Source organism: Lepeophtheirus salmonis, chromosome 1 (assembly GCF_016086655.4).
Source record: "Lepeophtheirus salmonis chromosome 1, UVic_Lsal_1.4, whole genome shotgun sequence".
NCBI classification, from domain to species: Eukaryota; Metazoa; Arthropoda; class Copepoda; order Siphonostomatoida; family Caligidae; genus Lepeophtheirus; species Lepeophtheirus salmonis.
Window position 1 is genome coordinate 12301832 of NC_052131.2, and position 72089 is coordinate 12373920.

General features: G+C 30.1%; 1 protein-coding gene across 1 annotated transcript; it reads left to right on the plus strand.

The window, feature by feature from the left end:
- The first annotated feature begins 16212 nt into the window (after positions 1 to 16212).
- On the plus strand, positions 16213 to 58625 carry LOC121117007 (glutamate receptor ionotropic, NMDA 2B). Its single transcript, XM_040711335.2, has 8 exons — positions 16213 to 16342; positions 34572 to 35574; positions 35632 to 36135; positions 36188 to 36636; positions 41547 to 41893; positions 52068 to 52289; positions 57339 to 57647; positions 58107 to 58625. The coding sequence occupies exons 2-8, from the start codon at positions 34593 to 34595 to the stop codon at positions 58480 to 58482; spliced, it is 3189 nt and encodes a 1062-aa protein (XP_040567269.1). The 5' UTR covers positions 16213 to 16342; positions 34572 to 34592; the 3' UTR covers positions 58483 to 58625.
- The last annotated feature ends 13464 nt before the right edge of the window (positions 58626 to 72089 follow it).

Sequence of the window (72089 nt, forward strand, 5' to 3'; positions counted from 1 at the left end):
ACTACAAATTTTCTGACTGTAATAATAATTAAATTTAACTGCATTTAAGACATTCATTAATTATTTAAAATCCTTTTTGAAACATTTTATTGGTTAATTTTTTTTTTCCATTGATACCCATATCTTTCATTCAAAGTTATTACAAAAGGGTGTAACTACCGGGACCTCGGCCCCAATAATTTTTCATTATTGATAATTATATATCTATTAATGATATACCCTTATTTGCTTTAGTCAGGCCTTAATAAGAAAAATCAGGCCCAATAGCAAAACCGTGATTATGACACTATTATATGAAATATTTAGCAAATTTAGGTACCTCTAAGGGTCTTACTACTAATCTTTATCGGCTACTTTTTTTCATGTCGATTTTCAGCACTGGTATATAAACATTAGAGTTTTTTTTTGTGAGCCGTGGGATTTTGGTGAGTATTGGAAGAAAGATTGTTAAAATAATATAACTTTTCTCAACAAATCTTTAATAGAAACTCTTAAACAGCGATTTCAAATGTGCATTAATATATGACAGAGTTTGTGTGCTCTTAATATTAAAGTACTTTATTCAAACTATTGGCACTACAAAATTCTACGGAATTTTATAGGGATAACTGATAATTTGGAGTTTTGAGAGATCATTAGAATTGTTGTCTTTAATAAATTTAAATTAAAAGCTCTCTTTGATTATTTTTTTTAACTTGTGATTTATTGCCTTTTTTTTTGTTCACCGTTCTTTTATATGTACAAAGCAATTACCTAAATAAATATACATAAATAAACATTATAGTGTAAAGTTATTTCTTCATATAAGAAAGTTCAAAAATTCCTATTGAAAAGGCTAGATAAAAAATATCAACATAAAATATCCTATTTAATGTAAGCAGTGTATTCTAGGTGGAGAGGGGAGGGGGAGTTCAGTGTCATTGATTCAACTTTTTTTTTTTTAAATGAAGCGAATTATTAATTATAAAAAACATCATTATTAATTAAAAAATCCACAAAAGTTAGGATATAAAAATGATTGAAACCAAAATAAATACTTGCAATCAAGAGCATGGGTTAGAAATCCTAAAAATTCTGAGGATTGACTTTCGTAACTTCTTATGATAGAGTGATACCGATCGATATAACCCCACTTATTTTGCTGCCGGGATCCAGGATATGTCTTAAGCATTGGGGATTTTCAAGGAGAGCGTGGTATATCTAGCAGCGGATGGGGAAAAAAATTGCTCTTTTGATTTAATTTGATAAAATTGTAGCTTGTAAGGGTATATTGGCTCATAGGATGTAAGCTTTCCAGCAATTAATGCCTTGGAGTTTAATGAAGAAAAATCAATTGCTCTACAGTTCTGTGGAGACTACTTCTTCCTTTAAAATAAACAGAAGGTTATCTAAGCTTTGATCAAATTCATAACAAATTGAAATAATATTCACCAATAGATTGGGCTTCGTCTGTTGGTTTAATAAAAGTCATTTCAAAATACTAAATAATATTTAGGAACAATAAAATCTTTTGTCACTCTTTTTAAAGAGAAGTAAAAACGTCTATCGCAACAGGGGGTTTGTACCTTTAGGTCATGAAAGGTTAAAATATTTTTTTTTTTCAGGTCTTCTCCCTCTAAATTTTTCGGAGTGCTAAGTTTCCAAAAGAGGACAGGCTTCTTAACCTTTTCTTGGATTAAATCCAGAATAGTATCCCCATTGAATAAAGGAACAGCTGACCAAATAATTAGTTGAGCAGCAGCCAATACCCAGGAGTAAACAGCAATTTTCTCATTGCTGAGGTGAGTAGCAAATCCTGATTCTATGGTAGAGCTCACTGGAGGAAACATGTCTCCCTGGACATATCGATAAAAATCTTTATGTACATTTTTGTTATTATATTCCAAAGAAATGCAATTCCACCTCCATGGGTGTCAAATAGCAATTGTGAAATAGCTTTTTAAGCCACTTTTATTCCTCTTTCATCACGTACATAGCAAATTGAGGGGAAGTAGTGGCTTTGTATATAACTAGGGGAACTACTTGTGTGTTATATAAATCAATTCATTTCTAAGGATTCAAATTTCTCCACCTAGACAGGTTTCGTTAAATAGTACAAGCTATAGAATACCAATTCAAAATATGAGTGTCTGTACAATCCCAAATCATGCCCAAGATCTTACTTTTTGATCCTCACTTGGCTTACAAGCACTCAGAGGAAGAATGGAGGGCTTTTGCCTGTTGAGTCTTAAACCAGATCTTTTCTCATACTTTTCAAAGAAGTCCAGCAATATATGGATTCTGTAGAATTAAATGCTCTATGGATGCAATGAATAAAAGAGGCGTGGTCAGGCAGTATGGCTTGCAGCTTTTTTAAAGATAAATTGGTACACTTTCTACTCCGTTTAACGAAATAGTAGATGAACCATTATTTTAAAGTGCCCTCATAGGGTTAAAAACTTTTTGGTAGAGAAGTATTTTAATAGCTTTAAAAATATGACATTGATTTATCAAATCGAATGCCTTATTAAAGTCAACTCCGATAAAAGCTTCCTATTTTTTTTTCTAGTACTGACTGATTTGATACCTGCTGGGATGTTTCATGAAACATTAGAAATTTTTCTTTTCTTTAAGCAGCCTTACTGAGCCATTCCAATATTTTTATTTAATAGAGGCTCCATTTGCATAGCTAAAACTCCCGATAAAATTCTGTAAAATGCATTCAATATGGTAATGGCCTCCAGTGATTGAAGTTCGACCTATTTCATTTTTGAGGAATCAAAGCTATTTGTACTTTTGTGAATGATCCAGGCATTCTAACCATTTTTTCAATTGTGCATCATATTCTATAAAGAAAAGGCGCAATTTCATCTGGGCACATGGTAAAAAGCTCTCCAGAAACTCCATCTAGGTCTGCACCTTGTTAACTTTAAACTTTTACATGATACAATACTTAATACTTTCCATTGAACAAATGTTATCATTAATTGAAAATGCGAATTAAAATATCTTTTAAGCTTGTAATTATATTTCCATTAGTAATAATATGTTTTATCCAAGGATCTGATAATTTTTTTTTTGTTTGAGCAAATTTTAAAATCTTTTGATTGAATCACTCTCAATCATAACTTTACCATTCATCTCCTTCTCGACTATTTCTGCTATTCTAAATGAATCAGCAGTATCTGCCGTACTTATAGAGCTAGAATTCAATAATTTTTTTTACTTCTTTTTGATATATTCGTTTTTCCCTTCTCCTTTCCCGCAAGAATTCTGAAGAAATAGAATATGCATTGCTTCCTTTGTGTTGAATTTGGACTTATAACAATGAAAAAAACATTTACTTTAAAATCCATCTTGATAAAATATAGGAACACCATTTTAAATAACAATAGAAGTTTACCTCTATAAGTTCATGATCTGATGCTGGCACAGACCTATATATTGCTCTGTCTATCGTTTTGTTTAGCTTGTAGGACATCAATGCCAAGTAAATCCGCCAAGATTGTTTGTTTCTTTGCTAAGATACTTTCTCCTTTAGACAGTGGTTTTTTAAAATGTCCACCAAATTAAATCTCACGCACAGCTCACCCAAGACTTTTGATGTTAGATGTTGACTTGTCAACCCATCAAGTCTCTAATCAATATGAAGAGAAACGTTTAAAAAAAATAATATTGAGCTATTTAAGACTTTAAAACTTTCAAAATTATTCAAAATTTATTTTTTGAAGTTAAATTATTATATTTTATTTGTTTACATATTAGAAACAATGATGCTATTAAAGAACCACACAACCTTGATCATCATTAATGTAAATTTGAAACCGATATTTATGAGTTTCTGCAGAAGATTTTTCTACACAATAATTATTTTAACAATTTTTGTTCCGATATACTTATGTATATAGCATATACGTACAAAAACTAAAAAAAAAAAAACTAATGGAAAATTACAAAAATGATATACCAAGAGCATTAAAAATATACATTAGTTTATAGCCATTATTATTACAAACCTGTTCTCTCTAAAGTACATTTTTGATGAGCTAACATAACAATAATTTGGAAAATAATCGAAAAAACGGAAAAATACTCAATTTATTTTTTACATCACATATACAGGGTCATTCAGCTACATCTGGACTATAATTAACTATATTCTGAACTATAAGGAAAGTATTTAACTCGGTATTTCAATTTTGAAGTGAGAGGTGGAGCCTGAGTTTGAAGTTGCAGGACTTTTAATCATCATGTTGGAGATCTGGAAGAACACATGCATCGAGTTTTCTTGCTCAGGACACAGCCTGTGTACATGAAGAAGATACTCAGATATCCAAAGAGCACAGTTTAAACCCCTCCAACAAGGAGTGGGTATTTAAGAGAAAAGCACACAAGTCCTGGACTGATAAAAAAACGCACTCCCATATTCACCGTAGCCTGGAAAGTTCCTTAAAGTAATCTCCTGGGATACTGATTAACGCTATTATCAAAAAGCGCTACCAAATTAGCCGTGCAAAAGTCTCCAGGTCCATAAAAACTGACCAGAGCATGAAATCATACCACCTATACAAAAGACATATCCTTACAGAAAAAATGAAGGCCACACGGGCTGCAACGCAAGAAATTTGGTGAACGATTTGTCCCATGGTAACCGAATCATCTTTTATTTCGGTGATAAACTATGGACTATAGAGAGATCCCACAACCTCCAGAACAACAGATAGTTTCCTGTAGATAGAGAAAATGTGCCCCACATAATTAAAACAAGGATTCTTGCCACGTCATGCCCCTTGGGGGCATTTGAAAGACGTTAATGTCATGCCCTCCATCTTCTTTGAGCCATAGGAGAGGGCGGGTACCTACAGGTACTGTAAACTCATGTGTGACCAAGTGATATTTTGGATGAAAGCTGAGACCAAAGGTGTCAGGTTTATGTTTCAACAAAATAAGGCCCCTTTCACAAGGCTGCAAAATCCAAAAATTGTTTAAGGAAGCGAATGGGTCATTTTGATACAGCCACACATGACCCTCTAATTCCTTCTATATGAACCCCATAGTTTTCTTCTTTTAGAGGAAGTTAGGGAGGTATGTATCGGCCAATTCACACAACAGCATCGAATCCTTGAAGGCCTCCATCATCAATTAATTGAACAAAGTCTCGCCACATATGTGGTCTAGTCCTGCAAATCCTTTACGTCTCGTATTCAGCGAATAATCGGCAAAAATGGCAAACACATAAAATTATTTTTTTCTTTTGTATTTTTAAAACTTTAAAATTAAATCAAAACCTCTATTTGCTTCCCTTATTGATGAAGATACAGTTAAAGGTAGTCCATATTTACCTAAACGACCCTGTACTCGTGGAGGACAATATTTCATAAATTTAGTTTGGTCAATTATTGGGGTTGTATTCAATTTTCTCGAATGAATTACAATATACAAGAATCTGAACTATAGTTGAACGCCTATATTTTATCAGTGAAACTAAATTTGATCCTAATATGGTTTTTCAAATAAAAACTTTATCAGAATAGTTAATGGATAGAGATTGACGATAATTCGTCGAAGAATGCATATGTAATTTAGACTTAATTTTGAAAAAAAATACTCTAGTTTCCTTTTGTATTAACGGTTCATATATTTATCATAAAATCATGAAAGATAAATAATGGAAAAGTTTTTTAGAAACTTGTAAACTTTTTTATTATAAAAGTCATAATAATTTAGATTCTGCAATTTTTGCTAACAGAAAATAGTCTGACATCTATTATTTTCTTTATACCGGGCCGTGCAAAATTATTTACCGATGATGTAAATATACTTTTTAAGAGGTTTTGTGGCAACCAATCTAATTGTTTAGTATTTTTACTGTTAAAATAAACAAAAATCCTTCCTGTGAGAGTGTAACAACTTCCACACGTGAGACCATATCCAATCAGGAAACAAAGAGGATCGAAATTGCAGACCTCCTCTCTTATGGGAATGCCTCATAACAACATAAAGGAACAGGTTGGGGCCTCGTTGAAGAGCATTCACAACGTTTCCAAGCGCTTGGAGGCTGGGGGTGATCTCAAGCATTCCCCTGGGGCTGTCAGGAAGCCCACTGTCTCAACAAGGCAAGTAAAGGCAGTGTTCAAGAGGACTCCCAAAAGGTCCATTGCCGACATGGCCAGAAAGATGGGAACGTCGAGATCAACTGTTTCAAGGGCATTGAAAAAGGCTGGAGGAAAGTCCCTGAGGCGTACTGAACGCCCTCTGCTAACTGAACGTCAGTGAGAAGTCAGACTTGAGCGTGCCAAGAAAATCTTGAATGATATCAAGAGCTCATCTGGACGCATCATCATTTTTTCAGATAAGAACTTTTACGGTCGATCCTGTTTTCAACAGGCAAAATGACCGTGTTGTGAGCTTTGAAGATCCAACAGGAAGGCCATGAAGCCTGTATGGTTCCCCACTGGCTCAGATTAACAGTAGAGGATTATGTGAAGATTCTGGCGTCAAAGGTCCTTCCGTGGATCAAATCCATAGTCGGCAAACTCTCCTTGGGGGTTTCTACAAGGTGGAGCACCCACCAACGCTTCCAAGAAAGCTCAGGAGTGGCTCAAGGACAACATGAACTCTTGGCCAAGGACTACTGGCCCCTCAGAGCCCAGATCTGAACCCACTAGACTTCTTTATCTAGGCGCACGTGGAGACCAAGGCCTGCAAAAAACGATACAAAAACATAAATGCCTTAAAGGCTGCTGTCAACAAGGCCTGGCCCTCCATTGACGCCGATTACATCCAGCAAGTCTGTGGCAGCTTCAGACGTCGCCTCACCAGTGTTATTGAGTCAAATGGTGGCTACATTGATTAAATTTGATCACAAACTATTTTATTATTCTAAAAATGTATGAATAAATTGTTTTTCAAGTAATTCGAAATGTCATTATTGTCTGCAATATATTCTGAACAAAAATCGGTAAATAATTATGTACGGCCCGGTAAAGATTACTTTTCTAGATATAGAAAATTAAGAACTACTACTTTAGAATATCAATATTTCGTTAAATTAAAGGTTAATGGAAATATAAGGATTTGACCATCATATAATTGGGTTTGCCAGAATTTTAAATTGGATGTAATGTACCGATTGCTTGGCAAGACATACAGATTTTGACAAAACAACCTATTAATCATATTCAATGACGTCAATATTAAAAAGTGTGGTAGAAGTCAAAGATAAGTCGTACACGCATTACGGCATAACCTAGTATTTATATAAACCTTGGTTAGAGTCCTGTTTATTTAAGCCGCTCCTTGCAGTAGCGCAAGATAAAAATAACAAACTTAAAACCATTATTCTTGTAAATCTAATGAGTGTATTTAATAATTACTGCGCAATATTAAAGTTGCTTGTCTTAATTTTTATTCTTTCTCTATCAATTTTTTTTGAATGATTATCATTTATTGTCTGGAGGGGGTAGGAAGACGAGGTGTACTTTATCAAAAAATGTCCTTGCATCAAATTGGTAATTTTATACTTTAAAAATAATACTTTTTGGTATTTGATACAGTGTAGTAACATCTTATTTTTTGAAAAATTGATTTATCAAAAATATTGCTATTCCCTATAGTAATTTCAATTTAAAAAAATTTAATTGTTGCATTAACACAACAATTGGCATTGAACTACTTGATTTCCTGCACTTAAAATTTCATTGAATGTCTTTATTAACAAATATTTCAGCAAGGTAAGTCCATCCGATGGGATACAAGGCTTAGGTTGCTTCTGATCCAAAGGGTTACGTCTTTGATATATCATTATACTAAGTGAATATTGAGCATGCAATAAAAGCTACAATGGATATAGTTTAGGAGGAAGGGTTAGTTTTTCTTCAAGCCTTGGAAAAAATTCAAATTATATTTATTTCTAAAAATGCAAGGTGCATTTACATCAAAAATGTTTTTGAGAATATCACATAAAATAATTTAAACATTTATATTAATCTTTTTTTAAATAGTTATTATTAAATTTGTTCTTCTATGTATATTTACAAAAAAAAAAAAAAAACTATATTACACACTAATATGATTTTGGTGCCGTTCTTTGCAACAAAGCAACACACAAAATGATAGATATGCCGATGGTTGCATTCCTGCAACATTTGTTTTTATTGTATACAATTTGCAATTATGGAAATATATTTTGCTGTAAATGGGTAATAGTAAAATGTCCTTACTAGGTGAGAAGTAATTATTATTGAGCAACAATTTGTACCTACATATGATAATACGAATTTTTAACACTGTGTTCATTAGTCTAATCAAAAAAAAAAAAAAAAAAGTGATTAGCTGCTCTTATACAAAGTGGATGGAAATCTTTGTAAATTTATGAAATGTACAAAAATATTAAACAAGTTATTGATAATAACTATATAAATAAGTAGGACTTAAGATCAACTTCTGCTGTAGTAGCACATTTACTCCTTTGTGTGGTTGTGTTCTTTGCCGTATGTATGTATAGTTTTGTAATGTATTAATATTTGTACTATTTTATAATGTATGTATGTACTATGGCAAACAGCAATAATTCTTAACTACCTTTTGGATAAATTCCGGTGACTTACGAACTCCCAGCTAGGAAGAAATTAAACCCGTATGCCAAGACGTTATGGTGTATTATTTCATTTCTGGGTATATAGGTTCATTATAATTTTGTAGTCAACTGAACGTAAAATGTTGATTGCTACGTTGCGCACGGAGCTATATGGCATCCTCATTTTTTTTTTTTGCTATCAAGCTATATAGCATCTTTCCAAATAAAATTTAAGACTAAGAAAATTAAAAAATGAATGTATGCGTACCCATTTTATTATTTTCAATCCGGAATGACATTGCTGTAAAATCACAGAGAAGGATGACAAGACGTCTTATCTCTAAACAGAGCAAAAAAGATTCTAAATTATTTTAAGGCCAACAAGTTTTTTGGCAAATTTGGCTCTTTTTACCGTTGATACCACTGTGATTGAGTAGAATATCCGTTTGATCACAAGCGAACACCCAGGCAGTGTATTAGCTTCAGTGAGACATGTCTTCTGAGGAATTAATCCAGTGGCCAGCACAGGCGAAGTCTGCCTTCCCATTGTTATAGAGAGGAAGGAGCGGCTCAAAACATATGCCTACATTAAACTTCTGGATAAGAAAGCTCTACATTGGGACAGACAAAAATGCGGCCACAACTTTGGTTTCACTCAAAACAGAGCTCTATGCCAACACACTGCTAATACCCAGGCCCTTTTGAGAGACTTTTGGTACCTCTCCATAGATTCCGGACTTTTGGTACCTCAACATGTGACCGCCTTCCTCCAAATGGGAACCACTTGGACTACCCCCAGCTAAGCACTTCTGGAGGAGAGGGTGTTTGCTACTCCTCACTGAGGCTTCCATCAAGAAGGAGTGGTCTTAACTCGAGTTTGACTACACAAGGTCTGTAAGGGATTTAGACCTCTTATTGAGGCAATTATTTAAGCTAAGAGCTCGTATACTTTATAAAAGTTGTTCATAGCACTATTTGCAGATGAATTTTTTGAATAAATGTCCTCACAAGCCTTTTGTTTAAATTTTACTATTGAAAAATTGGAAATTATAAAATGTCTATCACTATTTAAGATCAACCATGTACATATATATATATAGGTCATTTTCATGATAGTTTTTCACGAGGAAATAGATTTGACTAAAATTTACTATGTGGTATTTTTCACAGTAGACTAGATTTAAATAAAATTTTGGATCGGTAACTCCATTCAAATTTAGGAACTTGTGACATTCTACAGTCCAGCTAATACTCCTTTGAATTGGAGTAGTAAGAATAGGGAGGGGTGTGGCTGGGTATTTTTTACGTTACTGGTTAGGAATGTCCAAGACAATCATGATATGTTATAAATTTGAGAGTAAGGAGGGCTATATAAAAAAAATATATATATGTGTTGGGTCTTTTCATTTGTACAATTTACCATTTTAATTTCTGAATCTTAAGAGTTTGGAATACTTATTCTTATATGTAATCCTCTGTAACTTCTCTGGGGTATTTATTCTTCCAAAGACTGATATATCCATGACACATCTTGTGTGTATCATAATTTTAGTTTTAGCTCTAAAGATGGATTATCACATTTATCTTGCGCTTGCGTGTACTTGTCTAATTATATATATATATATAGCTGTATTTATACTGTACACGAACGATAAATGTGGTCTTTTTTATATAACGAACTGAACTTTGCTACACAACTTGTTTTAATATTTAATTTATTTTTTTAAACATTATTTTTCTTTTCGCATACGTATATATTTTTTAAATAAGACCCACTGAGCATTAGCTACACAAACTTGTTGCTATTTTGTTATTTCTTAGTTAAAAAATTATTTCACACCTTGCAAACAAACACATAGATTTTGCTTTATTAATATAAACTCATTTCAAGATAACTTAACGTCTATAGTCTACAAAAAATTATATCCTTTTCTTCTAACACCATTTTAGATTATCAATTCATTCACAGGTATAAAAAATAATGTTAAAGAAACTTTTAATCTATTTACAGATACTTATAAGCATGATATATTTTTTCCAATGTGTAATAATAACTATGAGTAAATAAAGTTTTACTTTAGTTAAATTACATATTTTAATAGGGCGGTGGGGTGTTAAACACCCACGTAAAGTTCTCGTGTTAGCATTGAAAGGAAGACACTCAAGGTTATTTTTGGTGTACATTTACTTGTTTGAATTATTTCTTTCCTAAAACCAGAAATCAAAAAATTCCAATGACCAGTGATACTAATCAGGAACATTTAGGCATGTTTAAAAAATAAATCAAAAATTAATATGGTAGCCCCAACAATTTGAAGGATGTTTTGGAGGAGAGCAGCTTAGCTGTCATAATGCTTCATTAGATCAGCTATATGTATTCTGCTTTGATGAGAGGGGAAAAATAAAATGATGCCATTGGTAAGGACGGACTAATCCGGTGTTGATCTTCAATTCTACTCTAAGCCCAACAAGAGCTTATAATTATAACTCTGCATCAAATTCTATTCATTTTTTATGCCCATAAGCAAATCTTCAATTCGGTTTGTTGTATATTCATATGGTGTATGTAGTAGAAAAGAATGCTCATTCTTCAAGAACTAAGCAATAATCACGTCAGCTTATGCATCTGATTTTTATTACTACCAGGGACCTTCTTCTATCATCTGAGTCAATGTAAGGCGCCTTATCAATAACTTAAAAAATTGAGATGCACGTGCCACATTTTTTGTCATCTGCTTTTTTAGTGCGTTATTTTGATGAACGGTAATATCAATATTAAGTAATGCAAATTATTTAAAAGTTGGAAGACTTCCATATTAAATTATTTTGTAACAAACGCTTTCACCACCTTTTATATTATAGAATTGTCACTTTGAGTAACTCTTGAACAGTGACAGTCAAGTTCACCATACTCATTTATCCATGAAGAAATTTCACCATGAAAATAAATAATATTCAGACAATATTAAAAAAAAATATATATATGATTCATCAAATATTTAATTAATTTTTTAATTCAAAACATCCACCATGCTGATTCTCACTGTAGAAAAGTAATTTGTTAAAAATGAATTCAATTATAATAATAAAAAAGAAAACAAAATGGAAAGATTAAACTGTTGACAAGATTTGGACGAACTCAATTGAAGGATTCAATAGTTGACAAGATTAATTAGACTCAATTTAAATTTCATGGTTAAGAATCAACTAACAGTTTTTAAAAGTTAATTAAATGTATGAACAAAATACACCATTGTTTATCATCGTAAAGCGAAGGAAAAAAACTGAGATATGAAATGTCTGAAATTTAATAAATGTGAGTTGACTTCTGTTGTGAAGAAGAACAATACTTATCTTTAATTATGTTAATATTTATTTTTTAATACTAATTATCTCCTGAGAATATTCTAAGATGCATAATATTTGAGCTTTGTTTTTATAGTTTTCCTGAAACTAAATACTATATTTTTGTTCTCAATTGATATTGTATTATCAGCCAATCAGTTAAATAAATGCCATTGAACAAAACTATAAAATAATTTTGGAATAGTTGACTTAATAGATTAAAAGTGACTGTTCTCTTGTATAATAAAGACTAAAATAAAATAAAATTTTAAATAAACAGAATTTTCTTAAAATAGTATATCTTCTTAGATTCATGTTCTTTTATGAATCCATATAGGTATATTTAGATTGTCTAGAAATAAGCTTACATGAGTTGGTACAGAACCCTGTCTGTCCTATGATCGCCTTGTCACAATAATAAAATACAGGACTCTAGGTTATGCTGACATGGAAGTAATATGGAGATGTCTTAACCTTACTTGGTGAAAGAGGCTCTTGAATAATAGCCACGCATGAGAATACGAATAAAGTATGGTTATAAAAAATACATGTGTCATATCTTTGTTACTATCATTTTTCAGAGCCTTGGTGAAATATTTAATATCTTGAAGTGCCTCAACGAATACTGGAACTAAATGATACTTTCTATTGACAGAGTACTTTCTTACTTACACACCAATGAACCAACGAACTATAATCCTCGCTTAGGAATTCCGTGTCATTTTTAGAAAAGATGTCTTCTGTGTTGGAAAACATCAATCAATTACTGGATCCTCCTGGTATCAATAAAATTTTCCCTCCAGAGATATAATTGACAAAAAATTTCGTCAGCCTGTTCCATTTTTCATAACAATAGGACATGCCAAATCAAAAAATACATATGATCTACAAGGGTGTGTGTGACTTTTTGTAGCCTGGACTAGTATAAATTGCTTGAGGACGCTGGTGTCTCTTCTATCTGATAATGATAATTTAGAGAGTTGTATTATTTTACTCCTTGTCGCCTTATTTACAAACTTATATAAGTCTAGAACAGTCATGTTCTCTACAAATATCTAAGAAAATCAAAGATTTCTTAAATTGAAGAAAAAGAAAAACGTTACCTGCAATTTTAGTGAAGGTACGACTAAAAAAGTTATATGATATTTCACAAAGAATATGTCCTCAAATTATTCATACTAACTTCTAAACAACTTGATTTCAAAATGGTTCCGATATAAACTTACAATCTCCTCCATATATACAAACAAAGAAAACCTTCCTTACTTCTTTTGTAAGATTTCAGTAGAAAACTTTTTTCATCCTCTCACGTATTTTCAAAAATTATAAAAATGGTTGATAATCTCATCTCACAAAGGTATAGAACGAAACATTGCCCAAATACTGACTCGTCGCTTCTACAATTGGAGAAAAAGTCGTATACAAAGTGGAGGCTACACTTGTTAAATTTCTTTGGTTTATCTACACCTGTAAATCTAAAGAACTCTACATTCCAATAGGACCGGAGTAGATAATTATGTGATTCATGAGCTTTATGGACTCAAAAAATTATATTTTTATTCTGTTGTTTAACAAAATAGGATAATCAAGACTTCTTTAACCCCTTGTTAGCAAATTTATATATTTTTTTATGAAATACAAAGCTTTTAGTATTTTACTTAAGAACAAATTATGTAATTTTTTTTTTTGCATTATCAATATTGTCTGTATTACATCTTTTTGCGTAAATAACTTAGCCTAACATTGTAACTGTAGCCTCATTTTTCATCCTATTTTCTCCAAGAAACATGCCAAAAAAAAATGTAAAAAAAAAAATCCCGCATTATTTTTTCTTGAGGTAACTACAGAAAACTCAATAGTTTCTTGCAATTCATGATTCATCAGTAATCGAGCTACATTATTATGTACATAGTCGTGCGAAATGGATGTACCACTAATCAACGTGAACAAACTTTTGTTCCCCTGAGTCTCAATAACGTGATAAATTATTTAAAGGCATTTATTATGGACACAATTGTAGATATATGAATTTCAACTCCATTGCTCTCAATGATCGCCTTCAAGTGGTCATGGCAGTTGGAACACACTCTGACAATGGAGTCCCTTCTCATGAGCTTCCACTCCTTCTCCACGAAGGACTTAAGTTCGGTGAAATTACTGTGGTGTGATCTGCAGCTCTTGGACACGACTTGCAAGCAGATACAGTAATCCAAAGGATCCAGACCGGGCTCTGGAGAGACCAGAAGTTATTGGGCCAAAACTCAATGTTCTCTTCCATCCAGGCTTGCACAACATTGGCCGTGTGGGCGGATGCCCCATCCTGCTGGAAGACGTAGGACGCCTTCCCCGACTTCTTTGTGATCTTGAGGACCTACGGGAGTACCTTGTTCTTTAAGAGCTCCAAGTAGTCGGTTTACGGTTTCCAGCAGGATGGAGCACCCACCCACCCGTCTTGAACACGTGGTGGTGGTCTTTGAAGTGTCGTCAAAGCAAACAAGCCCATTGTTCTGTTTGTTGAAGACGGGGTCCACAGTTAATGTTTTTTCATCCGAGAAGATCACATGGTTGTTTTGATGCTTCAGGTCGTTTAGGAGGCGTTTGGTCCACTCGAAACAGACATCTTGTTACTGTCGAGTAATTAATTTTCTTTCGACGTATCTCATGGACTTTCCCCCGGCGGCCTTGATCGCCTTGGACACGGTGGAGGTAACCACTGACTTATTTTTGGCAAATTTGGCCATGTACATATTGCACTTTGCCTCAAACGCCTTCTTGGCCACTTCTGTGGTCAGTTTGGTCGGCCTTCCATTACTGGGCTCGATTTTAAGGCTTTTCCCTATTTCATGAGCTCTCTGACACTGTAGACGGTGTGCGTCTCGATCCCAACAACCTTGACAATTTCAGGTGTCCTGTGGCAGACGCCAATCAAAGCAGCAATCTGATTTCTTTTTGCTTCCATTTTTGTTTAGAGAAATTATAGAGACGATTGCAATAGCTCATTTGAAAGCTTAAAAGGTCAGCTGTCGTGTGAAACATCAGAAATGTACAAATTACAATCGAAAAAATTATTCCATTTTGCACCTGGTACTTCTGAAGGCTTGAAAAAACAACAACCCATTATAGTAATAAAATAAAAAGACATTACAGAGCTGCAACCAAAAATAATTTTAAATTGACTTCAATTTATCAAAACAAAAAAGTACGAAATTTTTAAGCCAAGATTTTGGGGAAAAAAAAAAATCCATTGATTTCTTACTTTTTTTAATATTTTGGCACAAGGAATTCTATCAAATTTTATCAATCATTATACTAAAGCGGTGATTCCCAACCTTTATATCTCGGTGGAGTCCCTATGCATATTTTTTTTTTTTGAGGGAGCACTTAATTTGTTCAATTATTTGGATAAATGATTTTTTATTTTAGAATATATTTTTTTTTGAGATAAAACAATTCTTGTGGAATTTTTGATGACATTTATTTAGCAAATAAACTTTTTGATGACATTTAAAAAAAGACATTTCTTGATTATCTCTCACGGAGCCTTAGACAATGCACTGTCTAGCCTGTGTTTGCCACAGAGTTCCAGTTGGGAATTAATCCAATAAGAGTTAATATGATGTATTACTAAAGAAGGTACCCAGCATTGCCAGAGTTAAACTATATCACAAATTTTGCTAATTTTGTTACCACATTCATGGTATAGTCAATTTGGACTAAAAATCTTTTTTTAAGCATTTATAGCATCTTCCTTTGATTCATTCTTGGTTGGCCATTGAAATACTTCAGGGATACGGGATTTAAAAAAAAATAATAACTGTAGATATTTTTTTCTTTGATTTTAAACTTTCTATTCGACGTTTAAAACTATATGATTGATTGTATGAATTTAAAGTTGAATTATCAATGAATAATTATTTAAATTTAAACAATAACTTTAGTACTTAGTATTAAGATATTTTAACCATTTTTATAATCATATTTTTTAAAATTTATTAACAATATAAATTTGATTTACTATTTTTTTTTAATATGACCTTCTTAGTTTTTAATACTCGATTTACATTGTTGTTTTGAATACCAAAAAATCACACAGTTCTAAGATATACACTGCACACTTAAATTTGAGTTCTCGACGTACAAATAGATGTACAAACTTTGCTATGTCAATGTAGATAATAAGCAGAATATTATATACACATTTTCAGACAATTTCTGAAATAAATAAAAAAATTCTATTTTTTAGGTTTCAAATGAGCTGTAAGGAAAAATATTTCTCCATCATTTCTCTTCACTCTTAAAAAGAAAGACAGAGTTGAATAATATGTGGAGTTCGTATATTTTTCTTACTCATTTCTTAATACATCTCTCAAAGAGAAGCATGTTCAATTCTTTATATAGCAACAGTCTACAACACTACAACTCCATCAATGTTATTCACAGGTAAGATCACAACTTTTTTCCCGAATGATTTTAACCTAGCTAATGAATTACTAGGTTATAATATTAATATAAAACAATACCCTATTTAGTCTGATACCGTTCAAAAATATACTATTTTTGATGTAGGGGTGGGAAAAGTAGTGCTTTTAGATAAAAATTTGTCCATTTAGACAGAATTTAACTACCAACGACCTATTTTCTAAAAAAAAGAAATAAAAGAAAATGGATAACAAATGTATTTTGTTAATTTAAAATTGTGACAAAAAAAGATTAAATTTTGACAACGTACATTCATTTTTAACAAAAAATGTTGTTTTCAACAAATTAGAGGACAGTCTTTTATACAGGAGTTGTAACGGCCCATCACCCAGTCACAGGTTTGTCTCTCGAGACAAATTTTTGAAGATATTGGTTTAGTCTTTTCAAAAATTCCTCAAATCTTGGTCTTATTTCGATTTCGACCCTCGTTATCTTGATCTAGAACACAGTAACTAGATTAAAACTTTTATTTTCTAAGTTAGATTTACTTCTTGCAGGGTCTTGATCCCTCAATAAGTTTGCCTTGTCTGGATCTCGGATCAACAACAACAACACAATACTATAAACCAGGTTTCCTAGGTTGGTCAAACTCTGAAAAGCCATTTTAAGAGTTCTAAGAAGGCCTTTTATATCCGAGTCTATCAAATGATTAAAATAGTTAAGAGAGGGAAGATCAAGTATTATTTTTGAAGGATATTTCTTACATTGCTAGTTTGACGAATTTGCCTCATTATCTGTACACAGACAATTATCCGTGATATAGGTACATTTATATGTAGATCGATTTTTAGACTTATAAGTATGATTATTAAATATATATTGTTAATTGGACGTATTCAAATACAGCGTCAAAAAGTCTCAAACATTAGCTGATCTTTATAAGTTCCGACACAACATACAATATTAATTACATATTCATATATTGACTAGGGGTCGTATCTGGCCATTGATCCTAGTTATTGTTTGTTGCCAATAAGCAAATTTTTCTTCAAAAATACAAGTCGACAAAATAATATTTTCAAAATTCTTTTAAATTCCACTAGTATAGTAGTACAATTTGACAAGTTGATCATGAATCAATAATAATTTTTTGTATAAACTCTGGTTTTCCAGAATTTTTAATTTGAAACTTTTAAGTATTTTTACCCTTTTTATAGATTTGAGTCAACTTTTGATTATGAAAAAATCAATGATTAATATTTTTCTTCTTTTAACAAAATTTGATGGTGTTTTTGTTTATACTTGTATTGGATAAGTTATCATCCAAGAGAAAATGAAATTTAAAAAGTTAAAACAACAAGATATTTTAAAAGTTTTGTTTGTAAAGGGATAATGTCTTGTTTTCTTATGTTTTTACGCGAAAGGAACTTATTTGAAGCATAAATAATTGCAGTTTCATTGACTTAAACAGTATTTGGTTGTAGAAGGTATAATTCAGCTATAATATTATTTTTGATTTTATTTTAAGCATACATTGATTTAGGTTAAGTACTAATTTTTTTTGTAAATTGAAAATTCTTGAAAATTAGATTTTATACCGAAACGCTAGTTCCAGGTTTTTAATCAGTTCATTAAGTACTACTAAAATTGAATATGGAATTTTTTTATCTTTTTTTTGTGAAATATACTTATTTTTTTTAAAGGATACACTGAGCATCGCACACGCTCTTTGCTACATTATTGTTATTTCTTAGATGAATTAGTAAAGCAGTTAAAAAATTTAAGCAAAAGATCAAAAAGAGACATCAGCAGACAAACTGAAAAAACTTGGTTCATTAATATAGATGTAAATAAGTAAAATAAGCGTATTTTTAAGCATGCCAGAATACAGCTGTACAAGTTAAGATTAGGAGTTAATTTTTAAACTAAATATGTTTTATATTTGAAAATGTCATCTACAGGACTAGTCTTGTGAACAATGTGAGGGGAAAAGATACATATCAGTGACTACCCATGATTTCTTAAGGTTTTAAGTGTCGGTGAAAATGCAAATAGACAACTAAAACTTTGCTTTAATAATATAAATATGTACTATCATATTCTTCTACACACTTTCGTTGCTACTTAGTTATTCCTCCTTTGATCAACTTATCACACAGTTCTATGATATTAAGTGTATACTTTAAAACAAAGTCTTGACAAACCGACAACAAAATTTACTTTATTCAGAAAGATAATCAGTAACTTTTATTGATCTAAGATATGGTTTCTTAAACGATGCACTTAGGTGGAATACATAATAATCTGGGATACAACAAAATTTATGTACCTTTTACCTTAACAAAACTTTTTTGCATGGCTCACCCCATGGATTTGGTTATCTTATTATTGAGTTCCGGAATTTAATCAAGCACTGATCTATGAGTGATATTTGATAAACTGGATGACGTCCTTTGAATTCTGATACATTTCAACTTTTTTTTAAATGTATTATTTCAATAAGTGATCAGATTTTTTTGTTTTAAAGAATAATTAGTACGAGTTTGTAGATTGCTAGGGGTAAGATAATTCAATGAAGTCAGTGTTATTTGAATATTTTTTCTTGGATAATTTTGGATAGAAGTATTTAAACATTAATACACTTACAAGATTAGAACATAGATAAATATTGCTTAGACTATCCGTTAAGGAATCGTTGAACTCACTTTGAGAGCTATTAACATACCCAAATGCCACCACCATCTTTATTCCATCATCCCTGAATTTACTTTTCAGTCTACACTCTGGAAGTAATGCTTTTCATTTTAATAATCATTCTTCAAACATTCAAATATCTGTTTAATTTTTAAATTCTTTCTTTTATTGTGATGATATAATTATTCGTAGATATTTTAGGAGTTAGATATTGTTGATTGGTATATATATTTAGTTAGATATTGGTGTATGTGTAGTGTCAACATTAAAACAACCTTTAAAAAAATATATAACAATCTCAATTAAATTAGTAACTTCGTCAATACATACAGTTCAATATTTCATATACATGTTATCAAATTTGTGGAAGGAATTTAGATATTCAAGAATTTTAACTATAGTTTATAATCTTTATTTGATTTAAAATACTTTTATTTTTCTCATTTTTTTTTAATGCCGAAATAAATTTTAGTTAATTTAAGTTCAAATGAGTTCATAAGAATAATTTGTTGATAGAAATACACGATAATTCTTAGAAGAATACAAATTTAATCCATATTTGATTTTTAGAAAAATTATTGTAGCTTTTTTTTTGGAGTAAGGGGGAGGGACTTATGAAGTCTTAGAATTGTTCATAGAATAGTAGATACAAGTTGGTTATAGCAATTCAGTAATTTATCAGAAAAAAAAATCGTTAATACTTTTCCTTATAGTTGTCGTAGTTTTTTCTTTCATGTTATGTTTATTGTATTTTGTTCATTATTTGTTACCTGTCTAAGTAAAAAGTACCTATAGAATCACAAATAAATATATTTTTGTTAAATTAATGGTTTTATTTTCCATACATTGAAAAGACATGATATTTTCTATTATTATTTACCGATTACACTTGTATTTGTATTTCTACTTATCCTATCGGTTTTGTAAGTTGATACAAGAAATTGATATAATAAATAAAATATTTTATTATAAAATTTGTACTATAACATGAAAACTGTTTCAAACTTTAGAAGAAGAAAAGGCTCACTGCTACCTGCTAAGTAATATGCCACAAACTGAATTTTGTATTCAGTAGTTTTGTTTTCCCCCTACTCTATGTGTAATTACAGTTGCATAAAATATGACCTACAATGACAAGGTAACCCTTACAATTTACAGAATGTTCCGGAGATGAGCATTTTAACTATCATGACGTTATATTAGGAATGAAAAAGAACAACACAAATGCAACTCTGTATCTAGTAAGGAGGTATTATGTAGACAGGAATTTCTCCAATGTTATATAAAGACTTACACTTATAACATTTTTAAATATCTTTGTGCTGTTCTCTACCATTCATGAGCTCAATCCCTTTATATTCAGATGCTGTCTCCTCAAGACTAAAATAATAATAATAACCTTAGTTGTAAGAAAGAATGCAGACTGTGTGAAGATACAACCGAGACTTCAATTCCTTTATGGGCAAAGTATGATGCCCTGGAGAGTATAAGGAAGGAATTTGGAACACTCGGGCTAATTTTTTTTAATTCTTCATTGAAACCTTTAAGAAGACTGGCTATTTTAATGACGTTTTTTAAATCGGTGTTGTTATTTTTAATGACTGTTTTAGGGCCTCAGTTTTATAAATTATTGTACAAACAAATGATATTTTAGTTTATAAAATTATATCCAGTTTTAGGTGTATATGTTACACGGATTACTACAATGGATATAGGTTTCCTTGGCTTTTGGTGGCTATCATGTCTACGTACTCTTAAGGCGTGTATTATAAAAAGCACTATAATAAATCTTTAGGGTTGCTCTCTACTATTCAATCTTTTTGTATAGACGAGCGATTTTTGTAATTGAAAACTGAAAAGTGTTTTGTGTTTTATTAGTCATGATTCTTTCATTCCCGAGGAGATCACATATAATGATAAAGTATGCTGAAGAAAGACGAAGTGTAACTTTTATGATTTGTGGGGGGAGTGCAAGTCCATTTTTACCACGGAGTAGAATTGAAAATTGACATTGGAGTATTTCCTGTCTATACATTTACTAGATAAGATTAGTGTTTATTTTCTTCCTTGCCTTCTCATAGCTGCGTGCAACAAATGAAGTTAATCAAATAAAACAACATAACAGTTAAACTGCTTTATTTTTAAACCTTCTTTAAATTATTAGGATTACTAAGTACATTTTCGATATTTTGTTTTTTACATACAGGGAGGTCATACTTTTTACAACTATATTTATAACTTCCCTTATTTACTACACAATTATTAGACGTATGAAAGGAATCGATTCTAATATAGCATTTATAAAAAAAAATGAAAAAGTTACTAAATATATATTAGTACGATGTTAACTGAGTTGAAAGAATTAATATAACATTCTTCTACTAACTTTGTTTTCACTTAACAAAAATTGGGGAATTAAGTTTAAAAACTCAATTTAACTTAGTTTATTACCTTTCCAACATCAAAAAGTTGTCATATAGGAACACAACTTTTCATAAAATGCTTGTATTTTAGACAGAGACAAATAAAATTAGAGTAATTTAAATGGAATAATTTTTAACTGATAAAGTTCAATTTTTAAATTATCAGGAAGACCGGGTATAGATACTTTTGGTTCAATTACTCGGAGGTGGTTTGATTTAGACATGTTAAACTTTATCAAGGCATACCTACATTTTTTTAAATTTATTTAAAGTTATCATAATTATTCTTAAGGTATAAATAACCAGGCAAATGGTACTCACACTCTCACTAGGTTGCATGTGTAGGAGTGATTATGGGCGAGGGTTATAAAAAAAGACCATTACATCGTTTGTTTTTTTATCATTCTAATTTTTTTCGCATAACATTCTGTCAAAAATTATACAGAATTAAATTTTGATTCTACTTGGAGATCTTGGTATTTTCTCGAGTGGAACTCTATTTAATAAGTTTAAAACAGCTAAAAACAACCTTTGCTGCGAAGCGTAAATATATAGAATAAAAAAGAAGAAATGTCAATAACTGTTGCAATTGTGCAAACCGCTTCAATATCTCAAATATATCCTCAACGAGTAAGTTTAAGCCTTGATAAATTGTGTAAACTGATAGCAAAATAATCAATAATGCACATGCTATAAACCAAACTGATGATTGTAATATTACAAGGCCCATTAATCAACACAATCGGTTTATGTATGCATACTTATTTATTCTACATTATATCAGAGAACAATTGATAATATGTGGGTTGCGTCAACAAAAAAGTACTCTTGAACCTAAATCAAGAAGGGAGAAAATCCCAGTATATTTTTTACTTGATACACATACATTTGTATATCTGATATTTCGTCAAAGAATACAAATGAAGTGCAAACAATATTTTCATATAATAATTTTTTTAAGGCCACATATCTAATCCTGCTGTGAGGCATCTCAGCTAATTATCAATAATAAAAACTGTTACATAAAAATTATGGCATTAAATAAATATTGTGCCTTCAAAAAAACATTTTTACGAAAAAAAATCACAGTTTATTCAATACCGTTAAGAAAAGGAGACAAAAATTTTTTCTTTTTTTTATACGATAATTTGCTTTATTCCACAACCAGTACACTGCATTGCTCGGAGGTATGAATAGACGAGAAACAGACAAACCTTGCTTCAATGATATAGATATGTACTCCTCTTTTTTTTTCTTTTTTTAGTATGAATTCATTCATGCATTCCTTGCTATATAGTTATTTCTTAGATTGAATACTTACACATTTTTAAGATTTTCGGACGGACACTAAAAAATGAAACGCCCGCAAATAGACTTTGGTTTATTATTAACTTAGCCGGTAATAATCGGCATTATCCATACATTGACGAAAAATAAACTTTGCATTAATAAAAATAAAGATAACTCCCCCAGAAATATTCAGTCTTACTCTCTGTTTTTCATGATCACCTTCAGATGTAGTTACTCAATACTTAGATATTCTCTGCTCAAGAATGAAATAAAACTAAATACAGCTTCATAAAATAAAAACATTGGAAAGGTTGACAAAAATCCTATTTATACAACTCGCGTTGTAAAGAATGCCTAGTATTTACAACGCTAAATATATATACTCGTATTTATTTTTAATTTTTAATATGACGTGATGAGCCGGAAAGTCCTCTAGTCTCTTGAGCACTTTTTGGCTGAGCTTTATCTACAGGGTGAGGACTCAACTAGCTCCTGTTCAGAACAGCGTCTACTGTGAAGATCTTCTTGTCTGAGATCGACTTGTACTCGGGGGATATCACACATCCTCTGCCGTTTTGCTTGTTGCTCAGACATTTGTGACTGCAAAAAAAAACAACATCAAATTGTAGCTTTTTGTAAGTTCTTTCAAATGACACCAAGTACAAAATTGTTATACTTTTAGAACTGAGGCTAGACAACCTCGAAGAAGATTATAATTTTGGAGTCCTCACCCTGTACACACAGACGCTCGTTGTTAAATCTCATCTGAACTTACATTTATATATGTATGTATTTTCCCTTTCTTTTCTTTTTTAATATGACGTGATGAGCGACAGCTACACATTCTTGTTGTTAAAAAAAAGTGATTTTTAGAAAAACTTTGCCTTATTAATATAGATTGTAATGTACATTTTCACTGTTGTCTTTTTATATTTGAGAATAAGGGACTGTTAAAACTGTTTCAAGCCTCTCCTATTATAAATAATTTAAAAAATTGGTGAACAGGCAGTAGCTTTGACTTGATTCGTTATACACGGATACTTTTGGACAAAAAGGTTATTAAAATCCTCTTGAAGTAAAATCCATTGTCTGTTGTATAATAACGCAATATACAATCTGACCCACGAGCTAATACTCAAGTTACACATCACTTGAATAGATGTAATCCTTTTTATAAAAGTACTAGACCTCATAAATGCCACATCTCATACTTTTGCAAAAACACATATTATATTCGCAATACGGAACTTTTGTGACGATAATAAAGCTCATAAATCATTTACCTGACACATAGTTAATGCATATGCTGTTTGAGTTAATTTTTAGTCCTCATTTCCTTTTTTTGAACATCAAACATGCTTTATATGATACATGTATATATGCCAATATGATAAAAAAAGAAAAAAACAAAAAAATACTGTGAAAATATAATAATCCTGTGGTGGTTGGTAATAAAATGATATCATTCAGAACATAATGGTTCTTTGTTGTGCATTATTTATTAATGACGTACGAGGTTAGCTAAAATGAGAAATACTCATTTTTTAGTTTCGATTTCAATCCTAAATATTTTTTTTTATTATGTTGGGTACACAACATTTGTGTGGTTAATTTGTTTATAAATGGTTGGACGTATTTAAAAAAAAACATCAGTTAAGGGGTAATTTATTTAATAACTTTTGAAGGGTTTCTTATTCTTAAAATTTTAGTATTTTATAAATACAAACTAAATTTATCAGCAAAAAAGGCATTCATTTTTCTCAAAAATGGTTTCTTAATTATCCATAACAGGATACTAAATTATTAGATATGACATACAAATCTAATAATAAAAAAAGAATATCCATTCTTTTTTAATATTAAAAAGTAGAAGATAATGGGAAAAGATTCCAATTGAATTAATATCGAAACCTACTGCCTACATATATATTTTATAGAAGGGGGAGAACAGGTGCAGTTGTAACACTTTTTGCTTTTGCTTAAACCCTCAAAAATTAAATGGAACTTAGCTACTAAGCTATTTTAAATAGTTTACTTTAAAAAAAATAAATGAAAGAGTCTCCTTTTCAATAACGGGAAACTTGTGTCCCATAATTTGATTCCAACGTCATTCTATCATTTTTCATGATATTTAATATATTATTAATGTATTAGAAACAATAATAGTAGATCTGCAAAAATTTAGAAAAATATTTTATCGTAGGGCTTTATGTTCGTGCTATAAGTCTTCCAGATATGTCCTTTTAGGAAATTTAGATAATTTAAACTGTTGATCACTTTTTTAATATTGATCTAGTTTAAAGAATCATTGTTGAAAATTTTCGCTCTATTTTTTGAAAAATACAAAAATTATAGCAGTTTAAAATTGTTGAGACAGAGGTGTCCTTCTGGGTTTAAAAAGTAGTTTCTTTCTGTTTTTTTTAGATTTGATTTAAAAAAAATATTTTTGGCAGCACTATTACTGATTAAACCCATAGCCTTTTTGACAAATTAGTCTATGCTGATGAAGAAGATACTGACAATTTATTGCCGGGCTTATACTGAATTTATAGCTGATGAAAAGATTACTTCCAAATAGAATGCATCTGATACTTCATTTACTACTGAAGCAAACATTAACAACGTTATAAATGATAAAAAATACAAAGAAAAAAATAAAGAAATAACAGAAAATGGAAATGGACAAGAAAAGTCAAATTGAAACAAAAAGAGCGTTGTACACTCGATCCAAAAATGTACACAGCGAAAATGTATATCCCATAATAAATAAAATTATTAATTTTTTAATCAAATCTCAACAAAAAAGAACGAACTTTTTCAGTTAGTGATGAACTTAAGTAAATTTGATCCTTTAATTTCAAATATGCCTTTATTTTTTTCCATCTGCCGCTGATGTTTAGGTAAAGGCACTGAAATGTATATATTTTTCACTATTTTTGAGGATATAAAATTGTTATAAGCACTTAATGTTGTTGATAGAAAAAATAATATAAGTAATATTTACAATTCAAAGCATTATATTGAAATCTTCCAAATCCATAACTATTATGTTTATAAATCAAGTCATCTTTATTTAAGTCAGAAAATTATTGCTTTTTCTTTTGAGGCTCATGGCTCCAATAAGAATATTTTAAGAAAGTGTAAAAAAAAACATCATATTGGATATTTAAACTTTATGTTAAAATAAATATCTCTGTTAAACATTCTATACCGTTGTAAGTTTGAGTTCAGCTCATCACAATATTTCATGAATAAAGCTCCTTTTTGAATTAATCTTATATGATAAGTTAATTTATTACGATTACAGGGCGTTTTAATGTAGCTTCAAAATGTATAGACACCACCACATATATGGAGGTTTTTTAGTTATGAAATTTAGTACATATCCTCCAACTGGGTAGCACTATATTTTCGTTTGTGACCAAAATAAACCCGTTCTACCTCAGGACGTGTTGTAACCTCACTAATGCAAAAAAAAAAAATTGTTATAAGCTCTCGATTTTACTGCTTCTTTTTTCCTAATCAGTCTTTTGAACGTTGATTTGTTGAATTAAAATTATATCTTGTTCAGCTGTGAACAGCCATCAACAATTATTGGATAATAATCCCGTACGTAGTTGGAAATAGAATTGGCTAAGTAGTGCCCTATTTCAAAATCTAGATATTTACCAGCACTAATATCTATTATCCCTCCGAGAAATAAAAATTTGAATCTACTTTTGTATATAAACTCATTAATCTTGAACGGATTAAGTTTCAAGATATGTAATTGATACTTTTTATATATTCATATGGCGTGTTTTATTCAATGATAAAATATCTTTCGAGAAACATTTAACTCCCTTGATCGTATATTTTATGTAAGTAAAACCTATTTTTATGATTATTTTCAAATTTTCAAATTTCCAGCAATATTTCATGGTCATATTATTCTAAAATAAAGGATAAAGATCAATCCTGATAGGATCGAGAAATGTAGCTATATGATGATTGTAACTTAAAAGAGATACAAAGTTCATTTAGACTTGGCAAATTATTATGCAAGTGTTGTATCGAAACTTGCTTTGCTCACACATTCACTTTACGGCTTACATAAGAAAGGTATTTGTGTCTGGTAGGAAGGGGGAGGGTACTAAATTTCAAGTTACATTGTAATGAATGATGTAAAGAAGTCTAAAATAAAGTCTGGAGATGGTGCTAGATAAAGTAAAGTTGAGTTTCAGGAAACATGAATTTTCCATGTTTCCCGTTACTTTAGAAGCGTCAGATATTGAGATGGATGTAGCATTGAAAAAGTTGAATGAGTAAGGGTGTTGGTTTTCTAGTATAAAGACTTTTCCTCTCATCAGAATTTTATGGAACTTTCGATAAAGAGTTAATGACCATACTTGCAGCAATTAACCATTTTATGAAGTGACGTAGCTCAATGGATAAAAAACTGGGAAGAACCTATTATTTGAACCTAAATCCAATCAGAACATCCTGTCAAAACTGTATTATTATCAAAAACACCCAACTCTAACAGAACATTTTGGGGTTTCAAATGTTTAGATTTCAATTTTCCCTATGGTTTTAAGTTTGACGTCACCAATATTTAGGTTTACTGCGTATTTTCGACTTTGTTTAACAGATCCATCTACTAAAACTTCTGCCATTCTTGATCCAACTTGAGATTGCTTCAGACAGATTCATGTGTATATTATTGGTCCTTTTCGAAAGTCACTAATCAAGGAAGTTTTATGATTATGATGGATCATTTACCCTTTCAGTGAAAGTAAAATCTATGTCTAACGTGACATCAGAATCCCTCATAAATACATAGCATTCTTGGATATCTAAATTTGGGTTTATTTATTCTACTATTACTAATAGAGAAAATCATGTTTCTAATGCATGGTGGTTAAAGTTGATAAATATCCTTGGACTAAATCAATTTGCACCACATCTTAAGATCTTCAGATTTGTGAATTGACGTCAAAATTTCGTCGGTCTCATAAACAAGCTTTAAGGTCTCAACTTATGACTACAAACGATTCTGGATTTGTGTATTGCCATAAGGGTACTATTAAGGTTAACAAAATTTCACATATATTTAAGATTTTCACATTCAGACCTAAAAATTAATACAAATTGATCAAGATAAAATTATATATACATAGTTAAATTGAAAGTGAAATGCCATGATATATAATGAAATAATAATAATAATTTGTGATTAAAAAAAACGCAAAAAAAAACAAAAAACAATAAAGAATGCTTAAAAGTAGGGTGGAAATTGAATTTTATTTTAACACCTCTCCTAACAGAAACAGAATACCATAATTACATCAATTTGTAACTTTAATAATATATGGGAAAGAGAAAGGGATCCTTAAGATGGAATCATGTCATCCTTATTAGTTTGTATAAGCATGTATTAAGTTACATTGTCACATTACAGCTCTTATTATTAATAAAATTAATCCTCTACTTATATACCTACATGTGTATTTTTAGGCAAAACAACTGAGAGAAAGTCATGATACTCACTCTTAAAATAACGGAAGTACTTCCATTTTTTCCCCTCTTTATATCAAATACAATACATTATATCATCTGTGACATTTTTCAACCTATAAACAAGAAACAAGAGCTATATTCGAAGAGTTTCACGTAATTGGGAGAACCGGAATGCGTTTTATAAACTTCGGATTTACCAAAAAGTCGTCTGGCTTCAAAACTATGAGAAGCTATTGTTGAATACAATGAAGCTAACTTCTTCTTCTTTTAACAAAGGATATATTGAGAGATTATTTAGGCACAATACAAGGTATAAATGTTATGTATTGTCTCAGGTATTGATATATCCTTAATTTAAAGGTATTTAAATGCGGAAAAACAGCAGTTTTAACTGGAAGCAGGCTTACGGATTCCTTATATATATATATAATGCTTTGGTAATCTTACTGATATCAAATCTCAACTACTGGTGGATAATGATTTAGGATTTACTTGAATTGTTTTCATAGCCCACTCTCTAATGTATACCTTACCTTAAGTAAGGGTAAACATTATAATACTACAAATAATCCATCCATCTTTAAGGCCAATATACTACATTATGTATCTAAATAGTGACGTAAATAATGGCTAAATTGAAAATAACGTGACTTTTAAAAAAAGTATATACTAGTAAGGAAAAAAGACGTAGGCTACTCATATATTTCTGGCTAGGGTACACTAACTGTTGCCAGGTACAATTTGACATTTCCTTTGGTAAGTGTGACATTTTTTTAACATAATTGTTCTCAGAATGTTTTGACGTACGGCTATAATTTGTGTTGTTTACAGTGACTTGAAAAAATTAATTTGGCAAAAAAATGGAATTAAGTTCTGAACATTTTCGTGCGATAATTTTTCAGAACTTTCGACGTGGATTATCACGAAAAGAGTGCATTTATAACCTTAAATCTTTGTATGGCGATGAAGCACCATCCTATAGTACTGTGAAAAACTGGTTTAATGAATTCAATCGTGGCCGACGCCCACTCAAAGACAAATTCCGTGAAAGTAGTCCAAAAACGGGCTTTATGCCAGAGAACATTGATACCGTGCGTGAAGTGATAATGCAAGATCGTCATGTGACATATCGTCAGATAGAGGCATTCTTGGGCATTTCTTCCACTAGCATAGATTCGATATTGCATGTACACCTGCCCGTAAAAAAAGGTTGGTTCTCGTTGGATCCCGCACAATTTCACAAGCGCTCAAAAGAAGGCTCGTATCGATTGAAGGAAAGAAATGTTAAAAAATACACTCGCAGTGCTTCAAAAGACGTTTATAAGATCGTCACAGGTGACAAATCATGGATCTATGCATATGAGTCCGAACAAAACAACAATCGACCGTGTGGGTCTTCGAAGACGAGCCAAATCCAACGAAAGTTGTTCGTGGACCAAGAACTTCGAAGTAAATAGTCGCCTGTTTCTTCGGCAAAACTGGTCATGTGGCGACTGTTCCACTTGAGCATCGTAGGACGGTCAATTCGGAGTGGTACATCACAATTTGTTTGCCTGAAGTCTTCGGAGAAATTCGAAAAAAGAATAAGAGAAAACGAATCATTGTTCACCATGACAATGCAAGCTCACACATCGGCTCAAACCAGCGTCTTTTTGGCCGGCCAAAACTTCGAATTGATGGGTCCTCCGCCGTACATCCCTGCCTTGGCATCCAATGACTTCTTTTTATTCCGCACATCAAGAAAAAACGCGTGTTCAACGATTTTCGTCGCCAGAAGATGCTGTTGAAGCGTTTCAAAACCATGTTATAGAAGTGTTTCAATCGGGGTGGAAAAAGAGATTCGACATTGGCTTGAGCGGTTGCAAAAGTGTATAAATCATGCTGGAGAATAATTTGAAAAACAATAAAACCATTTTTGATGATAAATATTCGCATTTTCATTATTAGGCGAGAAATATATTTAGTAGCCTATGTATGAATACTCCTATAAATTATTTCTCCCTATTTTGAAAATTATTAGCAAACAAGAAGCACTTTAGTTTTTATAGTGATCTCTGTCAGCAGATTTGTCGTTTATCAAACTTGTGAAAATCTACTTTTTTCGTTTACAACCATGTGGATTAAGAGAATTTCCACATTTCTACTGATCTTTATCAGCACATATGTATGTTGTTTCTCAAAGTTATCACATTTTTGAGACATGGTTTTTACGTTCATCACAATTTAGCTAAAATTATCATCTCAATTATTATTAGGAATATGAAAATTTTCAAATCCTCTAGTGTGTAGATTAAAAAGAAAGAAGTATATCATGGTAAGTTGAAAAAAAATCCAATACTAAGACTGTTACAACACTTGTTGTAACTTTTCCCTATGGAATAAGCTTCAAAGGATCTCAAACTCAAGGAGTGAATTTCAAATTTTGATAAATTACAAATACCGACTTTTATAATTTTTAACAAAAATAATTAGAAACTAACTTCATTATTACAAAAAAAATATTCTCCTATAAAATATTTTTACCACTCAAAATCAGTTTTGATCTAATATCACAAAGAATAATAGATAAAAAATTTATATTTTTATAGAATAATCTACATTACATATATTATACAATTGTAACGAAAATTTTAAGACTGTAGCTGCTTGATGTTTGAGAAAAAGGACATGTTGCAACTGTTCCTGATCTCCTCTAGCATTAACTATACATAACGTTGTTACCAATCGTTGCAAATTATTTTGAGCATAGTAAAAAAAAAAATAATAAGATATCATTATTTATTCGAACTAGTCTAGTCCTGTTTTGACCAGTTTTTTGGACTGTCAATACTTCAACTGATTAAATAAAAAAACAAAAACTAAGTGACGTCATCAAGAACCAAACTTTATCAGTTTGAGAACTGACTTGTAGGGCTGAGCTGGATGGACTACAGTCTTCAGTAGTATATTAGAACACTAATCATTTCTACAAGTTGGATAATATGCCAAAAAGTAAAGGCTATGCCAACTAACTGCACACTCTCTCTACTAAAACAAAAACAAAATCAAGTTATTACTTCCATGAAGAATATTTTAATGAACGACATGTTTTCTGAGTTGATTTCCAATGAATAATGTAAAATCAATATATTTTTTATAGCTGATTGATAATTTGTATTCAATAAATTTTTCTTTTGAGTTCGAATATATTTAATTTAGTAATGTTCTCAGATAAATATTGAATTACATTTGGTAAGTTCGGAAAAAACGTTTAGCAACAACTACTGCTTCAACATTTAGGGATTTGATGTCATAATAAAATTGGTTGGTCTGACTACAATATTTCACCCTTTAAAATATTTAAATATATTTTTAAGATATATGCACTTAATTTTATTGTTTATACTTGGGGAGCACTGAATAGTACTATAAATATTTGGTCTGTAAGTTAAAAAAGAGTTGGTAAGGTAACACGCGAGTTACTAACAGTTTTAATAATATTAAATTAGTTATATAACTCAATCATTTCATATTTTGAACATTGAACATTATTGTCGTTTCAAAGAATCAAAACATTTTTTTTATATTGAATTATTTTTTTTGTCGTTAGAGTAATAATAAATAAAATATTTATTTAATTTTGTTAAAACATTCATTTGTACATTGGTTGGCTTCAACTTATTTTTCTTTTCATAACTATTCTTGTTATTTAATAATTTCTATATAGAATGACGCAAAATTTGATAAAAACAAGATATTACAGTATCTAAAACCCTGTAATGTAATGAAGGAATTAATAACACCATATACCATATAATAATACTATAATATTTATTTTTTATAGATTAATACATTTTTGTAGGGTTCGTACCATACTGTAAATATTTCATATGTGTTTGTCTTATTACAATGTATTTATTGTTGCTTTTAAATTAAGTTGCTACAGAAAATCCGTAGTCACTCATTATCTTCATTCTTTTTTGATAAACAGGGTTGGGCAACAAAAAATGAACTGCTAAAAAATGTTAATTTTCTCATTAATAAAGGAAGGTTTAGTGATTATTTTTTGACATTTAGGTTCAACCATTCTTTGTTAATAAACAGATTATAATAAACATTTTGCCATCTCGCCATCATGAATTAGCAAGAAATATTTTATAAATGTTTTAAAGAATTTAAAAAATGTTTAATTTAAAAAAATACAGTTATTTTGAAGTTTGTGAAGTAATAACTAAAAATATATCAAAGACCAAAATAAACTTTCATAAGAAAAAAGATTTTTTTTTATATAAAACATACATATATTATATAAATAAACTGGAGTAATTGCGTAAAAAATTACATAAATAAACATTATAGTTGATACTTAATGCTCCGGGGTAGAATTTCAACTAAATAGCAATCTTTAAAAAAACAACAGTAAACATGCAAATTAAAATCAATATTTTTTAAAAATTTTTAGGCCCCTTTTTAAAATACTTAGATGATTCCGTGAAGTTGATGGAAAGTACCTGATCTCTTCCCCTGCAAAATTCCATGACTCACATCTTCATTTAAGAAATTTCATCGTCAGAGAGACATAGCGGGCTAAAGTTGCCAAGATGATACCTCTCAACTCATCCTCCCGAATAGGCTGATAGTTAGTTAGTCGACTGGCGATGAGGCCTTTACAATTAAGAATTGCACAGTCCAGAGCCCTTGTTAACTCAGAAGTTCCACCCTTCTTCTTTGACATTCCAAAAAGAACAAGACCTTTAACATATTTTTCTTCCCCATTCGTCTGCCCTTTTAGATTTATAGATTCAAAATATTTCAGGATATAGATGGTATGGCAGACCACAAACGTATGAAGTGTGTTATTATATATTTTTCAACAGTCCTTGCAGGGCCTAGTATATTTAATACAATCTGTGGAGATTTGTAACTGCACGGTTAACTTTTTATAATCATTTATTCCCCTCAAGGAAGACACCATTTTCTTTTCCAACGCTTACTATGCAGCTCCCAGAGTCCATTCACAGCTGCATCAAAATTTAAGGGGACCATCTTAACGTGCCACGGGGATGGTATTGAATAATATTTTGAAGAATTAACAAGTGGAAATGAAAAGATTTAAATTTATGAAACCAAACGAATCAAAAGATCACTTATAGGCATATTTGGTTATTTTGTACTCTACAGTTCTGTAAACTTTTGAGCACAAAGGATCTGAGTAAAGTAGTACCAAATAAAAATCACACAACCTTTTTATATAAATTAATGCAAATTTAATTGAAATTTTTTTGTATATGCAACGTTTTATAAAAATTTCAAATATGGATTTATATTTTATGAGGGTGAATAATAATGCAAAAATACAATTAAACAACCAAAAAATACCATTTTAGGGTTTTTATTTGAATGGTAAACTACGATTAATAATTGATTAAGGAAATAGTGTAATTGACTATTATCTAAACAAAACAAAAACCTCTATCTTAATTAATGAGAAAGTATTGATTCGAATGGTATAAATTAAAAATCATTTATACCGTCAATAGAATTAGAAATTACATCCTGGTTGAAATTACACATGTTATGAACTTTTTAATAAATAAAATATGAACTTTTTTTTTATATACTTAACTCATTTAGTTTTTGTTTTTTATTTGTTTAGTTGTATGTAAGTTGTTGACATATAAGATCATATAAAACCCTTGAAAAAAATAATAAAGGGCGTCTTAACCAATCCATGAGTTAGTGAAACAGTTTCATAAAAATGAAATCAGAAATGGATGAACGACACCAACCACATGCGACTTTTTGTGATCGTTTTTCAAATAGTTTGGGAGACAATGGCTCTTTAGTCCATTTTGATAACACTGAGTGGTATCTCGACTCTTTCTTAAGATATTAAGGTAATTATATTTGAGCGTTGAAAATGTTCTCACCTTGTACCACTGTTTAGGGTTGGCAATATTTGCACATAAATGCCCTCTAAAAGTTGATACAGATTGCAATTGAGGGAAATGCAACATTATTATTAACTTTCATAAACTTTCCAATGGTTAATAATACAGATTCACAAGAGGGTCGAAATCCCATTGCTACCTTCGACCAAGACAACTACTAGTTAATTTAATCTTATTTATTTCAATATAAATAAAGAGATTGGGATTATTGAATTTTCTGTTTTCTACTTCAGCTTGGTTGCTTAAGTACACAAAGCTGAAAAAGAAAGTATAACGTATATGCCTAATTTAAAATTAACTCATAAATTAATTTATATTTCAATTTAATTTGAAAATTGTAAATTATTATTTATTATGAAAAAATGAGAGGCATCTATACTTCATTTAATTAATAAATTTATATATTTATTACAGATCCCAAATGGAAATAGGAATATGAATGGATATAAGATGAAATCCATTATTGTAATTTATTTTGCCCTACTTACTTTTTCTCTCTGCCTGAACGTTGGGAAACGTAAGGGCTCAAGGAGTGGTCAACGACTGTATTATGGTCGATACTCAAATCAAAATGAAAGTGACATCACAGAAAAAAAGAAAAAAATCCGTGTATCTTTGGGTGTGGCTATGCCCTTATCCATGTTCAAAAAGAGAGACTACACAAAAAAAATTATAAGTTCTGCCATGAATTTATTAGATATGAAATTTGTCAAAACCTATGAACTAAGTCCATTTCTAGAAATGATTGAGCCCACTCCATCACCAACACAGGTCCTTAATAAAATTTGCAGACAGTTTTTGGCCAATAAAACGGCCGTTGTTTTATACCTGACCAATAGTGAAAACTATGGACAGGACACAGTGGCAAGTCAATATTTTATCCATTTAGCCCGATATGTGGGCCTGCCACTCATTTCTTGGAATGCTGATAATTCAGGATTCGAGCAGTCAACCGGTTCTGACTCACTGAGGCTCCAATTGGCACCCACAATCAAACATCAAGCATCTGCCATTATAACTCTCTTGGAACGCTATGAATGGTATAAAATCCTAATTGTGACAGGAAAGATTGCCGGCCATAGAAATTTCAAACAAGTCATGAGAGAGCTCATTATTGAAACCCCAGAGAATCAAAGGCATATAATAATTTTGGACATGCTAACACTAACCAATGCTTCTGATATTGCACTGGCTGCACGAACTGATGCCCGTGTTTTTGTGCTATATAGCACAAGGAGAGAGGCAATAGGTATTATGAAGGCCGCTAAAAATGCAGGGTTAACTAAAAAGTCATTTGTTTGGATTACAACTCAGTCTGTAATTGGTGAAAATTTAAGAGAGCCCCCAAATGAGTTCCCTATCGGTATGCTCGGAGTACATTTCTCTACAACAGTCAATACAATGATTGAACAAATTGGTGAGAATTTATATTTTGTTCAGCATGATTTTTATCAATACAAACTTCCTTTTTAAGGTACTGGAATGTCCATCGTGGGCCATTCGTTAGATAAAATCGTGAATTCAACAACTTTAGATCATTCATTCAAAAAACAACTTGTTCAATCTGGGCCATCATGTGAAAAATGGTCTCAAGGGGAACATCTCTACCAATATCTACGAAATGTATCCATACCTCAAAAAGGGGGCAGTCCGTCACTGGAATTTCTTTCAGACGGATCCAAGGAGTCTGTTGAGCTTAAAATTGTCAATCTTCAAACTCACCTCGCTGGTAAAAGGTGGGAGGAAATTGGAGTATGGCAGTCAGTTGATAGAGAAGATAAAAAGAAAAAGGTGCTGGATATTAAAGATATTGTTTGGCCTGGAGATGCATTGAAACCGCCAGAAGGCATTCCTGAAAAACGTTTCTTGCGTGTAAGTTTTTTGGAAGAGGATCCGTACATTATGTTGGGACCACCCTCGACATGTTCTGCAAATAAGGGGATAATTTGTCAAATGGTCGATGATCCCCTGCTTGAAGGTAATATAATGTTACACATTAGGATCAATTATATATTTATATTTTTTTAAAGGGATTAATCAAACTGAGGAAATGAGAAAAGAGAACTCCACCTACTTCCAATGCTGCTCAGGCTTTTGTGTGGACTTATTGAACAAATTTTCAGTTGATCTTAGTTTTGACTTTAAAATGATGCGAGTAAGGGATGGGAAATGGGGTGGGATTGTAAATGGCCAATGGAATGGACTTGTGAAAGAGTTAATTAATCATGAAACGGATATTGTTATGACGAGTTTGAAGATTAATTCGGGACGTGAAAAAGTGATTGACTTTAGTGTTCCCTTCTTGGAAACAGGAATTACGATTCTTGTAGCAAAAAGGACAGGAATTATTTCTCCAACTGCATTTTTAGAACCTTTTGATATTGTGTCCTGGATGTTGGTCGCATTGGTAGCTATCCAAATAGCAGCTGGATTTATATTTTTATTTGAATGGATCTCCCCAGCCGGTTATAACATGAAGGTAAGGAAATATTAAATAAATTCAATTAAAGAGTCTAATATACAACTAAAAATACTCTAAGCTTGAGTCTAGATGCACTCCATTTTTTGATTGACTAAGATATTGAGAACGTAAGCAATTTCTATAATTTTATGCACAACGAAAAGGTTCTTCTTTTTTTGCGAATAATTTTTGAATGATTAATATAGTAATTTTTGAAAGTAATTACAATAAATAAATTGATAAATTAAAGCGGATTAGAGTAGTTTTTTAATAAGTTTCCTTTAATTTCTCGTGACAAAAGTAATTAAAAAATTATATCTAAATCCGTTTCTTTTTATCTTTTTAAAATAATTTACATCTATTTAATAAGTAATTCAACAGTAAAAATCATAAGTGAATAACAAAACATACAATAAATTTTTCGAGCCTTAGCAAAATTTACAATGAACTTGAGTACGTAATTAATTATGAATATTTATTAGTGAAGTGTTCAACTAGTAAGACATAACAATACATATATATTTTAAAACTTATTTACAATATATATGAAATGACTCCTAGTTATGTCGTTTAAACTGATACACAAAATAACAACCTTTGCATGGGATCAAGTTCACAAGTGCTAAGTTAGGTAGAATTAGAATAAGGATAACTCACAAAATTTTACTTCCAATTTCTAAAGTTGAGTACAAATTTTTAGTTATGTTTATAATATAGAGTTTTTCATCGATAACCAATTAAATAAAATAAAAGACAGAGTTATAATATATATTGAATGATTTCAAACATTTGTGTATGATAACATTGAACTACAAAAATATCAAAACAAATACTGTATAGTTATTTTGAATTAAAGTCACAAATAAAAGTTTATTTTTTTGGCCGATAAATAATGTTAAAGTGGCATATTCTCACAAACTGCATAAAGCAGACCCATTTTCAATGTTGGAAAAGACTTAATTAATTTTAAATCTACACCAGCTAAAAGTGTAATTAGATTTTGTTATGAATTTTTTTTTATGTTTACCCCGGTTTACAATCGCTTGTTGAGATGAAGGCACGTAGAGAACGTCTAGAAAGGAAGCTTTGGACTAGGCCTAGATTGAAAAGGATCCGTAATACATCTATTAGTGCGCAGTTTCTTTCCATTAAAGGATTACTAACATAGTAACAGCTAATGATGACATAATTGGTTTTATAAATAGTTTATTATACACTAACATTTTTAGATAATATTATTGTATAATTCATATTTTTTTGCAAACTATGTAATTTTTTAAGATCCACCCACAGCATTCGCTTCCAAAAAGTTATTTATTATGACTTCAGCACTTAAGTTTAAGCTTTTAATACCATAATACTCTATTTGGTATTTAAAAAAATGAGCAACTGAACCTTCATATATGCTTATTTTGATCTAAAAAGAGAATTTTGGACTTAAACATTACTTATTTTTAGAATCAGATTTTTCTATATTCAATATGAGAATACATTGGAAATCATTATTAGATTTTGCTATTAGAGCTAAGCTTTAAGGATATCTTTGTATTTTTTTGTAGCATAAAAGTTATTTTAAAATTACAAAATAAGTCAATGTCAAACAATCGTTAAAATTATCATTGCCCATTGCCAAAACAGAAAATAATTCAATTTAATTGAATGATTATGTTTCAAGTAAAAGTACTAAGCAATAGCAACTTTCGCAATTATTGGGAAGCTGTTTTGATTTAACTTTCGAAAATTTAACATATTGTATATTCAATTGGTGAAAACTATTTAAAGAGTATATCAGGCAGTATTTGGTTCATAAATTACAATTAAATGTAACGCCTCAAATGTTGCAAGTATAATACTAAGCAGGGGCAATTTCAAAATGTAAACAATGGAGTTTCTTTAGGAATAAAGGAAATTTGACTCAATATTTTTTTTTTAACATTACTTAACTAGAATATTCAATGTACTAATAGACAAGGTGCCATATATGTGGCGAATCAGCATAAAAACAGTCTAAACAAAAATAAAGAAAAGAAGATAATATTACTTATTTAATATATATATATCACAGTCTATTATTAGTCGAAGTATACAAATTTATTCTAGTCTCAATTATAAGAAAAAAAAATCTCTATAATTTCTATATTAGAATAAAATGAAAATATTAGCGATGTGTTGATCCTTATTTACCACTGGGGCCCTCAAAGCCAAAATCCGTCAGCACTGGGACACCATGAGAGAGTACTACATCTACTATGGGTACCAGGCCTTCCACTATTCCCTGGGAGGCATCATTGAAGGTGACCTGGGAGGTCCTAAACCGTAGGACATCGTATTTTGTTACTAAAATTTGGATGGTTTTGTAAGCAAAATGAGATAGTTGAGATTTTTGTTAAAACATTACACATATCTTACAAAAAATATCATTGTTTTCGTTATAATGCAATAAAATACGAACGTTGTATATTTTTACGTAGTAATATGTTTTATTCCATTATATATTATAGTAATATAAAAAGGAAAACAAAACCTCAATGACGTTACGAAGAAACAATTTAACATCTTGAAATACCAACAAGTGCGATTAGATTGAACGGTGGTCCTCATTGATAAATAAGGACCGATACAACACTAGTAAATGCCATCTATATCGATAAAAAGTATAATCATACCGTAATTAAAACCCTAGTATCAAACATTACAATATCCCAAATTTTATCTCAATAATTGAGTTTTGAATTTTTTTTAATGTACCTTTTATTGGTCCGATGAAGATGCACTTATTAAGTACAAGTTAACATAATAGTATTACAATTACTCTATCTGACTTAAGAATTGTCTTTAAAGCCCAAATACCGAATGTATATTTCCTTCTTCAAGAATACCCGTGAATCAAACCTTCACGCATTGATTTTAAGAAAATAATTTCTCCCGAGCATATTGTTCACTGAGCTACATGTTGCATAGGGTTTTTGCATTTTTCATAGGTTTGTGAGAAAAATCATCAAAACAATAACAAAATAAACAATGTGAAAAATGAATGATTACTCTATGTAACAAAATGAAGGTATTGGAGCGCCCACCGGCAGACACAATAATTTATAATTGTTATTATTCATTACTTTATCTGGATCACACAAAATCTACATAACCACCAAAAAATCGAGTCAAATGAAGTATCTTAGTTAAAAGCTAATATCTATTTTATTTTTCTTCAAGTTCTTTATATCCTAGTTATGTTATAGAATAGACTATATTTTAATTTTAAAAAATGTCAATTTTGATTGATTTTTGCTCACTTTAGTTTTTAATATTTATTAAGATATTTAAATATAACAAGCTGGTCAGGTTGCATGAATATAATATTCCGAAGAAAAAAATTGAATCGTTTGTTATGATTTTTACTAAAATGATTTATAATAATTTAGATGTAAGGAGATGAAAACAAGTTCATAGATGCTTTATATTCAAAACAATTGATTAATTGAACTCATAAACGATTTAATTTTTGCATAATTTATATTGACACAACCTACTTAAGTATCAAATTTTAATCAAAATTAACCTTTTTATAGGCATTTAAAAAAAATTAAAATATAAGGTACATTCTATCTCTTCAACATAGCACAGGAAAAATAAATGAAATAGATATCAGCTTCTATGTAAGGGTCTTCATTTTACTCGATGTTTTGGTGGTTTTTAATACATTTTGTATTAATTGTAATAAAGATAAAGCTTTAAATAATTCATTTTTTTAATGTTGAAATGTTTGTATCAATTTGTATTTACTTTTATTTTCATCAATATATTTTTTTCATGTCGAAATATGGCACTGAATTGTAGTTATACCCTAAAAACTTTATTTTTGAAAGGCCAAATTGATATCCATTGAAAGTTTTAAGGATCATGTTAGTGTTCTACGACCTAAATAACATTTATAATTATAGGGTTCAACCTCTGGGCCAAAATGCTGTTGCATGGGGGTAATACCCTCAGAACAAACCTCTCAAAAAAGATTTAAAAAAAAAACTTCATATTGCTTTTTCTCTTAATTGAAATGTTCAAATAAAGTATAAAACCAAATTTGAATTTTGTTGTAAACCTAAAAATAAATAAAACTTAGAATGTGGGTTTTCTCACTCAAAAGCTGGTTCAAATCTACAACAAAAAGCGTAAAAATATTCAAACATAGTAATTTAAAAAAGAAAAAACGAATTTTATATTTGTAAACTAATTCTTAAGTTTGATAAGTTACTTAAACTTAAAGAAAAAAATCAATAAATTAAATGATTTAAGTTACTGTAAAAATTATAAAAAAAAGAGATTATTTTAAATATACTGCACCACTTAAAAATTAGTTTTTACTCTCAAAATCAGTGTTCATCCAATATCTCAATAGAAATAACCAAAAGAAATTAATTTTTTTCACAATATTCAATTGCAATAATTTTTTTTATTTTAAAAAAGGACCTGTTGCATTTTTCATGTGATGCAATTTTCTTCAGTTTCCCTCCCTTACTTTTAAAATATAACTTAAAATCATACCCAAATTAATTTTAGCAAATTAAAACTATTTGTAATAAATCAAAACCTTATTAGCTGTTACTGTAGAAAAAAATATTTTTTAGATACAAATAGAGGATATGAGGAAAAGTTGAAATTGAAAATTATAAAAAATCTGATTCTTTACAAAACAAATAACTACTGCTATAGGCCCTTATCAAATAAGTATGTTTTTTTAAAATTATTTAAAAAAACTGGGACATCTACAGACTAAAAAAATATATTGTCTGCAAGATGTAGTGACGGTACATAAATAGTTTGGGGGGTCACTCTCGAATGTTATTTATAAGTAAACAATGCTCCTCCCCCATTATAATTACTTTTTCTTAATTAATCATATAAATCATCTCCTATTTTATTTTATTTTTCAGTTTAAGCATTCCCAGGGACGTTTTTCATTTTTACGAACACTCTGGCTGGTATGGGCTGTTCTTTTTCAAGCTGCAGTCAATGTAGACTGCCCTCGTGGATATACTGCTCGATTTATGGCTCACATATGGGCAATGTTTGCCTTGATATTTCTTGCCATTTATACTGCTAATTTGGCTGCTTTCATGATAACGAGAGAGGAATTTCCGAATCTTACAGGAATGGATGATCGTAGACTTGTGAATCCCACTTCTGTCAAACCATCTTTTCGTTTTGGAACCATTCCAAATGGCGCAACTGATTACATTATGAAGAATAATTTTCCTCAAGTTCACAGTTATATGAATAAGTACGTGAGAAATTTATTTAATTTTTAGCTCAAACCTTCAATTATTTAAGTTCATGCTTCATTTTTTTAACAAAGAGTTCCAAGTAAAAGTACACATGTTACCATATTTCAAAAATATCAGCTGGATCTTTTTTGTGTTAAATACTTCGTTCTATTACAAAAAGGTTTTAAAGAAAATGTCACTCTTTTTCGCGGACAGAAAAAATGTCGATTCTTTTTCCATTTTTTAAAATATATCTGACTTAATTTATTCTATCTTGGCATATTATTCATGTTTACGTGGCTTTAAGTTACCACTCCCCCTTAAAGAGAATTGACGGGGTTTAAAGTCTTACCTTTCCTTTTATGGGACATCATGGTTTGTTGATGTCTCATACTGACGAAATTATAATTATATCGTCATGCCAGTGGCATTTCACTTGTCAATTTTATTATAATAAGGTTAGTCATAAACGTTTATCTGTTCTTCTTGTAAAAATAAAAATACTACATTTGTTACTTTTTTTGTATTACAAACAAATGTGACCAATGATGTTACTTTAACGAGAAAGAAATATATTTACTTGATACATCTACTTTGTTTGCCCAATGAATTTCTTGTTACCTAACCTGTTCTAAAAACATTGTCACTTATAATCCTTGACGTCATTTATTAGCAAGGATAATGATAAACAAAGATGTTAGCTTAAGAAATGAACATATGCCATTAGTGGTATGGAAATAAGAAAAATGGCAGCAATAAGTGATAAAACATTTGAATTTGAATTTAAAAAGGCTGGATTTTCTACACAATGAATTGGTTTTATCAACTCATAGATATATTTATATTTGCAAATAATAAAGTCAAATCTGTAATAAGCGATCAAACAAGGGAAACAGAAAAAAAAGATGGCTTACTACAGTGGACCTTTTTATCAAAATTTTGTAATAATTCTAAATTTGAAACTTGGATATCATATTAAGCCTGGTAGTTTTAATAACAGGATTGACCGTATTGAAATCAAATTTGATAAATGAAAACTTGATAAATCGTACAAGGTTACTTAACACCTAAAGTAGACACTCCAAACAAGGTATCACTTCATACGAAGATGATTATAAATGATAAATAATACTGCAGAGATAAGCCTCACTTCTTTCGTTCTATATTATAAAATAAGGCTTTTCTTCTATAAATTGAATTATAAACCAATGTACTTGTGTAAATCAGTATATGATTATATGTAACACAAAGGTAAAAAAATTATAGGCTCCGCAAATAGATGGGGCTATAATATTATAATTCACCTCGTTTTTAGATTTACCAACCTTCAAAAGATAGCTGTAAAAATTTTAGGACGATTTGTTCTTTAGTTTGTGAGTTATTGTGCTAAATATGATGTTACTTTTGTTATTTCAAATCCAATGAATGAAAAAAAAATTTGTGCTTTAATTTTACAGTGCTTCTTGATATAAAAAGTACCGTTCAAGCTGTTTAATGGATTGAAAAATGTTATGGAAACTTCTACTATAAAGTAAATAAAAAAGAAATATTTGTATAATTTAAAAAAACAACCCAATTTGGAACCAAAAACCCCGTTTTTTCTAATTAAAATTTGGATTTTCACCTATGAAGAGACGGCTTTTGCTAATATCAGAAAGTTACTTTAACTACCCAAGACTGCAGTACAATCAAACATATTGTCTTGATTTGGCCTAAGTTAAAATTACTTTATGAATTCGTTAATGGAGTAAACAATTGGTTTCTGATAAAAAGTTGATCTTATCCAAATTTGATAATATTTAAAAAGAAAAGAGAATTGTTGTCAAGGGCAATTTACAAGCACTTATAGAGGTGTCAGCAGGATTTTTCATTGGGATGGAGGGAGATGACTAGCTCGAAAATTGGATGACGTCATAAAATACTATTTTCATTCTTGCTTTATATTAAGGACCATTTTCTAGCTTAAACGCATGTATGTCCGTAGAACAAAATTTCATATTAGGGTCCAATTTTAGATTTCGTTACTACACAGAAAGAATGGAAGACAAGTCAACAGTGCATATGGTTACTGAATATATTAAAGACATATATGTACTCCCATGGGGGAAAAAAATCAACTATTTACAGTAGAAATAACTTTTTTTAAATTCTTGAACAAATAATATCCTTAGAAAAAAAAGGATTGCTTATTTTCAACAATAATATTTTTTCTTTCAATTGAACTATTGCTGATTTCTTAATAACACTTTACTAAAATTTAAATGAATTAAAAGAAATAAGTCTATTTGCATATATTTCTGATTTTTTTTTCTTAGTTAAAATCTGTCTCACACTTACTGAAAAAATAAGAAAATAAAATACCTTGGTGCGAAAATAATATTTCCTAATTTATTATCATTTACTCCTAAATTCAGTTATCAAATTCTAAAATAATTTATTTGCGCTTTCTTCAGTTATCTGTAGAAAATACAAAACAATATATAAATGATTAACACATAATATTTGGAAAATGTATCTGCAATTAAGAATTTTCATAAGGGTTGACTAGCTCAGAATTTTGGAGGTGACTATTTTTTTTAAGGGAAAAATTAATATTGATTTTTTTATTTATTGTTAAAATTTGACCTTTTAGATATAATTTTTTTATATGCTGTGTTTCATATTGATTTTGCAAAAAAAAAAAAAAAAAAATCACACAAAATGATTTCCCTTTTTGACAAATTTATTAAAAACTGACAAGAGCCAGCAGCAGATATTTGACTAAGGTTTTGGCCTGATCCATCTAGCGGTTCAAACAGTTCCGGTTCTTGAACCGCTAGAACAGGAGCCATCAATGTCGAACTGAGACTGAAACTGGGGCCACAATATATTGCTTATCGGTCTCCGTTCTTGTACTTATTTTCGGTTTTTGTATTTTTTGGTATATTTATAACCTTTCAATATTTCATCTACATTATTTTATGTAAATGAAATACCTCTTACTTTGATTATATCGCGCCATTTTTAATACAAAAAGAAACAGAAAAAAATCCAGGTCCGATACTTAGCTTGTCGGGGCCATATAATATGATTGATATAATATTTCTTAAGCCAGCATTTCCCAAACTTTACTATGCCAAGGCCCTACACAATTATATATTTTTAGTTGAGACCCGTTTATACAAAACATATTTACTATTTATGTGTAGAATGAAAGCAATCCTCAATTCACCATCTTCCTGTGCCCTCCCCCCTTAGTCTCCTCTCACGGCCCCACTATGAAAACCCTTTTCTTGAGGAACCCTAATTTCTGACACCACTGTTTGAACTTCGTGTACTACAAACTCTACGTATAAGGTAGCTGCTGCTCTGTTTTTATCTAATATAATTCCCTTGATCGCAATCTCCTAGCAACGCCCCTTTTCTTAAAGTGTCTATTACCAAACTGATCCTGTATAAAAATTTGAGATCGAAGACCGGAACCGACACCAATAAAGTTGAAACGAGACAGGGAGTGATAGAACCGCTTGACCTGAACGGGACTCAACCTTCTATTGGACAATAATAAAATAAAATACGGGATGTATTATGGAAAGTGATATATGTCATCCGACAAGATAACTTACGTCTTTCCTAATCATTTGCCTTATTTGTATTTTCAAGGGTTGGAACTAATGATCTATTTTTACAAATAGCGCGAGACTTTTTGTAATCATAACCTGAATAGTATTGAACTCAGAGTAGAATTAAAGATTGAGATCCGGGTAATTCCTGCCCATTTCCTTGCAAAAGACACAAATAAATTTTTATTTCTTTCTTTCATCGAATAGATCCTACGATGCGTCATGACAGCTTAGCTACTTTCTTCTAAAATATTTTTATAATTGTCAAGATTACCATTTTGTTTTGCGGTTTCATTTTTACAACTGTAACTATTTTATTATTCTCATTTTGTCGAAATTATTAGAGCTGAAAGAATACTCTAAAATGAATTAAGTTCATGCATTGAGACTAAGTAATTCAATTTTTACATAAAGCCTGTTTCTATTTTTTTTTAAATCAAGGAATACTTTTTTTCAGAATAAATTGGCTTTCTATAATCAGGTATTTTTAGAAAGTGATGGATTTTTTACTAAAAAACCCCAAACCAACATCTTATATACATTTCCTAATTTTGTACATATAATACATTTACTCTCATACAAAAATAAGATATATTAAGTTTATTTTAAGAGAAAAAGACATTTGTTAATACATAAATAAATGTGTTTATAGTAGAAAGTAAACTGAATGTCTGATCCATGTACAATAACAAATCTAATTTACCGATTTACGTTTATTTGTTGTAGAGACGATAATGGAATCTAGATTGGTAATTTGTCATTGTAAAATGGCAATGAACATCATCTATGACATAGGGAAAAACAAAAATACAGTTATATCTACAGATAAAGCTTCCTCAACCGTCACTTTTTTTTTATTAAACTACGAGGTGTTTATTAGTTGGGGACGGAACGCGAGAGCTTCTTCAAGTTATTTATTTTATGGAAAATTGTTTTGACATACAAACTCCTTCAAGGAACGAATTAAACAAGTATATACAAATATTACTGTATTTAATTAAACCACTGAGTATAAAGGTATATTATTGTTTCAACATCAGCTTAAATAAATAAGTTGATTTGTTAATAGTTTATTTCATCATCAGAGTTGAATATAATATCTCTAGCTAGAATGACAGATTATCAATGTAAGAATAACAAACCAACGTTACGAAATATTATTTTTTCACTGTTTGTCAGCTGATACCTTTGCTCAATAATTGGTGCCACTGAGATTATCAACTACAAAAACTCACATCCTAAAAAAAAGCATAAGATTTACAACTCTGTTCATAATGATATCTGTCACCAAATATGTCGTCCTAGAACGTTGTGGAATATTTGACATTTAGTGTACTATAAGTCTATAAAGTATTAAATTTATATTCATTTCTAAGTTTAATTCCGAGGAAAATATTTTTCATTTGCATACTAAGTATATAATATATGTATATATAATAGATATTGGGAATCATATGCAAACTCCACCTATGGATAAGGTGTAATTCACTTTTATGTTTGTAAATGATAAAATATCTGAAGATATTTTTTCTGTTCAATTATATGGTTATTCATATGTTGCAGGTAATTGCATAGTGCATAAAAAACTATACACTCATATTTCAAATGTAAATAAATATTTTTTAATTCATGAGTATTATGAGATTAACAAAGTTTAACATTTGCATTTAGGGAGGACCGTTCCTTCATTTTATAAGTTAATGGGTTAGACCAAGCTTTTTAACATTCACAAGTTTTTGATCATTTCTAATTTTTTCTTGTTTTCGCCGAATCCATATTTGGTGAATTAAGGGAGGCTGAGTATACAGAATAATTTATGATACTCTGAGTGCCCCCTAAAGTACAAAAACTATTTTCGTAGCCCATTAAATTTGGACATAGTTTGAGGTGATGTTCGTCGTTTCACAACTTGATTTTAGCCCTGTTTCTTTGCAGACTAATAATAAATTTGAGGGAAGAAATGAACGACTAAATTAATGCATATTAAATATTTTTGCTGTTAATAATTTTATTTTTTTCCATTTAAATGTTGAAAAAATGAATTGAAAGTACAAACGAGGCTCAATTTTGTTCAATAATCAAACTTGAATAAAAATTATGTTCAACTCGAGTACTATCAAGCTAGGTTTATAATTTATTTTTTTATACTAAATAAAATAGTATCATAAATATGTACCCCTTAATTTGTTCCTTTAGCATTTGCTTTCATTCTCTGATGATGTATGTATTAACGCGATTATTTAAAATTATATTTATGTATAATAATGCGTACATATAACCCAACTCGTTCGTACAATGAAACCATCGAATTTTATTCTTTAAAGTCATAAAGATATTAAAAAAGTTTGTTACTTTCATCAATAAGATTCTCTTCATGTATTTTATGTAAATATTAATATCTTGGGTTATATATATAACACATTTCAAAGTCAATTCATAATCCTAGGTAGGGTGAAGTAAATGTAATAATATAATGTTTACGTGTACTTAATTAGTGCAACTCCATTGGAAGCATAATAGGGACATTAAAAAAATATATCCAATTCCAATTAACAAAATTACATTATATAGGTCTAAAAATACTCTTTTTGAAGATTTTTTATTTTTTTGTTTGTTTATTTTCCAATGGATTTTTGTTTTTTACTTATCATTTAAATTGGCTCAAATAGATACACAATGCAGAAAAACTCTAAAATAAGCCTTAAACTTTTTCAAAAAAGTACAATTTGTTAATTTGTTTAGGATCAAATATGTCAAACCTTCATAACTTTAACATGCGAGTTTTGCTGTGAACATTTTTACCGTTGGGGAACATTTTTACTTTTTCAAATTCACCTATTGCAGATTTTCGTATTTGCCTCCTTTTTTATAATATATGGTTTGAAATTTATCTTTAACTTTTAATATTATACCTCAGACATAGATCTGAAGAAGAAAAAAGATGGAAAAAAGTTGAGGATATAAGTTTTGATAGTGTTTATAAAGAAAAAAGAGTAAGGAGTCACAGATCTTGGATCATGAGTCTATTTGGAATGGACAAACTGGTAAGTGGTACCTTTGTAATAGTCATGATCTTAGTTGATATTTGAAGAAATATAAGAAACTTCATCGATAGAAAGAAATTAATCTTTCAACAATAAGCATCAGAGTAATGTTCAAACCTATGATATAAAAAACATTAAAAAACGGTGAATATATCATGCAGCAAAATCCCCATGAGCCAAATAAGTGTGTCGAAGTTACTGGTGGCAATATCACACGAAGTAGAACTACTGGTCATTCATTAATATAAAGATCTAATGAGATAATCATATCATACATATTTAAGACCTCAATAAATTACTAGAGCATTAAAAAATAATAAGATTTTTCTTATTAATTGTGACAAAAAGCTCTTTATAATCACGTGAGCTTGTTAAGTATAAGATTTACTGTATAGAAAGTTAAAATAATAAGAACTCAAAATATTTCGTTTTACAAACTTTATATCTAGTATAATAATATAATTAATGATTATATTATGTAGTTACTTAAAAGTGAATTGAACAAACTCCCTATCAAATGGAATAAGTTTCCTAGTTGTATGAGAATATAACTAATTATCTAGCTAATGGTTATTTATTTTTAACCATTAAAAATTATATTAGTTTTATGTAGGGTTTAGCAAACTTTTTAAGACTGGCGCCCACTTGCCCATCCCCATTTTTTCTTTTATCATTAAAACCACACATTAATGAATTAAACAGGAAGTATATAATTGAAAAAAACAAAAAAAACTATAGGGGTTTCTTAATTTCTTGATAATGAGATGAGTGTACTTTGTGTAGGAATATTAGTTTCCCCATGTTAGTTTGAAACTCACTAATAGAAGACGTAGATTTTCACATTCGGTAATTCTAAGTTTGTTCCTCTGCTTAGAAAAAAGCATAGCATCGACGCTGATATTCTATCAAATATGATATTGAAAAAAGAATAAAATATATTTCATAATGTATATAGCATGTATGTTTTTTGTACCTAAAAATCTTGATATGATATTTAGATTTTTTTGGATCTAGTGCAGTTTTAATTCATACTAGTTTGAATCTATCTCTCTTGTTTCTTCACGGATCACTGAAAGGAATGTATCGATAAACCAGTCCGTTACTTTTAGCCTTAAAAGATTCTTAAATCTTTAAGACATGCCTCTTTGCAAATCACATATTAGAGCACTCTACCCATGATTTTATATGTTCTTTTATTTTTCTAATTTACAGAGGCTTATAAACTGTTAAGATTCATGATGGCTAAATTTCGTTTAAATAATTAACACTTAAACAGGAAGGTGGAGTTAACAGATGAAACTCTGATAAGATTGTCATGATTTTCTTGTAACTGGAAATTAATTTCAAGAAATTTTGAGAATATATCTGACAATAAGCAATGTCACTTTTGATGTTTTTTTAGATGAGTACAAAGCCCAGTTTTACAGTCAAACAAAGAATATAAACGTTTAAGAATGTTTTCTTTTCATCTAACTTCTGCGCGTAGTAATACACTCACAAACTCTTCATCATTATTAATGTCAAGCTGTTAAAACAGTCTGGAATGGAAGGAATGTGCCTTGACCTTATTTATTGCTGTCATATTAATTGATTTGTACTACCAGATGCGGTCACAGAGCACTGCAAGTACACAATATACAGTTTTTTTCATAAGACGGATTAAACCACAATGATGATGGTGTTAGCAAGTGGGATATTTTTCTCTTTGATAAAATCATCAATGATATCAAATACTGACTCTTCTTTTATGTTTGTTATCTTGAACCATCTTTTTATCTTTGACAAAACGAAAATAAGAGAGAAGCTCAGATTCATGTCCTGGTAATGTGGACTCATCTAACTTCAAGTATGTTTTGTTGCGGCAAAACTGTTGCACAATTAACCTTTTATGTTTTCATCTATTTCATTTAATCTTCTTTATACTGAGTTATTAGTTTGAGGTATGCATGTGTGATGCATGTCAACCTTTGGTAGACTATTGTGAAGAAGAGCTTAAAAAGATATTTCCAATAGTTTTAGGCGCCTTGAACGTTTCTCGAATCGACTAGAAATATGATTTATCAGAGTGTTTCAGTCCTTGCTTAGAGTTTCAGGTCTTAGAATTCGGGCTTTAGTTTTTTTATCTTACTTTTCAGTAGTTTCATATTTTTAAAACAAACAAACAATTTGTTCTAAGTAGTTTGTCGCATATGAGAGTAACAACTGAGTATAGGATAAAATTAAAAGGCGCCAATAATGAAATCTCTAATAAAGTTAGAAGTGGGTTGTGTAAAGGGCCATTCTGTAGATTCTGATGTACTGTTAGACATAAAATGTCTTAAGACACATGTGTCTTAAAGACATTGTGTAAGCCCAATTTTAGTACATAAATTTGGCTAAAATCCCCTTTTTAGAACCCAATTTTGAGAGACACTTTGATGTAGAAGTTAGCAGTACTTTAGTATTTAGAATAGGAATTACAAAATAAGATTCAAAATTGTAATTATAGATAAAATGATGAAAAAAAAAATTATGAGATATTTACATGCAGGGAGGGGGGGGTGTGTGTTGTTATACCCTTTATAGGGGGGGCTCACCCCAACCCCAATTTTCTGAAGCACCCATTCCCCCCCGAAAAAAAATATATAAAATAAATTTAATTAATAAGAATTACTGTGTTGATAATTATGAATGTTAGCAATGCCCCTGTTTACATTTAAAGACATAATACAGAACGATGTTAAAAATATCAACGATATTTTTTATTATTATACAAAATATATAGAAGCTTTATTCCTGTATAATCCCAATCTCCTAGAAACTGACAATATTTGTTCGTCATGAACATTGTGTACATAATTAATATTATACCTAACCCACTTTCCATAATTCCCATTCTTAAACCTAACCAAATTATCTATGTAGTGCTTCCCATCCGCGCTTCCATCCAAGTAGAGCTCTAAATAACACCCAAGTTGACCATAAATGTCCCACATTATTGTCACAATGTCATTTTGAGAAAAAGTAATGGAGTCGTATTGTTCATCACTGGCTTTTGATTATTCTCCAGCTTTATAACCATAACTTTTCAGCTTACTCATGATCTCATCCTCAGTCAGAAATATGATGGGATCGGTTGCTTCACAAGGTGATGTGGTAGTATCCCATTGTGTCGCCGTTCAATTTTTTGACCTTATACTGTCCTGGTCTAGTCATCACATCTTCCAGATGTGTTACTCGTTGGTGCTGGATCTCCAATTGACTTAATTCTTAATTCAGGGGAAAGTAGAATTTCCCCTGAATTAATATATTAAAAAAAATATTTTATTAAGGTAATATAGTCATTTATAGGATAAAATTGTACTTGAATCAATTGTACCTTCCAAATTGATATCATTCCCCCAATAATGAAAATCCATCACTGACCATTCTTCCTTGATTTTACAACTCAACCACTGAGTATAATTCCTAGTTAAAAATATAATTGGGCAAAATATTGTATATTGGTAAAATTGTTTGATAATATTCTTTTTTTTCTTTTTCTAATTCAAATTATTATTTTGTAGATTTAATCGATCTACTGTCAAAGAGGGATTCAAAGCAGTCAAAAATGATCGTCTTCACGCCTTTATTTATGACGCTACCGTATTAGAATATCTTGTTGGACAAGATGATGAATGTGATATACTCACAGTTGGTTCTTGGTATGCCATGACAGGCTATGGGGTTGGTTTTCCAAAAGGGTCTCCATGGATACCACTTTTCAATCATTATCTCATGATCTATAGGTAAAGCAAAATTTTATATTATTTTATGAGAAGGATACGTGGCTTATTTAAAAAAATGTATTAATTAATAATTAACATTGATAAAAAAAAAGAAGTTCTATAGATACAAAATTCAATAATTAACCAAAAGGGAATGTGCTATAGCTTGGGGATGTTATACCAAAAGAAATATTAAAAACTGTTTGTTGCCCATGAGGTCAAACATTCGAGACTGTCTAAAAGGACACACAAGAGTTCTTCCCCATACCCACAAACATTCCAGACGTCTCAAATTATGCAAAGCAAATTCCCCCACAAGCTATAATACCTATATACAGGGAGCGGGGATCAAATTATCGGCAAAATATTTTTCTACAAAAGACAACACAAAATATAAATTTAACTTTTTTATTGAAAATCAAAACTATGACGAGCATATAGGTATAGAGTAGCCATTCATTCGATATAATCACCGTTGGCATCAATAACGGCTTCAATACGGCCTCTGAACCGGCCGCAGGCTCTTCTGACCATCTCATTGTCCATGTTGCCGAATACCTCCTTGATTCAGTCCATCAGTCTGGCCTTGGTGCTATGGGGATGTCTGTTGGTATGTTTCTCGACATAGCCCCAGATAAAATAGTCCAAAGGATTAAGGTCGGGAGAGTTAGGAGGCCACAAATCCTTGGTTACGACGTCCTAACAGTTCTCGGTTAACCAATACATGGAGATTTTGGACACATGGCAGGGTGCTGAGTCCTGTTGCCACACCCAGGGCCTATCTCCGGTCACCCCTTGGATCCAGGGCATAACCACCTTCTCCATAACATCCAGGTAGACCTCTGTATTGACCTTTATACCCGTTTCAAACATGTGGGGAGGCATAATATGACCTTCACTGCTGACCACCCCGAACACCATGACTGTTGCAGGGAACTTGGTCAACAACCAATCCTTTAGGATACTCTTTTCCATTCGATTTTTTAATTATAGGTTATCTCATAGCGGATAAAAATAATAATGATAACAGTTGTGGAAAATAACGGTAGGCCAGGGTCGCCCTTAAGCAACTGCGATTACAGTGACCTGCACTTCCAATTAGTCTAGCTCTTGGTTGAAAAAAAAAATCTTTTATGAAAAATGTTATTTGTGAAAAAGGAAAATATTATTTAATGAAAAAAATCATTAAATGAAATTTGGACACAATCAATAAAAAAGTCCTAAATTTGCCTTATTCGTAAACAGGTAGTATCGCTGGCAAAGAAACCAAAATTAAGAAATTTTGATTTACTGTGAAAATTCACGAATCTGCACGTGGGCTCCACTTTTTTTTTTTTACATATATTAGAATGTACATACATATATGACACAAGTTGGAAATTTGGTATCGCTGGATATTTTTTATTTTTGGATTTTATTCAAAATAATAACCATCAAACGTCCATAAAAACGGTATTCATGGACGCGTTTTGATTTGAAAATCTGTGAAATGTCAAAAAAAAAAAAAAAAAAAAAATTTGGTGTTATATAAAGTGCATTTATCTGGACGTTTCTCTTCATTTGTAGAACTCAAATCTCGTTTTTTGATACCAATTGTTTAATATAGCATTGTCTTACAAGTAATACAAATTATATTATTTATTATTATTTTTAACTCTGATCATTCAGAACCCTCCTAAAAAATTCTTCCAATCCAAGGGAATAAAAAAGTTTCCAACAATCCTTTAGAGATATCATCCCAATCTCCCGAATTTATTGTTACAATATGTTTTTCTTAACGACATTAGCTTGTTTGGTACATTAGAATTAACAAAACATACACTTAAATATATTTTTCTACTTACAGCCCCTCTGCTTTACATAAGACATCCTTGTTTCAAGGGGTACTACTTTTTTTATATATATTATGTAAGGATGTTTATCGTGCTATAGTTTATGGAAGATCATGATGCCAAATAGAAAAAAATGCAATATAATTTTGATGTGATTTGGATTTTTATAAAATCGAATGATAAATACTATTTACTGTTTTAAAAAAATTAATAAAGCAAGAAAAAGGCTTCAGAAAAAAGGTATTCTATAAAATAAGAACTTTATTTTCAAAAATAAACCTCAATATGTTTTTGTTTTCCTAAAAAATGGTTATTTGAAAAAAAACCTCATATTTTTATTATAAAATAAAGTTTTTAATTATCCTATATTAAGATTTAATGCCTCGCTCAAACTGTTTCATATATGACTCCACAAAAGCTAATGTAGGTCTTGTGATTGTTAACGACAAAAAACCTCATATAGTAGAAAAGGCCAAGAACTTACAACTCTAGAGTCTCTTACAGCTCAACGGTCGTATCTAGAATAAGTATAACTTACAAAAAATAAAATAATAGCAAACCGTTCATTTTTTTTCTCGAAAAAGAATGCTGTTACTTATATAAAAAATTCCCATTCTTACTCATTTCTACATCAAACTTGTAGATACAAGTACATTATACATATAAGGAATATAAACCCAAGAATCCATCTTGATTACAAAAACTTACTGATCTATACAAAGAAGCTGTATCATATACACAAAATTGATTCCTTATTTATCAAGCTAGCTATTGAATAAGACTTTTTTTTTTTAGTACACACAAAGACCTAATCAAGTCAATAGTTTCCCTTATTATATACCTACACAGTTTTTTCCAATTCTTATCTTCATTTATGGGATGGATTTTTATCAAAGGATGAAGAATTGTAAACTTATATATTTTTTTCTCCCATAATACATATTCCTTACTTTTTTTTAAATAAAACTTTGTAGACATATTAAGCGTAAATCAACTGAAATTCTAAAAAAACAAAACACACAAGCTCATCAAACGTACATATGTATACTATTTTTTAACACATCTTATATTTATTCAAATATCTATAGACTAGACTGTCCCGTTTTTAGATTAATATATACATCTGCCTCTGCACAAAGCCTTTTCAACTACGGACAATATCAAAACTACATTTGACAACACACTCAAACAATTTTTTCCATAGTAAAGGACATTTTAATTTGGAAAAAGGGTATTTGTGGTTCAAAATTGACCGTTTTTAGACTTGTACCATCACAACTTGATGCGATGGGTAAAAAAAAAATCATTTTTTTCTTTAAATTCAGATTACTTGTTTAATATATTGCAGACCTTGTTTTCAATAACTGTAGGGGTGTTAGATGTGCTCAATAATTATCAGTTTTTCTGTTTTATCAGACTGTAATTAAATATAAAAGTTTTTACGGCTACTACATTTTGGGTGACCAACCTTCTTTAATTGCAAGAACATCTCTTTAGAACCAGTCCAGACCCTCCAGATTTTTTACTTTTCAGTCGGGTTATTTGATTGGTTAAGTCAATTTTTATAATCTTGTTCGTGCAAAAGAGAAACAAAAGTTGGTATTTTTAATTTAGTATACAATAGTTATTAACTGTAATTATATAAATTTACGAAGAAAAGTCACTTTAAACATAAAGAAAGATGAAAAAATATATTTTTTGATCATAAATCGAATGTAGTGAGCAAAAATAATTATTTATCCCTAAATTTTACTAATTTTAAAATGTTTTTTCCTCCTCCTAATACGGACACTAATCCATAATCCCGCAAAATGTGTTTTATTTGGACATGAAAATATAGACAGCCTAGTAATAAGTTAATGGTGTATTCTCTAAGAGTGGAGTACTTAATATTGCACGACCTTTTTTTAGAGCTAGAAATAATTTTTTTTTGTCGGTGTTGAAAAAAAAAAGAATAACGTTTTCAGCTGCTAATCTGCATAAATTCTTCACATAAGAGTCTTAGATTATTATCCCTATCGGTAGGTAAAAAAAAAGAGAGTGTAAAAATTCAATAATTAGGCGCGAGGAGAAGATGGGTGGGACATGTAGTAATACTGAATAAGTTGTCCTTTTAACATTAGCTGCTTGTTTTATCTTTCTTTCTTTTTGTGACCGGGAGTAGTTGAAAATGCATTACTGCTATGGAGAGGAGAAACCTCAACATTTCGTGTAGGGAAAATATTGTAAAATTATATTTAGACGCATATATTATTATTTGACTACACAATTAAATTTCTTTATACTAAAATTATGTGGGAATTTATATTTCATAGAGGTACGTTAACATCACAACGATTTTTTATTGGTTGTTACTTGAACAAAGATATAACCCTTTACTAAAGTTATAACTCCCCAACAAATCATAAGTGTACTCTCCTTTATTTATGAGCGCACGCCCTCATATTTGCTTTAAGTTTAGATATTCTTTTCTCCAGAATGAAATAATAGTGATAAGTATAGGTAGTTTAGCTAAATTAAAATAACATTGTTTAGGCTGACAAACAAAAAAAAAGTCAAAAGCGGAAATAATGCTTAAAATTATGACGTAAAGAATAAATTTATATAAAAAAAAATCAACAGTCTTGATATTATTGAGGAAAAGCAAACTTGAGAACCTTGTGAATTTGAACTGTGTCTAACAAATATAATTCAACTTATTCGAAAACAATCCCGATTACACTTGTCAGATCCGATTCAAACTTGCCTAGAGTGCCGTTTTTTTTTTTTTTTTACTTTTGGTGTTAGATGCACACCAGAATGTATAAGAAGGATAGTAGTTTTATCCCTTCCCTTGTGTAAATGTTAGTAGTTGTTTGAAAGCCTTCCACTTTTTTACTTCTTTTCTTTTTGCCGACTAGGAGCAATTTATATATTATTAGAATAGTTATCAAATGAAAAAATAATTCAATTGAAACAATCGGGTCATAAATTTAAAAAAAGTAAGAAAAACTTTTTCTATTAGATATTATTATTCTGATGACATAAAATAAATAGATCAACTAAGGAAAATATTTTTATCCCTTAAGAAATTCGTTACGTAATTCCCACATTCATTTCATAAATTGTGGGGTGAGAAAAAACCTCATTGACGTTTTTAATGAAAGAGTGTATTCTCCATTTATAAACAGTTCCTTGATTTATATGTATAGTAGGATATTTATGAATATTTAATTTAATGTATTATAAATTTGTGCAGGGAAAATGGTGATTTAGAGAGAATGCAAACGTTTTGGTTCACTGGAGCATGTGAGCCAACAAAACGAAAAATGACGTCCTCAAAACCACTGGCTTTAGCTCAATTTACTTCTGCTTTTCTTCTTCTTGGAATAGGGATTTCCTTCTCCGGCTGTCTTTTACTTTTGGAGCACTTATATTTCAAATATGGAAGAAATACACTATCATCCAATTTGATAGGATGTTGTAACTTAATCTCAATGAGTGTGGCGGAGTCAATCAAAGAAAAATTTAGTCAAGGGCAGCAAAAAACCCTTTATAAGCATATGAGGTACCTAGCATTTGTTATATTGGTTGTGTACAAGTTGTAACTTGTAAAAGCTACTGTTTCTACGTCTCATTACACCTAATTTTAATAAAATATCAGTCATATCCATTACCTATTAATTCATTTAATTTTGATCAATTAAAATTTATGATTAAGGATATATGAGTAGTATATTTGAATATTAATATGTGTTACAGAAGATTTATAGATTAGTCATATTCATATCAAAAGTCAAAAATTGCACCATCAGTATATTAAGACTCCAAGAAATATTCAATGATTGATTCTTTTCAAATCAGTACTCTAAATTAATCAAATTTTCAGGTTGCAACATTAACAATTTGCTTATTCATGTTACAATTTGTACAAAATTATAACTTGTACACAACATATATTAAACATATTTAAATTTATAAGCCAATAAATCAGATTCAAACAACTATCTTTTATATTTTTGAGCAGCCAAAGTGAAAAGTCATTTTTGTATCAGGACGATTCTCTAAAGAATGACTTTCTCACTTGTGAAGATCCCCTTTGTAATTTGAACGTTTATACCATGACTCGTGAATTGGAGGAAGCGAATGAGGTCATCAAATGTCTTCAACACCAAATTGATTCCCTTCCCCCAAAAGACAACTCTTCCTCTCACATTATCGAAGAAACCTGTAACAATTTACGTCCATCGATCTATACCATTAAAACCAGTCAAGAATTTCCAGAATCACTCCGTCGTCATTATCGCTTTTTGCATAATAGTCATACTTATAAGAAGCAAAAACTTGGGAAAAAATTAAAAGATTTTACTCCAAGGATATCCGAGATAGAAACTGTTTTATAAAGAAGGAAAAATAAACTCAAGAATTTAACATTTCAATACTCTACTTATTAATGTACCACATACTATTACATTTTTAAACATTTTTCAATAAGTTAAGAATTACTATAAGAATAAAGTATAGCACTTATTGTAAATTTACTCAATTTGACTTGTAGCTTTATTTAGCTTATAACTAGCAATGTTATCGGGGATAGCTCGAAGGTTTTAGGCGACAATGTAAAAACAAACTTAAATATTATACATTTGATTCATTAATATCGAAGATAACTCCCCAAAAAATAATAACCAATGATAACTACTTGAAAAAAAATAATAAATACACAGTTCAGGTTGGCATAAACACAAAAAACTCGCACACTAAAAAGTTCTAAGTATTTATAAATCTAAATATATGTTCTTTTCTTTTCTTTTTTAAAGGAGGTTCTGAGTTTTAGCTACACACGCTCCCTATTGAAAATAAGTCATCCTCAGACAAATAAACAAACTTTTTATTATCAATATAGATAATAATCTTCTTCTTTTTATACGAAGCGTCGACCATTTGATCACTTTTGTCTAAATTTAGTTTGCTTCCAAAAATAAAATTTGATGAGGAAAAGTCCATTTTCAGATATCAATTAATCATTTCTCCATGTTATGTATGATTTCCCCCACCCCCCTCCCAATATAATTCACTTTTTGAATTCATGGGGGTTGTTAAGTTAGTTATGGAGTAATACCTTTAAAATAACTCTTAGCGTCTCTTGTGTACAAGAAAAAAATATTCTTGAACATGTCGTTTCATCTCTTGGCTTTAGCTTTGGTCCTGGAGTAAAACATGTTTTAAAAAAAAAAATATAAGTGGAGTCATGAAATAAATGAAATATTTTTCTAGTTTAAGTACTCAAAAATGAACGAAAGCAGGCACTCATTTTCTGAAAAATATCTAAACTTATTTTGACTTCAATTTAGTATATATCTTACGTTATCTGCAACCATTTCATAGAGATAAAAACACAAATGAAAGTATTATTTCATTAAAATAACTTATACACTCCCGTTTTGGGTTAGCCATCGACTTTTCTACTCTTATTGGTGAACTGAAAGTTAGTTGGTTAAACTCAAATTAATTTTTGTTAAACTATGAACAATTTCCTACTATTTTTAAAGAATTTTGCCATAGTTGGGAAGAGTTTACATTGATTTTGCTTCTCATTTTTTTCTGTTTGTAGAAAAACGTTTCAGAAATAAAATAAAGATAGTATCGAAGAGGAGTCAAAGGTGTTGCCATTGACAATTCGCATAGGTAGGTCACAGTAGATGTCACATCTGATGTCTGCACTATAAATTAAGTTGGTGTGATAAAATATATAATTACTAGCTGTAATATCTGGCATTGCTCGGAGCTTTTAGGCGTCTATGAAAAGCCACCCTTTACTGTACCAATTGCAATTTTTTTATGAGCACACACGTAGTTACTCAATACATCGATGTTTTCTACTGAAAAATAAAAGAGTATACTAATAAATTGTTGTTTAATATGACGTGATAAATGATTACTTTAGCTCCTTACTAAACCTTATCTAAAGTCACTTTTCCTAATGTTCCTTTAATTGGTCATACGGAGTGGTACTGATTAAGTATAAGTATATTTTATTGGGACATTGGAATAATTTTTGGAATTACTTTGGTTGAAACTTTAACGTAAATCAATGTCGAATATATGAACCTCTGCAACTATTTATAGATTTATAGAAAGTTGAATTTTAGGTCGGTTGAATTGGATGCCCTTCATAAAAATATGGAAGATGTTTATACATATACAACTGCAATATTGTTTATTGTCTTTGTTTAATAGTGGGTTTCTCCAATATAATGTAATTGCAAGGAAATTGAGTAGGATAATATTGTCTTGAATGAAATTATTCACAATCCTATTGTTTACAATGAAAATGATCCACGAGGATATTAACCACAACAATTTTGTCTTACAATGATAATGTGCACTACAATTTTACAACGCAAGGATATAACCACAATAGCTTTATCGGTAACCTTTTCACCTCAACCTTTTTACATCAAACCTGTAGAAACTGATATCAAGGCAAACAGCATCAAAGAAGTTGGAATCTGTTTTATATTTTTTGCACAACCCTAACTATTTGATTTTGATAACAATTTTTTTGAAGAGGATATGTGTCTCTTGTCCTCTCAGAATTTCCAATAATGGTCAAAGTAATTGGTTTTGTGAATTTACTATACTATTTGAATTTGAACTGCTTCGGATTTACATTTTATTCTTTTTTCACATATACAACGTTTTCATTGTTTTAGTTTGTTTTTGACAGATAAAAAATGAAATCCCTTCTAATGTGCTCTGCATTTTGCTACTATTGAAAAAAAAAAATGGAAAGAAAACTTAATTTAGTGGAAAATTATTGATTTCTTTTGAAAGATTGTTCATTTTTCAAAGTTTAGTACAAATAAAAAATAGCTATTTGAAAAGAATAAATAATCTTTTACAAGTTTCCAAAGATTTTTTATATAAATTGATTCTTTTTTCCATTAAAAAAAAAAAATAGTAATTAGTGTATAGATCATAGCTGCTCACAATAAATCCAATAAAACATGACAACCAAGCAGCTCTTCTCCAAAATATTCTTTAAATTGTAATAGTTACAATGTTATTTTTTAACATTCTTTATTTGTTTTACAAATTATAAATAACCAACAAGTACATAAATAAACATTATAGTTTATAATGATTACTCTTCTTTTTTTTTTAGTGTATCGTTCAAACATAAAATACAATTTTTTTTTAAAACTTAGCCTTATATGACTTTTGTTTACAAGATATTGTACAACTTATATCTAACAATCTTAACAATTTAAGACCAATTCGTCCATTAGTTCCAGAAATATGCGAGTATAAAGTATGCAAAGTTAAATATATTTTTCATTAAAAAATGCCTCAAAACTTCGGGCAGAAAAAGATTTCCCTAAACTAGCATCAATGACTCACTTGATTTTTATTAAGGTATGTTCAAAATTATTATTAAGATTAATTAAATTTTATTCATTCAACTAATGTACATTTAAGGAAGTCTTTCAGATATACAATCCCTCAAAATGTAGTTTGCAGTAACTTATAACTCAACTTTTAAATTCATATTTAAAGTATCTGGCGCATGAGGACAGTAAATAAAAGAATTAAATTTTGATAAGTTACGTATTCTCAACAACTCTATTGTATAAAAATAAATTTTGAAATCTACCAAAATGATTTAAAATGTGTTTCTTTTGTAGAAGTGAAAATGTGACGATTAATAAAAGTTTAAATGCAAAAAAAAAAAAAAAAAAAAAAAAAAAAAAAAAAAAAAAAATTACTAAAGTTGCATTTTTTCCCCTTCCCAAAAGAAACGTTTTACACCAAAGAACTTCTTGATTTTGGAAGTACAATTTTTAAGGTATATACATTATAATATCCAAATTTCTTAAAAAGGAATTGATTGTACACGCCTGATAGATCTAGGAACCTACTTTTACTATACCATCTCCATAAATTGACACTTTAAAATGAATTAATAATGTACATTCTGTGCATAAAAAATTGCATATGTCACTTAGAAAATTTATAAAGAAATATCATCCTTGGAATCTTCAAAGCAATATCCTGAGAGAGGATGTTTAACAAGCTCTACTTTTTTTTTTTTTTGCTTTGATTTCATCTCCTTTGCCAAAGACTCCTCCTCGATTCTACTTAGGACCTAGTTGGATATTTAAATTATATCAATTTGAATGCAAAGTAGGTTTAATTGATGACTTATAATGTGATATTATTTTCAAAAATGTAATTTACATTCTAAAATTTTGTAACTATCCAAATCGGAGCACACTTGAAACTAAATTGAACGATTTCAATACTAGATCGACCAGTGAAACATTAGTTACTTTTTTTAATATCAAATTTTTTTTGTATTATTTTATCAGTTTAATTAAATTATAAGTATAAATAACATTTTGATCATATGTTGAAGAGTATTCTAAATGGTTTTGTTCTAATACCATCATATAATTTGCTGCTCATAATTAATTACTCTTTAACAAAAATTTTACCCAACTCTCAGACAAAGGAGATCTTTTAGGTAGGTAAAATTTAAAATCCTCTCTATATTTTGGGACAACTTCTTAAATTTGAATCTAAATAATATGATTCACAGAATAGATGGGGTTTGTACAATTGAAAGTTCTAGTATCCTCCATGTAATTCCAACAAATGGGGCATTCGAATTCTTCTCGCATTTCGGAGTTGATCTTTAAATATTCTATAATTTTATCTATAGTCAATTTAAATTATGAAAGTCAAAAATGTATGTATACCTGTTGACTCTTTTTGATTTTCGGGAATATTATGCGGAAGATCGTCAAGATTTTTCAAACTCAATAAGTCCCATTATGACACCCTTTCACAAAGTATACTGCAGATTTTCCATAATGTTCCTCTTTTTTGTTCGTTTACTACAAACACATCCTTAATTATCTTGTTTCTTTAGATTTAAATATTATTTTTCCTACGATATGAATGTAATCTTGGGAAGTTCTTCATATTATAAAATTGACATTGTTTCTTTTTTAAAATGGATTCCTATATAAAACCGTAAGCTTGAAAATAACTGACTTGCATATCAAATTGTAGGTAAGAGTCTATAGATTGCACTAAGTTTTCAAAATGTATCATTCATTTTAAGTAATGTAGAAACAAATCTGATACTCAAATCCATATGACCCACACACGAGGTCAAAAAATGTACACGACCTTTTTTCTTTAATTGAAATTTCCTAAAATATTTTTTTAAAATACATATTGATTATATCTGAATAAAATTGATAGCTAAGAGATGTAATGCTAACATTGAAACATGAAAGATTTGAAAACTTCACTAGTTTCTTAGCTCAAACCTCCGAAGTCCAAACACAAAAATGCATCCATTAGACTACACCTTCACAATTTACTATATTGTAATGAATATTTAAACTATAAGGAAGAAAAAAACGTGTGAGAGTAGATACGGTATCGAGTATTCATATGTTTTTTTACTTCATTAATGGGTATATTATTGTATATAAGAGTATATTGTCAATCTATGAATTTATTCAATATTAATTATAATATTGTTAAATTCAATTAGAAACACGAAATTCTTATCAAAAATGAAGAACATTAATTATCAATATTCCAAATGAAATAAATCATCATTTTAATCCCCACCACTCAATTTTGGGATCCGTTTTTAGTTTCATTTTAATAGAAGTTGTTTTTATATTTAAAAAAAATATTATCATGTACTTCAGAAACTAATTGTTTTGCCTTGCACTTGAAATGTGAAAGAACTATAAAATAATCAAAATCATCTTCTTCAACACATACAACGTCAAAAATTCCAAGGGAGTATAGATCTTTGGGTATTAGCTTTAAATATTATAATTAGCGAAAATATTATTTTTGATTTTATTTTTTTGAAGATATAATTTTCTTAATATAGAACTGTTGTTTTTAATTTCTTATAATATTGTACTTAAAAAACGTAAACATAAAAAAAAAAAAAATTAAGCACACCGTTTTTAACCTTGTAAATATAATGGTATTTTGGAACAAAACAATTATTCACTATATCTATGAATTTCAATGCAAGACATTTATTAATAAACCTTAAACCAATGACAGTAATCAATAAAAATCTTTGTTTTTATGACATACTTAGATATTTATAAGTATATAGTTATAATAAGTGCAAACTTTAGTAAATTAATCAAATATTATATATATTATAAAGCTAAACAATTAAGAAAAAAAAATATTTTCAGAAGAGAGAACACGTGTATTGTGTTTGTCTGTGATTTTAAATTGTTTTCTCAGGGACATAAGCGTCAGTGTTTGAATTTGTTTTACTGTAGTATGTCTCTATTTTCGGAAAAGTGTCGGACAACTTTGTTTTTGCGCTTTTCCATCTTTGGAGGCCGCTATTAAGTGTTCTATCCCCATGATTGATAAATCCCTTTGGAGGTTTGGTGATTCTTGATAAGAATTTTCCGATATTTATATTTTTAAGATTGGTGTTTCTTCTAGTGGAAATACAGTGGCTAACTCGAATTATTTACATGCGTTGAAAAAGAACTTGGATGCAAAAAACTAATAGAAATCGACCTATTATAGTTCTGAAATCAGTAGACGATGGCCAATTTCTGAATAGGCCTATTGAGAAAGATCGAGAAAACACTGTATCTAAATTCCTCAAGCTTGACCAAATAAATTTTTGGGGTATTCGTATTTGTCCAAGATACAAGAATATGATAATTGTCGAACTAAAAGATGCAATCAATATTGGAGCGGTGTTAGCTCATGTAATAGATGATTTCAATATAAGAAGACCTGAAGGAAAATTAAAATGATTAAAAGGAAGTGTGAGAGGTCTAAAGGCCTAGCAAAGGGGCAAAGATGGGAATCCTATTACTTTTTAAAAGAACGTATTGATAGACTCTCCACATGAGTGACATTTCCTCTAATGATATTAGAGACGTTATAAAGAAGTTTGGAGAATTAGCAATCCCTGCAAAAGAATGATGTTTCCAGGAAGGAAGACTTAAGGTAATAAGTAATGGTAACTTTATGATTAATATCACTTTTATATCTGAAATACGAGGTGTCCTCCCAATTAAGGGGTTTAAAACTAGGGTTACGTATGAAGGGCAAGAAAACTTACATGAGCAAAATGTGATATATCATGCCATATTGCAAGAAAATGTACCATTGGGCTTTTTAAGTGGCTAGATGACATACAGATAGTTGAGAATAATAACCTTACTTCTTCATAAAGCTAGTTAACAGTTGCGGAGGAGAAGAGAGGTAGAACAGAAGGTTTGGCCACACTGAAGAGACAGCATTTTTTTCAGTCTCCTGAAAAGTTAATTTATTCAATTAAGAACATATGTTTATCCTTGAATTAGTTCTATATTTTCATTTTAAAGTAATGTAGCCTTTTACCCAAACCTGGAACCTGTTTTTGAGCTTTTGCCCATGAGAATAGTTCCAGTTGGCGATTAAATCGACGACCACTACCCTGTCTATGGTCTATGGAATGGGTAATATAATCCAATTTTGTGAAATGGAGGCTGCACAGTCTTGAATTCTTTGTAAGGCTCTATATTTTTTAAAATACATTGAAATCCACTTTCTTTTTTGGAACAACCCTATCCCATTAGGATTCAAGATCCAGATTATGAAGCACATTGAAACCAAGAAAACTATGGTATTGAGTCTTAGAATTCTCGGGGGTGCCGTCATAATCTTGACGACATCTGGGGGCACAGCACTTCCATCCCATCACGGTGATCACCTTTAACTTAACAGTCACAATCGGAATCCTGAAGCTATTACATAAGTATAGTCTTTCACGACTGAAAATGATGACTAATCAATTTTAAAAACAAGCCGTGTTGTGGAGCCGGTGCCCTTTTTTATTCATCTGCATGTAGCTAGATAGCTAGAGATGTCCATGAAAGAGTATCCTGCAGTAGAGGAAGAGGCGGACAAGCAAAGTATATGTTCTCAGTAAATGAAGAAGATAATATTAGTATTGTGGATAAAAATTTGTCTAATATAGACGAAGAGTCAATATGTAAAATAAAGGTTGGGGAAAAAATACGCAACTAAAGGAAAATAGTACTTCTGCATGTTCTATTGCAAATATGGGTTAGATGGATTTCCGTCTTATTGATACTGAAGCTGAAATTTTGCCTGCTAATGGGATGAAAAATGGGGCCTAGGATCTGACAAAACCCCTAATAAAGAGAAACCAGCTAAAATAAGTAACTACTTTATAGCTACGAGAATCAGGTCAGGATCTTCTTCTAAGAGGTCCACTCCAGACTCGAGGCCGTCGCCCGATGACATGGAAACTCCACTCAAACTAAAAAAAAAAAAGGTTTATCAGTATTATGTCAGATATTGAAAAAATAATGAATATTGGGTGATTATTTATTCGAATTATTGTGGCTGACAGTTTAAACGTGTTTGGTATTTTAAAAATCGCTGAAGAGAAAATGCTGAAGAAAATTGATGCTGAAAATAACTACTACAAAAGATTTAAGGCTCTCTCATCAAGGAAAGGTCTTTCCACGAAAAGAAATAATAAAATTGTTACTGAGAATAAACTCTTACTCTGAGTCAAAGGCTATTCTAAAATTATTTTCTAGTTGGTTGCCCTAGATGTAGTTTTCCGAGACCCAAAAAAGTGTTGAATTACACTGGGTTTTCTTATAATAATATTTCTGATTATATGAGGAGATATTAGAAAGATAACAAAGCAATTGGTCCAGATAGTGGAAAGGAAGAATCTTTATTTTATGTGCTGAGGATATTATACCGTATTTTCTTAGTTTTGCTACTCAAATGGAATGAAAAGGTAGACTTTTTTCTAGACTGACTCGGGGTAGGATATATCTGATTCCAAAAAGGGAGATGGAACTAAGATTAGTCATTGGAGACCTTTAACAGTTCTAAATTAATCTTTAGCTGGATTGGTGGCAAAACAAATTTAGCCAATTATAATTAAAAAGTCTGGATCAGAGCAGAAAGAATTCCTTAAAAAAGACACATTTATGATATTTCAAGAAATATTTAGTCGGCTATGAGTCAACGAAAAAAATTGGAGCATTAATAGCAATTGATTTTAGCAATACGTTTGATACAGTGTGTCACAATTTTATCCGTTCTTCAATGAAAAAATACTTCCCGAAAAGATTTTTCAATCCAATCCGAGCGAGCCCTTCTTCATAATGGGACTTTAAATATTACGTTAGATGGAGAAAAGAGTGACCCGATAGTCCTAGGTAAAAGCTGTAGACAAGGATGTTTGGTCTCTCCTTTACTTTTCGTTACTTCAATAAGTACTTAAAGGAGACTTCGGAATCTATTTAGGTAAAAATACACTTAATGGATATATTTGCGGATGATGTTTCTTTAATGGTAGAAGGGAATTCCGAAAAACAACTGTCAAGAAGAATTGAAATACTTTTGTCCAATTTTGAAAAATTATCAAGTATTTCAGGACTTAAAATTAATGTGCGAAAAAGTTCTATTCTCCCTGTAGGTCAGTGGTTTCCTTTACCTTCTGATAAAGTTGGTGGGTGCAAGGTTTTAAATAAATTAAAGATCTTGGGAATTGAGTGAGAGAGCAACGGCCCTGTCCTCTCCAATTGGCAAAAGTTTAACTCCCAGTCTCAAAAGTGGTGTCAAACATGGCGGAGCTACAACTTATGTAAAATAATTGATTTATATACTACTAAATTAATTACACAAGTATTATATGTGGCTACAGCCATCCCTTCTATAGCTGAAAAAGTGTTAAGGGAAGAGGAACCATGGTTAAAGCTGTTGTTTGATCATAGCTATATTAATGCCCTAAAGAGGCCCTGCAAACAATTAGGAGGAGGACTTGTTCTTTTGTCTAATATTCTGCCAAAAATTTACATCAAGATTTTTACAAACATTGGCTGAATCACATTTAGAATGGAGGAATGGTATTATTGGGTCTCCTGTATATAAATTTTTATTATTCGGTTCATATCTATCAAATGCTCATAAAATAATATGGACTAAAATACTTTCGTTTGACTCTAATAATACTGTTGACATTATTTCCCAACACTAACAAGAAACCTTTTTTTAAGAATTTGGGTGATCCAGTAGAGTTGAAAAATATTGCCAATTTGGGATTACTTTCTTACACTCCATGATATAAACAGTAACTCTGTCTTCTATATTGAAAGATTTATCTTCCTTCTGCGTAGATTGTCGAACTTATACCTTCCTCTTGTGCTGTGGTGTCTAAAATTTGACTTTAGAATTACTGAATCCCTGGATACGAAACAAACCTCCAGGAGGTATAGTAAAGCTTTGGACCTTCCTTGTACGTGTGATAAAATAATTATGGGATCTTTGAGGATATTAATGATGGGAAAAAGTTTACATCCCAGTTTCAGATATCTACTGGTACAATAAAATTCTTACTATCCTTTACTACACAAAGACTTTGGTCGAATATATAATAAGGTTATACCCGCCTTTTTTTAGTGTCCTGCGTTGACTGTAGTTTGAGATTTTATTTGACTTAACCATAACTACATAAGTGATTTTGAACCAAACTTTGCAAAACCTCTTTTTCTGTTTGGTATTCCTACTTACCAATTGCGTCGGTTGGAAGAAGAAAAAGGCATCTGTGCTGCTTTTGGTAACTGTAAAGATTTCTGAGCTCAGCGTATAACGGAGGACAAACTGATTGAGGGGATGGATCTGAGAGCTATTTTAATTTATGCTGCTGCTAGATATGCAGCATTTTCTTTGAAGATTCCCCAGCTACATGGTACTTCCTGGAATTATGCTTCGGATTTTATAAAATATTACCTATCTTCTTCAATAAAATATGAAATTTTTTAAGAAACATCATCAATATTTACAACAGACACTGTAAGAACATCGCAGGCAGACAAGTTGGAATTTTTTGTTTTAATATTTTGTCTCACGATGAGGCCTTTTAACTATAATTTTATAATTGATTTTGTTAGGTAATAATATGTTTTCAGATTTCTAATGAGGTCTTTTTGTATAATTGTTGTAGCTGTAAGATTTTAGAGGTCTAAAGAGAAAATTAATTTTAAACTATAATGTTTATTTATGTTTTATTCATTTTACAAATGTGCACATATTTAAATTTTTTTTGTGAGTGTGTGCATGTGTGAGTAAATAAAGACCTAGTTGAGGAAACAAAAAAAAATAAGCCTCAATTAATGAAACACACAAATAAATCCATACTTTTGTAGGTGCATTACTCCATTATTTACGAACAATAAATATGAAAATAATTTTAAGTGTTAGTGTCAATAAATACGGAAACAATTGTTTTTATATGCAGTTTTGTCATATTGTAAGCGTTTAGTATGATCAATAATTAATCCTAAATCCTCTCGAGAGTGATAGTCAAATATGATGACATGTGATTCAGTAATTCGGAAAATGACTTTTGACTCACTAACTTTTGAAATATTTCAAACAAAATTCATAATTTTCAATATGAGTCTACTAAATTTATAACATTATTGATAATTAATTTATTAACATATTTATCATGTAAGATTTTCAATAAACTATTTATGTATATATGTAATTAATAGGAGAGTTGAATATTTTTGCGGCTTTGCTGATAAATATGTTCAGAAAAGAGTACCACATTAATGTCATGGTCCAGGATCGTCTTTTTTTCCCAATGACAGAAGAGACTCACAAGTAATATTGAAATCGAAAGCGAGGATGAATGGTCTAGAATTATAGAAATAATAAAGCCTTATAAATGGATTAAGTGTCATAGATATAAGTTGTATATTTGTTTTGTACATCAATGACACGTAAGGACTTAAAGAATACTTTTTAGTTTGTATTAATGGAAGAACTGCAGATGAAGGATGATAAGTCGTTTTGTTCCCCACTGTGAATTTCATTTCAGTATTATTCATCTTGATTCAACATATCCTCATTTCTTATAGAAGTATAGATGAAAGAAGAGAGCGCAAGATCACTTTTGTTTTATTATTATTTCTTTCGACTCCATTTCTGACGGTAGACCATAAATTAACAGTTTTCATCTATTGTCTTCTTGCTCCCGTAGTTCATGGTTAGTCCATTGTTTGAGACTATCTAGCTCCATTTCCACATTATCATCTCTCTTGTTGGTTGATTATATTTCATGAGTGAATGCTTCTAATTTGTTATTCCGAGACTCAAACTTCTTGTCAATAGACGTTAATTAAATGGAAATCGTTAACACACGCGCGAATGTTCCATCAGGTTTTGAATATAGTTAAATGAAGTAGAAAAGGAAGTTTTTTACTCAGGCTTTAAATAATAATGATTTAAAAATACACGGGATTTTCATTAATCATCACTATAAATAGGTGTCAGAAAATCTCGCCTTAGAAAAATTAATATTGGGAAACTTTGTCGTGGGATTTGCATTCTTATATTTAACATAAATAATAAAGTTACACAATCATATTGTTGAGCATTTTTGGATAATTTTTGCAGTAATTTAATTTTAATATTTTTATCTAAATATATCAATAATGATCTCAGATCTTGGGAAGAAATACTTTTTTTTAAATTACTTTTTTTGTAAAGATGCTCTTGATCAAGGTAGTATCCTTTTTTCTTATTTTTTTTTTTTAGATATAAGGTACTTTAAAAATTAATATTCATGGATTTAATTAAAAAAATATGTTGTGTATTTTTTTGTATTTGTTTTTAAGACATCCTTTTTTTATCTTTTATATGAAAGTAGTCCAGGAATATGTGTTAAAAAAATAGACTTATAGTTCTTTTTTTTAATATTTCATTTCAACAGAAATGTTATTAAAATTAATCAACCTGGGGAACATTGGCTTTTCAAACATACTATATCTCTATGGTTTTAAGGAACATATGTACAAATTTGAAACATATAGCTGGGTTTTTTCATTTAAAAAATTATGATTTGAACTAAAGAAGTATTGAAATGTTCGACATAATATTGGGTTACAATATTAATCTCGCTAGTTTCACATACAAAATTTTTATTCAAAGGCTTTCATATGCATTAAATCCTTATTTCTAATATATTATCATATATTATACTGATAATATAATCCATCAATAATGATGTATTGGATCAAAATAGTTATCCACTACTTTATGGGATATTTTATAGGCTTCACTTATAAACTAAATATCCAGAGTAATTATTGTTTTTGAATAAACGGCATTCAATTCTTATACCGACAAAGTAAGGAGACAATAAAATCAATTATTTTCGAAAAATAAATGGATTACGTTAAAAAAAAGGGTTTCTAATTCTACGAAAAAACATCTACGAAAAGTTAAAACTGTTATGAAATTTTTTTAGAAGTAGCTCAAAGGCCCAAAAACTTCGTAAATTTATATTTTAAGGAAAAAACAAGGTATTTTTCTTGAAATCTGTCCATATACCTCAGATTAAAGCTTTTTTGTAAAAAAATAAATTGAAGTTACTACATTCATAATAAAATACATTTTATATTTATTTCACAAAATTACAAATTTTCATACTTATCAGTCCAATAATTGGGTTGCGATATGTTAAAGAAATTTAAAAAAATGGTACTGAGCTAAATTTCAATCAACTTCAATGTACTTTTCGGAAAAAATAGTTTTTATTGTCACCCGAAGACAGAGTCTAGTGTTTCATTTATTAAAATATCTTTATACCCATGAAGTATAATTATGAATAACTTTTTATGATTTCTAATTATTTTTATTATACACACGATTACGAGTATATGGTTCATTTTATGTAAAATTTTCAGGGGAAATCAGTTATGACTAAAATTCCCTCAATTATACTTTGAGTTTTGAGGGCTTAAATATGAAGAAATTAGTATTTTGATGAATATTTAATAAGCAATAAGTTTTATTTATTTGATTGAAGTGTATACAAAAATAAACTTTTGAATCTTCCTCCTCCTCCGTTTTTTCTGCCTAGTATTTTTTTTTTGTTCTACACTTT

What these genes read in the sequence shown, in the direction of transcription:
- LOC121117007 (XM_040711335.2), top strand. Translation starts at nt 34,593, where the DNA reads ATGAATGGATATAAGATGAAATCCATTATTGTAATTTATTTTGCCCTA. An exon ending in TACAATGATTGAACAAATTG is followed by an intron (nt 35,575 to 35,631) that starts GTGAGAATTTAT and finishes TTCCTTTTTAAG; the next exon opens with GTACTGGAATGTCCATCGTG. An exon ending in CATTATCTCATGATCTATAG is followed by an intron (nt 52,290 to 57,338) that starts GTAAAGCAAAAT and finishes AAATTTGTGCAG; the next exon opens with GGAAAATGGTGATTTAGAGA.